The sequence below is a fragment of the Phyllobates terribilis genome, unplaced genomic scaffold (assembly GCF_046119375.1).
Source record: "Phyllobates terribilis strain yellow unplaced genomic scaffold, ASM4611937v1 Scaffold_5__5_contigs__length_657084704, whole genome shotgun sequence".
Lineage (NCBI taxonomy): Eukaryota > Metazoa > Chordata > Amphibia > Anura > Dendrobatidae > Phyllobates > Phyllobates terribilis.
This window is the reverse complement of record NW_027362765.1, coordinates 616847934-616920022: the sequence shown is the minus strand read 5'-3', so window position 1 is coordinate 616920022 and position 72089 is coordinate 616847934.

Sequence of the window (72089 nt, the reverse complement as noted above, 5' to 3'; positions counted from 1 at the left end):
GTATGAGCCCCTACATAGCTACCTACATACGGTAAGAGCTCTTGCACAGCCCCATAGATACAGTATGAGCTCCCACATAAGTCCATTTATAAAGTATAAATCCACACATAGCCCCCAACATACAATATGACACCACACAGCCCCCCCAATATACAGCATGAGCCTCCACATAGTCTCCTATATACAGTATGAGCTCCCACATACAGTATGAGTCCACACACAGCACCCAATATACAGTATGAGCCCTCACATAACCCGCAATATACAGTATGAGCCCCTACATAGCTAAGGTAAGAACCCTCACACAGCCCCATAGATACAGTATGAGCGCCCACATAACTCCCTTTATACAGTATGAATCCACACAAAGTTCCCTACATACAATGACACCACACAGTCCCCCAATATACAGTATGAGCCCCCAACATAGCCCCATACATACAGTATGAGCCCCCTGCATAGTTACGGTAAGAACCCTCACACAGCCCCATAGATACAGTATGAGCGCCCACATAACTCCCTTTATACAGTATGGATCCACAAAGTCCCCTACATACAATGACACCACACAGTCCCTCAATATACAGTATGAGCCCCCAACATAGTCCCCTACATACAGTATGAGCCCCCTACATACAACATGAGCCCCCACACAGCCATATACATACAGTATGTGTCCTCACATAGCTCCCAATATATAGTATGAGCCCCCACATAGCTCATTGCAGCCCCCAAACCTACAGGATAACATGAATCTGTAGCCCCCAAGATAATATACTATGCAGTCACTAGCAGCCCCCACAGTCACATACCCTGCGCCCCCCCCATGGTCACACATGCTGTGGCCCCCCTCATGGTCACATACCCTGCGGCCCCTCCTTGGTCACATACCCTGCAGCCCCCCACCCCTTGGTCACATACCCTGCAGCCCCCCCTAGGTTACATACCCTGCAGCCCCCATGGTCACATACCTTGCGCGCCTCCCCCCGTGGTCATATACGTTGTGACCCGCCATGGTCACATACCCTGTGGCCCCCATGGTGACATGCCCAAGTCACTCTCACAGAACAGGATGAAGCTATTTGCTTCTTACCATCACCAGGAGCTGCCAGCAGGAGGGAACTGGAAGTATTGAAAGGCAGCACTGAGCACAAGACGATCAGGGAGTCAGAGTCAGTACAGAGCACCACACGGAGCTGCAGTGCAGTAATCGACAGCCGGGAATCCCAGGGGCTCTGCATGTGAGTACAGCAGACGCGGGCACTCAGAGCGCACTGCGTGTTCGCGTCTACTACATTGTCATGTGGGCGGCGCGTGCACATAACATTATAATGAGGGCAATCTGGCCATGCCCGCCCCCCCGGAGTTTCAGGCCCCGGTGCTAGCCCAGATTGCCCTTATCACAAAGATAAATAAGTGGCTCAAGAACTGGTGTAGGAAGGAGGGATTTGGGTTCCTGGAGAACTGGGCCGACTTCTCAGTTGGCTACAGACTCTACGCTAGGGACCGGCTGCACCTCAATGGGGAGGGTGCAGCTGTGCTGGGGGAGAAAATGGCTAGAAGGTTGGAGAAGTGTTTAAACTAGGGATTGGGGGGGAGGGTATTCATTTTATAGGTGGGGAAGATAGTGCAGATAGTGACCTGGGCACAAATAAAGAAATTGGGGGTGGGGTTAGAACAGTCAATAAAGTAAGAAGGAATAGAGGTACAGAGAGATACATAAAATGCATGTACACTAATGTCAGAAGCCTCACCAACAAAATGGAGGAATTAGAATTCATTTTGTTGGAAAATAATTATGACATGGTAGGGATATCTTAGACTTGGCTGGACGAGAGCCATGACTGGGCAGTTAATTTACAGGGCTATAGTCTGTTCAGAAAAGACCGTACAAACAAGCAAGGGGGGGGAGTGTGTTTATATGTAAAATCATCCTGTGGGTGGAGATAAGGGGAGGGGGAAAAAATAATAAATTACTGATAGGGGTTTGTTATAAGTCTCCAAAAATAATGGAAGTAGAGGAGGATATCCTCGTAAAGCAAATAGATGAAGCAGCGACTCAAGGAGAAGTCACTATTATGGGAGACTTCAACTACCCTGAAATACATTGGGGGACAGAAACATGTAGTTCAAGCAAAGGTAATAGGTTTTTGACAACTATGAGAGACAATTACCTTTCACAACTGGTTCAGGACCCAACAAGAAGAGGGGCACTGCTAGACCTAATATTAACCAATAGGCCAGACCGCATATCAAATATACGAGCTGGGGGTCACTTGGGTAATAGTGATGACAAAATAATACGTTTTCATGTAACCTTTAATAAGATGTGTAGTAGAGGCGTTACAAGGACACTAAACTTCAGGAAGGCAAATTTCCAATGGTTGAGAGATGATCTTAGTGCAATAAACTGGGACGATATCCTGAGACATAAAGCTACACAAAGCAAATGGGAGACATTTATTAACATCCTGAATAGGACCTGTGCACAATATATACCCTTTGGGAATAAACATGCTAGAAATAGGAGGAAACCACTATGAGAGATGGAAGAGCCAAGAAGACACTGTAGACAAATCTTTGAAGCAGAGAGTGAAGTTTAGGCCACAGCCCCACTATCACTATTTGGTCAGTATTCAGTCAGTATTCAGTCAGTATTTTTTCTCAGGAGTGTGAGCCAAAACCAGTTGTGGAACAATCAGAGAAAAGGTGTAATAGAAACAAGTGCACCAATTCTCCTGCTTTTGGCTCCATGGCCTCATTCAGAGATACGCGACAGAACAGTTCAGAATGCAGGCAGGCAAAGTACACTGACGCGCAGGTGTCTAGATAAGCAAAACAACGCTGGGATATCTGGCAGTGGTTTGGCCATGGTGTGGCGATGTTGTGGCGATGGACTTGACCCAAACAACAGTACCAGGGTTTTTTTTATATATACAGTGGGGAAAAACGTATTTACTCAGTCACCAATTGTGCAAGTTCTCCCATTTAAAAAGATGAGAGAGGCCTGTAATTGACATCATAGGTAGACCTCAACTATGAGAGACAAAATGAGAAAACAAATCCTGAAAATCACATTGTCTGATTTGGAAAGAAATTTTTTTCAAATTTTGATGGAAAATAAGTATTTGGTCAATTACAAACAAGCAATATTTCTGGCTCTCACAGACCTGTAACAACTTCTTTAAGAGGCTCCTCTGTGATCCACTCATTACCTGTAGTACTGGCACCTGTTTGAACTTGTTATCAGTATAAAAGACACCTGTGCCCAACCTCAAACAGTCACACTCCAAACTCCACTATGGTGAAGACCAAAGAGGACACCAGAAACAAAATTGCAGCCCTGCACTAGGCTGGGAAGACTGAATCTGCAATTGGCAAGCAGCTTGGTGTGAAGAAATCAACTATGGGATCAATAATTAGAAAATGAAAGACATACAATACAAGACCACTGATAATCTCCCTCGATCTGGGGCTCCACACAAGACCTCACCCCGTGGGGTCAAAATCATCTCAAGAACGGTAAGCAAAAATCCCAGAACCACACGGGGGGACCTAGTGAATGACCTGCAGATAGCTGGGACCAACTTTACACAGGCTACCTTCAGTAACACACTACGCCGCCAGGGACTCAGATCCTGCAGTGCCAGACGTGTCCCCCTGCTTAAGCCATTACATGTCTGGGCCCGTCTGAAGTTTGCTAGAGAGCATTTGGATGACCCAGAAGAATATTGGGAGAATGTCAATAGTCAGATGAAACCAAAGTACAACTGTTTGGTAGAAACACAACTCATCGTGTTTGGAGGAGAAAGAATGCTGAGTTGCATCCAAAGAACACCATACCTACTGTGAAGCATGGGAGTGGCAACATCATGTTTTGGGGCTGTTTCTCTGCCAAGGGACCAGGACGACTGATCCATGTACATGAAAGAATGAATGGGGCCATGTATCGTGAGTTTTTGAGTGCAAACCTCCTTCCATCAGCAAGAGCATTGAAGATAAAACGTGGCTAGGTCTTTCAGCATGACAATGATCCCAAGCACACCGCCAGGGCAACGAAGGAGTGACTTCGTAAGAAGGATTTCAAGGTCCTGGAGTGGCCTTGCCAGTCTCCAGATCTAAACCCTATAGAAAACTATAGAGTTGAAAGTCCGTGTTGCCCAGCGACAACCCCAAAACATCACTGCTCTAGAGGAGATCTGCATGTAGGAATGGGCCAACATACCAGCAACATTGTGTGCCAGCCTTGTGAAGACTTACAGAAAACGTTTGACCTCTGTCATTGCCAGCAAAGGATATATAACACAGTATTGAGATGAACTTTTGTAATTGACCAAATACTTCTTTTCCACCAAAATTTGAAATAAAATTCTTTCCAAATCAGACAATGTGATTTTCAGGATTTGTTTTCTCATTTTGTCTGTCATAGTTGAGGTCTACCTATGATGTCAATTACAGGCCTCTCTCATCTTTTTAAGTGGGAGAACTTGCACAACTGGTGGCTGACTTAATACTTTTTTTCCCCACTGTAGTTAGAAAAAGGAACTACATATTGTGGCAAAGAGTGTATGCATGATAACTAGTGATGAGCGAGCACTAAAATGTACTCGTTGTTCAGGTCGAGCAAATTGGAATGCTCGAGTGCTCGGACCGAGTAACGAGCCCAATGTAAGCCTATGGGAAACTCGAGCATTTTTCCAGCTGCTCCCCCCGGCGATCTGCAGAGGGCCTAAAAATTGGCCAAATCGATGGGAACAAATCGAATCAAATGACATGGGATCAGCATGGGGAAGACCCCTGGAAGTATTTCGGATGCCCATGTCACTGCTGTCAACAATGTTGTCAGAGGTATTACGCCACTTTTACGGACTCACAATAAAACATGCAAAAACTAAACCAAAATGGATTTTTTTTCTGGGAAAAATGTTAAGGAACATCCTTTCCAGGGTAATGACTTGTATATAAGTCAAAATAAATAAACAAAAACAAAAATGCTCCTCCACACCTTGGGCTATGTTCACACGTTGCGTTTTTGATGCGTTTTTGCACTTTTGCATTGCTTTCAAACAAGACAAATACATTCACGGGGAAATGTCATTTTAACATTTTACAACCTTATCTGGCCATGTGGTGTGTGACACATCATCAGACACATGCATACAGTGCTGAAAAGACATGGGAATAGCATGGGGAAGACCCCTGGAAGCATCTCTGACTCCCAGAACACTGCCTAAAAGTGTGCCCATCACAAGTGATCCTTGGCGCATGCGAAGATGCCTCTGTCGATGCAGACTTGCAACAATCTCCGTCCACGTCCTTGTCCCAGCGCAGCGTTCAGTTGACCCTACTCCATTCTTTGGGATGCAAGCGCAAGTATGCAGCCAGCCACCCACCCACAGGCCGCAATAGTAAACTGACAGATTTCTGGACAGCTGCTTGCACTTGAAATGTGGCCTTTTAGGCTCTTGGAGGCAGAAGCTTTTCAAAACCTCATGGCGACGTCGGCGGGTGTCCATACACGGTCCCCAGCCGCCACTATTTCTTCCAGTATCTTCCACAAGCACGGGTCCCATAACATTACACGTGCCCTCCCTAGGGCACTTACTGGGATGGACCGTCTAACCACAAAAACGTGGACAAGTGAATTTGGACAGGTGAATTTGGACAGGGACGGTACGGAGTGTTACGGGCCTGGGTGGTGAAACCTCTGTGCTGTGGTGCAAGGAGGGACCCAGAGGGGCGTGACTAAGTATCAAGACGGACCGACCCTGGTCGTACGGTGGCTAACGCCTCCGTGACCAGAGAGGGACCGAGCAGAGGGACCAGGTGCTACTCTGGGGACGACCTTGTAAGAGAGCAGGTGACTCCCACGGGTCAGACTGGGACTGACCGGTATAGCAGATGACACAGCAGGCAGGCTGACGAGTGGTCCTGGAGGATGAACTGGTAGCCACGGCAGATGACAGGCAGGAGCCTCTGGGTAGGCTGTCAGGTGGTAACGGCAAGTGACAGGCAGAAGTCTCTAGATGGACGGTCTGGTAACAGGCAGGTAACAGGTGAGCGCTCCCAGGTGAGCGGGCTGACAGACACGGAAGGTTACTGGCAGGTAACAGGCGAGCGCTCCCAGGTGAGCGGGCTGACAGTCACAGAAAGTAACAGGCAGGTAACAGGCGGGTGCTCCCAGGTGAGCGGGCTGACAAACACGGCAGGTAACTGGCAGGTAACAGGCGAGCACTCCCAGGTGAGCGGGCTGACAGGCACGGAAGGTAACAGGCAGGTAACAGGCGAGCGCTCCCAGGTGAGCGGGCTGACAGGCACGGAAGGTAACAGGCAGGTAACAGGCGAGCGCTCCCAGGTGAGCGGGCTGACAGGCACGGAAGGTAACCGTCAGGTAACAGGCGAGCGCTCCCAGGTGAGCAGACTGACAGGCACGGCAGGTAACAGGCTGGAAGGCAGGACGAGAAGTCAGGCTAGCAGCGGAACCTGAGGGCTGAAGCAGAGATAAGTAACACTGTGCAACAACTTTGCTCGGGCACCTCCATTTTGGAGGAGGTGCCCTATATATGGGAGGACCCTCGGCTATTGGCCGGGGACTCCTTAGGACGGCGCGCACGGCCCCTTTAAGAGAGGCTAAAGAACAGTGCCCGGGGAACTGCGCGCAACGACAGCAGGAAGAGAAGGAGAGCGGGGAGCGCGGGGAGAGAGGAGGTGAGAGGGACGGTGTCTCTGCCTGGCCAGAGGCAGAGATGCCGATGCTTTTTTGCCTTCCTCTGGATCAACAAGTTAGGCTATGGGTTGAACTAGATGGACTTAGTCTTCCTTCAACCTTAAAAACTATGTTACTATGTTACTATGTTACACGGAGCCAGTCCACAGCTTGTCGGTGAGAGTTGTATTTCATCACTGCCATATTTTTTAGCTCGGTGAAAGGACTTGGGAAACCATATCTACTCCAGCTGTCATTTTTCCCAGGAAGTCCTCTAATGCAGCTTGTCGCATAAGCAATGGCAGCCCGTCCAACATCAGCTCGCACTTCTCAGTGGTGCTTCGACACACAAACATCTTTCTTTGCCCTTTAATTTCATGACTACAGAGTTGGGCAATGGGCTGATCTGCAATGCAGTTTGAGAAATAACATGCAATTAAGCACGTACAATCCACATTAAAAAAAGCACCCACAGAGTGTCCAGGAACCTTCCCACACACATTTCTTAGGCAGAACTGCTTCTCGGCAGGGTTGGACGGACCCTCCAGAGAACTGGAGACTTCTCCCGTGGACCCTGGATTCTCCATCGGGAGAGTTTATAGTGCCAAGATGAGGCCATGATGATGATAGAGGCCACCATCTGCTTAGTTTTCTGTTACTTGGAATGCAAGCGCAAGTATGCCGCCAGCCACCCACCCACAGGCTGCAATACTATACTGCTAAATTTTTGACAGCTGCTTGCACTTGAAATGTGGCCTTTTAGGATCGTGAAGGCGGAAGCTGTCCACAACCTTATGGTGGGGGCCGGGTGTCCATAGTCGGTTCCCAGCAGCCACTATTTATCCCGGTGTCGTCTCCGTCTTCCACAAGCACGGGTCCTACAACATTACCCGTGCCCTCCCCAGGGCACTTACTAGGAAGGACCGCCTAACCACAAACACGTGGACAGGTGAATGTGGCCAGGGACGGTACAGAGCCAGTCCACAGCTTGTCGGTGAGAGTTGTATTTCACCACAGTCATATTCTTTAGCTTGGTGAAAGGGCTTGGGAAACCGTATCTACTCCAGCTGTCATTTCTCCTAGGAAGTCCTCAAATGCAGCTTGTCGCATAAGCAATGGCAGCCCGTCCAACATCAGCTCGCACTTGTCGGTGGTACTTCGACACACAAATATCTTTCTTTGCACCTTTAATTTCATGACTACAGAGTTGGGCAATGGCCTGATCTGCAATGCGGTTTGAGAAATAACATGCATAAGCACGTCCAATCCACATTAAAAAAGCATTAATAGAGTGTCCGGGAACCTTCCCACACCCACACACTTTTCTTAGCCAGGGCTGCTTCTCGGCAGGGTTGGACGGGCCCACCAGAGAACCGGAGACTCCCTCCAGTGGGCCCTGGCTTCTCCTTCAGGAGAGTTCATAGTGCCGAGGTAAGGCCATGATGATGATAGAGGCCACCATCTGCTTAGTTTTCTGTTACTTGGAATGCAAGCACAAGTATGCAGCCAGCCACCCACCCACCCACAGGCCACAATAGTAAACTGTCAGATTTCTGGGCAGCTGCTTGCACTTGAAATGTGCTATTTTAGACTCGTGGAGGCAGAAGCTTTTCACAACCTCATGGCGGCGGCCGGGTGTCCATACTTGGTCTCCAGCCACCGCCACTTCTCCCAGTATTGTCTCCGCCTTCCACAAGCAAGAGTCCCTGAACATTACTGCTGGTACTCTTTCATGGGAATCTGCTTGCCTCCTAACAGCCTGTAATATTTCCAGTGAACTATGGTATGACGCCATGGTATTAGCACTGCCCCCAGTACCAGTAGCAAAGCCATCCCCAATTTCCTTCTCAGGAATTTTATTTGGTAGACTGAGTGGCTGCCCAAATACATTAGTTTCTCACAAAGGAGCTGAAGATAGAGTGGCAGTAGATGCAAGTTTCTCCAGCCTGTTAGATATCAGAGGGTTAGTGGCAGCACATTGGCTCAGTGGTTAGCACTGAAGCCTTGCAGCACTGGAATCCTGGGTTCAAATCCCAGCAAGGACAACATCTGCAAGGATTTTGTATGTTCTCCCCGTGTTTGCGTGGGTTTCCACCCCAGTAAAAAAAGGAGCCATAGAGTGTCCGGGAATCTTCCCACACACTTTTCTTAGCCAGGACTGCTTCTTGGCAGGGTTGGACTGTCCCACCAGAGAATCCTCGGGTGGGCCCTGGCTTCTCCATCAGGAGAGTTCATGATAGCGTAAATTTTGCAGCAGCTATGGGACTCTTGAGTGGGGGAGAAAGGTGAGCCCACAGAATCAAATCCTCTGGTGGGCCCAATGTTTTTCAGTTTGAAACTGCTTCTCAGTGGGAGTTGTATTTCACCACAGACATATTCTTTAGCTCGGTGAAAGGACTGGCATAGAGGGAAACCGTATCTACTCCTGCAGTCATTTCTCTGTCGCCAGGTTCTGCCCATTGTCACACACGACCATGCCTGGCTGTATGTTCAGCGGTGAGAGCCACAGATCAGGCTGCTGTCTTACAGCTTCCAACAACTCTTCAGCGGTGGACGGTTTGTCATCTAAGCATTAAGCATGTTATCTTCAGCACAGCCTGTTGCCGCTTGGCCAAGGCAGTGCTGCAGTGCTTTCAGCTTGTGACTGATGTGGTCATTTCGGAGATGGAGGCCGAACTGGACGAGCAGGTGCAGGAGCTGAACAATGTGATTAGATTGAGGTTACATTGGCGACTCTGGTTTTTATACTAAACAAATATCCTACTGTGTTTTTTTTATTTATTTATTTATTTTACGTTGTTTTTTAAGACAAATGCATTCACCGGGAAATGTAATTTTAACATTTTACAACCTTATCTGGCCATGTGGTGTGTGACACATCATTAGACACATCCTGTTTCATTTATGATGGAGGGACTCTGAAAGTCACAAAGCCTATTTTTATAGGGTCATCATGCGGCCCTACTATTCTTAACCCCTTTAAAGCCCAAGACGTACTAATACGTATCTGCGCCCTGGGCTTTAAGAGCCTGATACGTATTAGTACGTCTTTGCGATCGCGCCCGCACACAGGCTGTGCGGGCATGATCGCCGCCGGGTGTCAGCTGATTGTCACAGCTGACACCCGGTGCTATGTGCTGGGAGTGATCCCGCACCGCTCCCGGCACATTAACCCCCGCAATGCTGCGATCAAAGTCGATCATAGCATTGCGGGGGCGAGGGGAGGTGATCGGGATACTCATCTCTCGAGCCGGCGTCCAGCGATGTCTGCCGCGGCTTCTCGGATGTTGCCATGACGACCCGATGTCATCATGACAACATCCGGGTCACCAGACAGCAGGAAGATATTTTGGTCTTCTGCATCTGCAGTATTCTGCATCTGCAGCGCTGACAGCATGTATAGCACAGGGATGCTATACAGGCAATCAGAATAAAAAAAGTGAAAGTCCCATAGTGAGAGAAAGAATAAAAGTAAAAAAAGTGTCAGAAAGTGAAAAAAAAAAAAAGAATTGTAAAAATATAAATAAATATATATAAAAAAAATCCACCAAAACTAAAATTATAATGTACACATCAATAAATATTATTATGAAAAAAAAGAAAAAAAAACAATAAAAGTACACATATTTGGTATCACCGCGTCCGGAACGACCTGACCTATAAAACTGTCCCACTAGTTAGCCCCTTCAGTGAACACGGTAAAAAAAAACAAGAAAAAAAACAAGCAAAGAACAATGCTTTATCATTATACCTCCAAACAAAAAATGGAATAACACGCGATCAAAAAGACGAATATAAATAAAAATGGTACCGCTGAAAATGTCATCTTGTCCCTCAAAAAACAAGCTGCCATACAGCTCCATCAGCCGAAAAATAAAAAAGTTATACCTTTCAGAATAAAGCGATGCAAAAAAATAATTTTTTCTATAAAATAGCTTTTATTGTGTAAAAGCGCCAAAACATAGAAAAACAATATAAATGTGGTACCGCTGTAAACGTACTGACCTGAAGAATAAAGCTACCTTATCAATTTTACCACACGCGGAACAGCATAAAAAATGAAAAAAGAAAACAATTCCTGAATTGTTGTTTTTTGTTTATTCTGACTCCCAAAAATCGGAATAGAGAGCGATCAAAAAATGTCACATGCCTGAAAATGGAAACGATAAAAACGTCAACTCATTCCGCAAAAATCAATCTGTCACATGACTCTGTCGGCCAAAATATGGAAAAATTATAGCTCTCAAAATATGGCGATGCAAAAAATAGATTTTACAAAAAAATGCGTCTTTTAGTGTGTGACAGCTGTCAATCATAAAAACCCGATATGATTCTGGTATCACTGTAATCGCACCGACCCGAAGAATAAAGTTGTCTAATCACTTATACCGCAAGAGGAACGGCGTAAAAAATAAACTCTCGGGTTAGGGTTGTGCTAGGGTTAGGGTTGGGGTTAGGGTTGGGGTTAGGGTTAGGGTTAGGGTTGGGCTAGGGTTAGGGTTAGGGTTGAGCTAGGGTTGTGCTAGGGTTAGGGTTGGGCTAAGGTTGTGCTACGGTTAGGGCTAGGGTTGGGGTTAGGGTTGGGGTTAGGGTTGGGCTAGGGTTAGGTTTGGGCTAGGGTTGGGCTAGGGTTAGGGTTAGGGTTGGGTTTAGGGTTAGGGTTGGGGTTAGGGTTGGGCTAGGGTTGGGGTTAGGGTTGGGCTAGGGTTAGGGTTGGGCTAGGGTTAGGGTTGGGCTAGGGTTAGGGTTGGGATTTTTTTCAAAAGTAGAAGAAAAAAAGATGACGATATGGCGACTAGTGTTGAGCATAAGTGCTCGCTACTTGAGTTTTCATCGAGTGCTCGGGTATGCACTGAGTATCGCGGGTGCTCAAGTGACATGCTTGAGTCTCCGACCTATATGCATCGCGGCCAAAAAAAACTCGCAAGGATTGCCTGCCATGCATGAGCGATCCCCGCATGTTTATACCCTTTGATAAAATCCTTGAGGGGTGTAGTTTCCAAAATGGGGTCACTTGTGGGGGGTTTCCACTATTTAGGCACATCAGGGGCTCTCCAAATGCGACATGGCGTCCGCTCTCGATTCCAGACAATTTTGCGTTCAAAAAGTCATACAGTGCTCTTTCCATTCTGAACTCTGCCATGCGCCCAAACACTGTATTTTCCCACATATGGGGTATTGGCGTACTCAGGAGAAATTGCACAAAAGTTTTTGGGGTCCATTTTCTCCTCTTACCCTTGTGAAAATAAAATTTTTGGGCTAAAATATAATTTTTGTGAAAAAAGTTAGATTTTTTTCATTTTCACGGCTCCATGTTATAAACTTCTGTAAAGCACTTTGGGGTTCAGGGTGCTCACCACACATTTAGATAAGTTCCCAGAGGGGTCTAGTTTCCAAAATGGTGTCACTTGTGGGGGGTTTCCACTGTTTAGGCACATCAGGGGCTCCCCAAACATGGCGTCCGCTAATTATTCATGCAAATTTTACATTCAAAAAGTCAAATGGCGCTCCTTCACTTCCGAACCCTGCCGTGCTCCCAAACAGTGGGTTCTTCCCACAAATGGGGTATCTGCGTGCTCAGGGGAAATTGCACAACAAATTTTGGGGACCATTTTTTCCTGTTACCCCTGCAAAAATTAAAAAAATTGGGTTAAAAGTAAAATTTTTGTGAAAAAAGTTAAATGTTAATTTTTTTCTTCCACATTCCAAAACTTCCTGTGAAGCACCTGAAGGGTTAATAAAGTTCTTGAATGTGGTTTTGAGCACCTTGAGGGGTGCAGTTTTTAGAATGGTGTCAGTTTGGGGTATTTTCTGTCATAAAGACCCCTCAAAGTGACTTCAAATGTGATGTGGTCCCTAAAAAAATGGTTATGTAAATTTTGTTGGAAAAATGAGAAATTGCTGGTCAACATTTAACCCCTATAACTCCCTAATAAAAAAAATGTTGGTTCCAAAATTGTGCTGATGTAAAGTAGAAATGTGGGAAATGTTATTTATTAACTATTTTGTGTGTCATATCTCTCTGATTTAAGGGCATAAAAATTCAAATTTTGAAAATTGTAAAATTTTCGCCAAATTTCTGTTTTTTTCACAAATAAACACAAGTGATATCGAAGAAATTTTACCATAATCATGAATTACAATATGCAATGAAAAAACAATCTCAGAATCAGGGGGATCCATTGAAGCGTTCCAGAGTAATTACCTCATAAAGTGACAGGGGTCAGAATTGTAAAAATTGGCCTGGTCATTAACATGCAAACCAGCTTGGGTTGTAAAGGGGTTAAAGGGACAGCAGTCGACCATCGCTATTGTTAGAGAGCCATCAGCCGGCTATGCTTTGTTGTTCTCATTATTAACGAGTGGGTCTCCTACACTGTTATTGCGCATGCAGTGACTGCACGGCCTGCCAAAAATTTGGATGCATCCCAATACCCATGAAGAGGAGGGTCTCAGTAAAAAAATTTACCCATTATAAAGGAACGGGTCTCCTATAGTGGTAATGCCCATGCTGTGACCGCAAGGGCTGCCAAAATTTGGAAAAAAAAACACTAACAATTTAAAGACACATAGAGCTAGGCCACAGTAACGACTTGTTCCCATTAGAAAGGAGCGGGTCTGATATACAGTTATAGGGTATGAAGTGAGTCCAACGGTTGCCTAAATTTAGGAGAAACCCCACTAACAATTTAAAGACACATAGAGCTGGGCCACAGTAACGACATGTTCCCATTAGAAACGAGAGGGTCTGCTATACAGTTATAGGGTATGAAGTGAGTCCAACAGCTGCCAAAATTTAGGAAAAACCCCAATAACAATTTAAAGACACAGAGGTGGGTGTTATGATCTGCAACATGAACTAAGGAAAGAAAGGGGAAAGCCGTCCCTACAGTAAGACTAAGCTGAATCCCTACGATGTAGCGGGCTGCCTGTTCCTAGCGAACAGACCCGCCTTAGTCCTCGGCTTGTCTGAACGAAGACCTATAGCATAAAGGGAGGAGTCCCTAAAATAACTAAGGACTGGGACAAAAAATGGGACACCTCCTAAACAGAGAAGTTGTTGCAGAACACAAAAAGACAAACTGACAAAAAGGTACTAGAGGTCCCAGAAGGACCAAGCGAACTGACAGAGAAAGGCACAGAAGCAGCTGGCTAGAGAAACAGTCAAACACTGAAGTCCAGCACAACCAAAAGCTGGAATATAAAGGCAGATGGTCACGTGACCTCAAAACACAAGATGGAAAAAACAAACAGGAGGGTTCTAACAGTGGGCCTCAGTAATGACATATTACCATTAGAAAGGAGCGGGTCTCCCATACTGTTTGCCTATCCACTGACTGCAATGGCTGTCAAAAATTTGAAGGCACTCCAATGCCCCTTGCAAGAGACTTAGAGGTCGGAGGGCCTCCTGAAAAAAATACTCCCATTATTAGGAAGTGGGTCTCCCACACTGTTTGCCTATGCAGTGAATGCAACGGCTGCCAAAAATTTGGAGGAATTCCAATGCCCCTTTGCAAGAGATGTAGAGGTTGGAGGGCCTCCTGAAAAGAATGTTCCCATTATTAGGAAGTGTGTCTCCCATACTGTTTGCCTATGCAGTGAAGAAACAGCTGCCAAAAATTTGGAAGAACTCCAATGCCCCTTGCAAGAGACGTAGATATGTTGATATAATACATATGGTGGTGATATGGTGGTGGAGCATAAGGATGCGGAGAAGGAGGAGGACAAAAGTAAATAGACAAAATCAGGAAGCGTATACCCGTGTCTGGGTGTGAAGACATAGGTGCATGGTACTAGAGTTAGACCTCAGCAAAAAAAGACACTTTATTTGAGTTTATGTTACACTATTATCATTCGGTGGTGTTGAGAAGTCTGGCCCAATCCAGCCCTTGTTCATTTTTATAAGAGTCAGCCTGCCAGCATTTTCAGTTGACAGGCGGATGCGCCTGTTGGTTATAATTCCACCGGCAACACTAAAAACCCACTCTGACAAAATGTTAGAGGCAGGGCAGGCAAGGACCTCCAAGGAGTAGAGAGCCAGTTCATGACATGTGTCCAGCTTGGATACCCAATAATTATAAGGCACAGAGGAATCACGGAGGACATTGGTATGGTCGGCAAGGTACTCCCTTACCATCTTCCGAAACTTTGCACTCCTCGTGAGAGTACCCCGCGCCTCAGGGCCTGTGTGATGGGAGGGTCTGAGAAAACTGTCCCAGAACTTTGACAGTGTTCCCCTGCCTCTGCTGGATTGAATTTGTGTCTCTCTCGCTTGTACTCCTTGGTTGTCCAACGAACTGTGATCACTGCCGCCAGCATTTTCAGATGTGAATTTTTTTAATAATTACACAGCAAGGGCCTTCTCGTACTGCACTATTTTATTAGGCCTGTCCTGCAAGGGAATAAGAGACATAAAGTTCTCCCTGTAGTGTGGGTCTAGAAGCGTCACCAACCAGAAATGACTGTCACCCAAAATTTGGACAACGCGAGGGTTACTGGAAATGCAGAGTAACATAAACTCAGCCATGTGTGCCAGACTGCAAAGAGGCAAGACTTCCATGTCCTCACCATGAGGACGACTGACTATTCTCTTCTCCTCATCCTCCTCCTCTTCCTCCTCCTCCCTGTCCTCAGGCCATCCACGCTGAACAGACGGTATGACAGTTGTGCAGGTAGTACCGTCTATAGCGCAGGAAACTAGCTCCTGTTCTTCCTCCTCTTCCTCATTGTCACCCATTCCACGTTTGGGATGAGATGAGGTTGGGCAGTGTGTAATCACCCTGTAAGGTTCCTTGCTCCATCTCACTGTGCTCCGCCTGCAATGCATTTTCTTTAATTGAGAGCAGAGAGCATTTCAGAAGATAGACAATCATCGCCGCTCACCATCTTGGTGGAGTCCTCAAAGTTATGAAGGATGGTACAGATGGTATATCCATGTCCACTCCTGAGGTTTTATGTGTGGAGTCTGACCTGAATACCGATGGCCTTGTTGATGCTGGTAGTCAACAACTGCCCTCTTCTGCTCACAAATCCTTCCCAACATCTGCAATGTAGAGTTCTAACGTGTGGGGACATCGCAGATCAGTCGGTGAGCTTGAAGCTGCAAACGCTGCTGAAGCAAGGCAAGGGCGGCGGAAGCTGTAGCTGACTTTCTAAAATGGGCACACAGGTGGCGTACTTTGACAAGCAGATCCAGCAGATCCAGGTAGCTTTTGAGAAACCAGTGAACCACGAGGTTAAGCACATGGGCCAGGCATGGTACGTGTGTGAGCTCGCCTCAGAGCCGCCACCAGATTCCGGCCATTGTCACACACTACCATGCCTGGCTGTAGGGTCAGCGGTGTCAGTCACAGATCTGCCTGCTATTTCAGAGCTGTCCACAACTCTTCAGTGTTGTGTCGTTTGTCACCTAAGCATATTACCTTCTGCACAGCCTGTTGCCGCTTAGCCGAGGCAGTGCTGCAGTGCTTCCAGCTTGTGACTGATGTGGTCATTTCAGAGATGGAGGCTGAAGAGGAGGAGGAGAATGAGGTGCAGGAACTGTAGAATGTGGAGGCAACCCTGATTGACCCAGGGCCCGCAATCCTCGGCGTCGGGAGTACGTGTTCCATCCCAAGGTCCGACTGGGTCCGAGCAAAGCAGAACAGACAGTGTTGTCACCCGCAGACAATGTTGCTGGACCCTGGGGTTTGGCCCATTTAGTCGGGTGCTTTGCTGCCATGTGCCTGATCATGCTGGTGGTGGTCAGGCTGGTAGTTTTGTTACCCCTGCTGATGCTGGCCTGGCAGGTGGTGCAAATGGCCTTTTTGGGGTTATCTGCAGAGTCTTTAAAAAATAACCAGGCTCGGGAAGACCTAACAGTTGTACTGGCAACTTCCATTGTGTTGGCGTTACGAGGAACGCTTTCCCGCCTTTCTTCCTGCCTGTTGTGGGGCTACGCCTCCCTCCTCCTGTGTGCTGATGTCCTCGCTCTGTGTGTCCCCCTGCCAGGTTGGATCAGTTACTTTATCATCCACCACCTTGTCTTCCACTTCCGCACCCTGGTCCTCATCCTGACTTTCTGGCAATTGTGTCTCATCATCATCATTCACCTCTTACGACAGTAATTGCACTTTATCACCATCGTCTTTGTGGATCGTGGCTTCTCCAATATTTCGGCATCGCTACACGCATTCTCCTCTTGACTCACTTGAAGCTGGCTGGGAGGGAGGCCCGAATCTACAAATAGAAAAGTGAACAGCTCTTCTGAGTGTCCAAGTGTAGGATCAGTTGTCTCTGGGCACTTGGCATGGTGGTAGGAAGGATGATCAGGGTGAGGAATATGTGGTCCAGACTCACGGCTACTGAGACTTGACGGTGTGGAAGACAGGGTGGAGTTGGTGGTGGCCAAGTGACTGGAAGCATTATCCGCTATCCAACCATTAACCTTTTCACACTGCTCTGTGTTCAATAGTGGTGCTCTGCGGTCCCCTAGTAATTGGGACAGGAAGGTCGAGTGAGAAGATCTTCGTGTTTGTTGTGGCACAATTTCATTTTGCCCACGGCCACGTCCTCGGCCTCTGCATGCACTCTCACCATCACGTCCACTTCCCCGTCCCTTGCCACGCACCTTTCCCATTTTAAATGAGGGACAATATTTTCCACGTTCATGAGAAATGGCTGATTTTGGAGCGCAGTTATATGTGATATGTCTGACAGAGAACCACGGCTTTAAATTGTAGGCCTGTAATTTACTAATATTATTCTACACGGAGACCTAGTGTGAATAGCTTCACCGACACACTGCAAAGGAATGAAAATGGAAGAAATGTATGATTTTAGAAGTCTTTTCGGTGATATGTCTGATAGAGAACCACGGCTTTAAATTGTAGGCCTGTAATTTACTAATATTATTCTACACGGAGACCTAGTGTGAATAGCTTCACCGACACACTGCAACAGAATGAAAATGGAAGAAATGTATGATTTTAGAAGTCTTTTCGGTGATATGTCTGATAGAGAACCACGGCTTTAAATTGTAGGCCTGTAATTTACTAATATTATTCTACACTGAGACTTAGTGTGAATAGCTTCACCAACACACTGCAACGGAATGAAAATGGAAGAAATGTATGATTGTAGAAGTCTTTTCAGTGATATGTCTGACAAAGAACAATGGCTTTAAATTGTAAGCCTGTAATTTACTAATATTATTCTACATGGAGACCTAGTGTGAATAGCTGCACAGACACACTGCAACAGAATTGAAATGGAAGAAATGTATGATTTTTAAGCTGCTGCTTCAAATCGAAACTAAATGGATCATTCGCCTGAATGCTAATGGTCCATTGGGCTTAAATGATCGTCTGGATTTTTCTATGTTTTTATGATTCTGTTCTGATTTGTGTTTTTTTATTTTTCTGATCATGTGTTCTTGATTAATTTGCATATAAAGGATGTGATGTCATGTTTTGTGTGTAACACAGACCTGTAGAAGCGTCTTCACGCGAAACAACTGTTGTCTGCTTTTTTCTTCCTCGCTCTCCCTGCTTGCCGGACTTTTTATCCTCATGGAATAAAGATACTGCTTTTAAGGACTGGTGAGTGCAGCTCATTTTTCTTTCTTAAGGTTATTTTGGACTGTTTAAACTTTTTTATGAGCTTTTGCACCTGAAATGTTACCAAGTCCTATTTAGGTGTCTGCATTGTACATATTCAGCTTTGCTTTGACTATTGCAGCTGCTTGCAGGTGCTGCAGGTTTTTCACTTTCCTTGCTGTAAGACACAAAAGAACATTACAATACATCACTAGTATTTTGTTGCACCATCTTTATAAATCTCATTGGAACGGCACCAAACAAAAGTTTCAGCATCATCACTAGTGTTGAGCCACCCCCGTAGTGTTCGGGTTCGGTTCGGTTCGTCGAACACCGGGATGTTCGAGGAACTGTTCGTCGAACTGTTCGTCGAACACCTTAGAACACCGTCGAACACCGTTAAAACCAATGGCAGGCAAACAAAAACACATAGAAACACATAGAAAACACCTTCAAAGGTGTCCAAAAGCTGACAAACTGCTCAGAAGACGCTTTCTTTAAAAAAGCCGGCCGGCAATTCAGCAGCGGCATACACCGGTACCCGACAATTTAGACAAGAAGGAATAGAGCCTCACACATAGATTAGATAGATAGAAACATGTCAGTCACATATATATGAAGTACAGTGACAGTGTTGCTTACTGTACTTGTCATTTAGTGTAAAGGATTTATTAAAAAATATAATAGTGTTTTCATGCACTGTCTCTTTAAAAAAGCCGGCCGGCAATTCAGCATCTGTACCCGACAATTTATAACAGACAGAATAGAGCTTCACACATAGATTAGATAGATAGAAACATGTCAGTCACATATATATGAAGTACAGTGACAGTGTTGCTTACTGTACTTGTCATTTAGTGTAAAGGATTTATTAAAAAAAATAATAGTGTTTTCATGCACCGTCTCTTTAAAAAAGCCGGCCGGCAATTCAGCATCTGTACCCGACAATTTATAACAGACAGAATAGAGCTTCACACATAGATTAGATAGATAGAAACATGTCAGTCACATTCTCAGTGTCTGCGGGATGACAGGCTGGATGGCAGCGTTCTGCTGCGGTCCAGCCTGTCATCTCGATGTAGCAGAGCTGAAGCTGTCGTGGGAACCATGGAAAGGTAAGGATGAGGTTGCTTTATTATTTTTCTTTTATTGCAGGAGATCGTTGGCTTCAGCTAGAATGGGCGTGATGGTAAGTATGGTTTAATTTAGAACAATAAAGGATTGTGTCTTTATTTCAATTAAAGGACTTTATTCTGGGTGTTTGTGTTTTTTTTAACTTTGACTATGGGGATAGTAATGGGGGTGTCTTATAGACGCCTCTCCATTACTAACCTGGGCTTGATGTCAGCTGGCATTATAAGCTGACATCAACCCCAACCCTATTACCCCCTGCCACCGCACCAGGGCAGCGTGGAAGAGCGAGGCTAAGTGCCAGAATTGGCGCATCCTATGAATGCGCCATTTCTGGGGCGGCTGACGGCTGGTGTTTCTAGCCTGGGAGGGGGCCAATATTCATGGCTCCCTTCCTGGGCTATTAATATCAGCCCCCAGCTGTCTGCCTAGCCTTTGCTAGCTATTAAATTAGGGGGGACCCACGTCATTTTTTTGGGGGGGTCCCCCATTTTAATAGCTAGTAAAGGCTATGTATTCAGCTGGGGGCTCATATTAGTAGCCTGGGAAGCTCCGTGGGTATTACCCCCTTCCCAGGCTTCAAACATCTGCCCCAGCTGTCTGCTTAACCTCCGCTAGAGCCTAAAATTAAGGGGAACCCCACGCCAATTTTTTTAATAATAAATCCTTTATTTTAATACTAAATGACAAGTACAGTAACCAACACTATCACTGTACTTCATATATATGTGACTGACATGTTTCTATCTATCTAATCTATGTGTGAAGCTCTATTCTGTCTGTTATAAATTGTCGGGTACAGATGCTGAATTGCCGGCCGGCTTTTTTAAAGAGACGGTGCATGAAAACACTATTATTTTTTTTAATAAATCCTTTACACTAAATGACAAGTACAGTAAGCAACACTGTCACTGTACTTCATATATATGTGACTGACATGTTTCTATCTATCTAATCTATGTGTGAAGCTCTATTCTGTCTGTTATAAATTGTCGGGTACAGATGCTGAATTGCCGGCCGGCTTTCTTAAAGAGACGGTGCATGAAAACACTATTATTTTTTTTAGTAAATCCTTTACACTAAATGACAAGTACAGTAAGCAACACTGTCACTGTACTTCATATATATGTGACTGACATGTTTCTATCTATCTAATCTATGTGTGATTCTCTATTCCTTCTATTCTAAATTGTTGGGTACAGATGCTGAATTGCCGGCCGGCTTTTTTAAAGAGACGGTGCATGAAAACACTATTATTTTTTTTAATAAATCCTTTACACTAAATGACAAGTACAGTAAGCAACACTGTCACTGTACTTCATATATATGTGACTGACATGTTTCTATCTATCTAATCTATGTGTGATTCTCTATTCCTTCTATTCTAAATTGTCGGGTACCGCTGCTGAATTGCCGGCCGGCTTTTTTAAAGAGACGGTGCATGAAAACACTATTATTTTTTTTGATAAATCCTTTACGCTAAATGACAAGTACAGTAAGCAGCACTTTCACTGTACTTCGTATATATGTGGCTGACATGTTTATATCTATCTAATCTATGTGTGAAGCTCTATTCTTTCGGTTCTAAATTGTCGGGTACCGGTGTATGCCGCTGCTGAATTGCCGGCTTTTCATGTTTCACTGTTGGCACTGTTCCCATCGATTTGGGCAATCACTGTAATGCCACAACCACCATGGCTGTGGCATTACAGTGAGTGGCAGACAATCCCTGCATGATTGGTGCTCTAAATAGCACCAGACATGCAGGACACGCTTTTGGTGCACGAACAGTTATCGAACATAACCTCGAACAGCCGAATTTTTTGCAAATCGTTCGGGTTCGTCGAACAACTCGAACACCGCAGAAAACAGCTCAAATTTGAGATTGGCGAACAGTTCTAGTCGAACACCGCTCATCTCTAATCATCACCTTGCCCAATGCAGATTCGCAATTCATCACTGAATATGAATTTCATCCAGTCATCCACAGTCCACGATTGCTTTTCCTTAGCCCATTGTAACTTTGTTTCTTTCTGTTTAGGTGCTAATGATGGCTTATGTTCAGCTTTTCTGCATGTAAATCCCATTTCCTTTATGCGGTTTCTTACAGTTCGGTCACAGACATTGACTCCAGTTTTCTCCCATTCATTCCTCATTTGTTTTGTTGTGCATTTCCTGTTTTGGAGACATATTGTTTTAAGTTTCTGGTCTTGACGCTTTGATGTCTTCCTTGGTCTACCAGTATGTTTGCCTTTAACAACCTTCCCATGTTTTTGTATTTGGTGTAGATTTTAGACACAGCTGACTGTGAACAACCAACATCTTTTGCAACATTGCGTGATGATTTACCTTCTTTTAAGAGTTTGATAATCCTCTCCTTTGTTTCAATTGACATCTCTCGTGTTGGAGCCATGATTCATGTCAGTCCACTTGGTGTAACAGCTCTCCAAGGTGTGATCACTCCTTTTTAGATGCAGACTAACGAGCAGATCTAATTTGATGCAGGTGTTAGTTTTGGAAATGAAAATTTAACAGGTGATTCCATAATTTTTTCCTCAGAATTGAGTGATTCCATAATTCTTTCCCTCTGCTTGGTCTGAAAAAACTTACCCTTATTGAGTACCATATTTTTATCTTGATTTCTTTTACTGTTTCTTAAAGCCCTAAAGTTGCCATTTGAAATGACTTTAGCTTTGTGCCATGTCTGTGATCTGCTTTTTTTCAACGACATTAAACAACTGAATGAACATCCTCCGAGCCCGGTGATTCCATAATTTTTGCCAGGGGTTGTAGAACAACAAAAAAAGTGGTCATACAACATGTCAATATTTATGAGTATTTTCACGAAACTCCATTAGAATCCATAAATCCCCATGTCCCTTTTAACTAATGTCATTATCCCCATAATTCTCTACATATTGACAACTGTATTGTAGTGATGAGCGAGCGTGCTCGCTACTGCGCGGTGCTCGCTCGAGAATCTCACTGTTCGAGATGCTCGGCGAGTACTCCCAGAATGCTCGGGTGGGAGCTCCAGTCCCCCGCCTCGCATGTTTGGCGCTGTTTAGACAGTGAATAAACATGCGGGGATTACCTGCCACTCACTGCAATGCCTCAGCCATGTTGGTTCTGGCATTACAGTGATTGGTTGGCCGCATAGCATCATCGGGTCTATATCAGACCCGGTGACCCTATGCTCGTCACAGTCTACCCTTCAGACAAGCAGAATAGGGGGAGGTGCTGTTGCGCTAGGGAGAGAATTGGCGGTTTATTGGTGAGGTATTAGGTATTCCACCACAGCAATATATACAAATCTGAACCAACAGTTCTTCTAAGGTTTAATCCAGCTGCATATATTATTCCTGGTGATAACAGGAGTTAGGCAGGCAGAGTTTGTGGAGAGTGTATAGAGCAGAATATGGTCAATTGCACGTTCTGTCTGCTGCTGTTACAGATATCCATATTCCTAGATGTCAGGGTTAATTTTTTTTGCTCTTAATCCTGATTATTTGTTTAAAAAGCAATATAGTACACCATTTTACTGCTCCATTTGCTTGTTAACAGAATACAGCCAGATTTGTTTGATTTTATTCGCATTGCTGTATTTTTCAACGACATTAAACAACTGAATGAACATCCTCCGAGCCCGGTGATTCCATAATTTTTGCCAGGGGTTGTAGAACAACAAAAAAAGTGGTCATACAACATGTCAATATTTATGAGTATTTTCACGAAACTCCATTAGAATCCATAAATCCCCATGTCCCTTTTAACTAATGTCATTATCCCCATAATTCTCTACATATTGACAACTGTATTGTAGTGATGAGCGAGCGTGCTCGCTACTGCGCGGTGCTCGCTCGAGAATCTCACTGTTCGAGATGCTCGGCGAGTACTCCCAGAATGCTCGGGTGGGAGCTCCAGTCCCCCGCCTCGCATGTTTGGCGCTGTTTAGACAGTGAATAAACATGCGGGGATTACCTGCCACTCACTGCAATGCCTCAGCCATGTTGGTTCTGGCATTACAGTGATTGGTTGGCCGCATAGCATCATCGGGTCTATATCAGACCCGGTGACCCTATGCTCGTCACAGTCTACCCTTCAGACAAGCAGAATAGGGGGAGGTGCTGTTGCGCTAGGGAGAGAATTGGCGGTTTATTGATGAGGTATTAGGTATTCCACCACAGCAATATATACAAATCTGAACCAACAGTTCTTCTAAGGTTTAATCCAGCTGCATATATTATTCCTGGTGATAACAGGAGTTAGGCAGGCAGAGTTTGTGGAGAGTGTATAGAGCAGAATATGGTCAATTGCACGTTCTGTCTGCTGCTGTTACAGATATCCATATTCCTAGATGTCAGGGTTAATTTTTTTTGCTCTTAATCCTGATTATTTGTTTAAAAAGCAATATAGTACACCATTTTACTGCTCCATTTGCTTGTTAACAGAATACAGCCAGATTTGTTTGATTTTATTCGCATTGCTGTATTTTTCAACGACATTAAACAACTGAATGAACATCCTCCGAGCCCGGTGATTCCATAATTTTTGCCAGGGGTTGTAGAACAACAAAAAAAGTGGTCATACAACATGTCAATATTTATGAGTATTTTCACCAAACTCCATTAGAATCCATAAATCCCCATGTCCCTTTTAACTAATGTCATTATCCCCATAATTCTCTACATATTGACAACTGTATTGTAGTGATGAGCGAGCGTGCTCGCTACTGCGCGGTGCTCGCTCGAGAATCTCACTGTTCGAGATGCTCGGCGAGTACTCCCAGAATGCTCGGGTGGGAGCTCCAGTCCCCCGCCTCGCATGTTTGGCGCTGTTTAGACAGTGAATAAACATGCGGGGATTACCTGCCACTCACTGCAATGCCTCAGCCATGTTGGTTCTGGCATTACAGTGATTGGTTGGCCGCATAGCATCATCGGGTCTATATCAGACCCGGTGACCCTATGCTCGTCACAGTCTACCCTTCAGACAAGCAGAATAGGGGGAGGTGCTGTTGCGCTAGGGAGAGAATTGGCGGTTTATTGGTGAGGTATTAGGTATTCCACCACAGCAATATATACAAATCTGAACCAACAGTTCTTCTAAGGTTTAATCCAGCTGCATATATTATTCCTGGTGATAACAGGAGTTAGGCAGGCAGAGTTTGTGGAGAGTGTATAGAGCAGAATATGGTCAATTGCACGTTCTGTCTGCTGCTGTTACAGATATCCATATTCCTAGATGTCAGGGTTAATTTTTTTTGCTCTTAATCCTGATTATTTGTTTAAAAAGCAATATAGTACACCATTTTACTGCTCCATTTGCTTGTTAACAGAATACAGCCAGATTTGTTTGATTTTATTCGCATTGCTGTATTTTTCAACGACATTAAACAACTGAATGAACATCCTCCGAGCCCGGTGATTCCATAATTTTTGCCAGGGGTTGTAGAACAACAAAAAAAGTGGTCATACAACATGTCAATATTTATGAGTATTTTCACCAAACTCCATTAGAATCCATAAATCCCCATGTCCCTTTTAACTAATGTCATTATCCCCATAATTCTCTACATATTGACAACTGTATTGTAGTGATGAGCGAGCGTGCTCGCTACTGCGCGGTGCTCGCTCGAGAATCTCACTGTTCGAGATGCTCGGCGAGTACTCCCAGAATGCTCGGGTGGGAGCTCCAGTCCCCCGCCTCGCATGTTTGGCGCTGTTTAGACAGTGAATAAACATGCGGGGATTACCTGCCACTCACTGCAATGCCTCAGCCATGTTGGTTCTGGCATTACAGTGATTGGTTGGCCGCATAGCATCATCGGGTCTATATCAGACCCGGTGACCCTATGCTCGTCACAGTCTACCCTTCAGACAAGCAGAATAGGGGGAGGTGCTGTTGCGCTAGGGAGAGAATTGGCGGTTTATTGGTGAGGTATTAGGTATTCCACCACAGCAATATATACAAATCTAAACCAACAGTTCTTCTAAGGTTTAATCCAGCTGCATATATTATTCCTGGTGATAACAGGAGTTAGGCAGGCAGAGTTTGTGGAGAGTGTATAGAGCAGAATATGGTCAATTGCACGTTCTGTCTGCTGCTGTTACAGATATCCATATTCCTAGATGTCAGGGTTAATTTTTTTTGCTCTTAATCCTGATTATTTGTTTAAAAAGCAATATAGTACACCATTTTACTGCTCCATTTGCTTGTTAACAGAATACAGCCAGGTTTGTTTGATTTTATTCGCATTGCTGTATTTTGGAAGCAGAGAAACTTGTCCATCATCAGACGTGATCCGATATTACTGCTGTAACATTTTTGGGAGCGTGCCAAATATTAAACTCTAAGTTAAAGTCTGCCAATTGTGTGTTGTTCAACCTATTCACAGTTAGTCGCTGACAAATACCATATCTATAACACCACTGCCCAAAACCATGATCATCAGGCGTGATCCGATAATACTGCCGTAATAATCGTGACATTATTTGGAGCGTGCGAAATATTACACTCCAATTAAAGTCTGCCAGTTGTGTGCTGTTCAACCTATTCACTCTTCGTCACTGACCAATACCATATCTCTAATGCCACTGAATAAAATCGTGGTCATCAGACATGATCCGATATTACTGCGGTAATAATCGTGACATTTTTTGGAGCGTGCCAAATATTATACTCCAGTTAAAGTCTGCCAGTTGTGTGCTGTTCAACCTATTCACATTTGGTCGCTGACCAATACCATATCTATAAGGCCACTGCCTAAAACCGTGGTCATCAGACGTAATCCCATATTAGTGCAGTAATAATCGTCACATTTTTTGTAGCGTGACAAATATTACACTCCAGTTAAAGTCTGCCAGTTGTGTGTTGTTCAACCTTTTCTACACTTGGTCGCTGACCAATACCATATCTATAAGGCCACTGCCTAAAACTGTGGTCATCAGACGTGATCCGATATTACTGCGGTAATAATCGTCACATTTTTTGTAGCGTGCCAAATATTACACTCCAGTTAAAATGGGCAAGGCACATAGCAAGGGATGGGGAAGTGGACGTGATGCTGATGGTGCACGCAGGGGCAGAGGCTATGGGCAAGATGAAACTGTGCCTGCTGAGGGAGCACAACAAACACCCACATCATGTCTAACTAATTTCCTCTCCCAAATTCTAGGGGGCCGCAGAACACCACTCTTGAAGCCAGAGCAGTGTGAAAAGGTTGTTGGTTGGATAGCAGATAAGGCTTCCAGTCAGTTTGCCACCACCACCACCCTGTCTTCCACATGGTCCAGTCTCAGTATCCGTGAGTCTGGACCACATATTCCTCACCCTGATCCTCCTTCTTCCCACCATGCCGAATGCCCTGAGACAAGTGATCCCACACTTGGACACTCCGAAGAGCTGTTCACTTTCCGACATATAGATTCGGGTCTCTCGCCCGGCCTTCAAGCAGAGCAAGGAGAGATCACATGTAGCGATGCCCAAATATTTGAGCAGCCACGGTCACACGAAGATGACAGTGTGAAAGTGCAAGAGATGGATGATGATGATGATGAGACACAATTGGCAGCAAGTCAGGAGGAGGCCCAGGGTGCGTACGTGGAAGATGAGGTGGTGGACGATGAAGTCACTGACCCAACCTGGCAAAGTGACATGCATAGCGAGGACAGCAGCACCAAGGGCAAGGGATGCATAGCACCACAACAGGCAGGAACAAGCAGTGAGGTGGCCAGACACAAGGCGGGCAACTGTTCCCTGGAACACCAACATGAGGGAAGTTGCCAGTTCAACTGTTAGGTCTTCCAGAGTCTGGCTCTTTTTTAAAGACTGTCCAGATAACTCAAAAAGGCCATTTGCAACATCTGCCATACCAGCATCAGCAGGGGCAGCAAAACTACCAGCCTGACCACCACCAGCATGCTCAGGCACATGACAGCAAAGCACCCGACTAGTTGGGCCGAAGGCCAGGGTCCAGAAACAGTGTCTGTGGGTGACACCACTGCCTATTCTGTTGTTGTGCGTGCACGTCAATCCCCTGTCCATGGTGCAGGCAAAGATGCCTCCCGCCCTGCACCTGTCACTGCACACTTGCAACCACCACCATCAGCAACCACGTCCATGTCCTTGTCCCAGCGCAGGGTGAAGTTGTCCCCCGTCCTTTGAACGCAAGTGCAAATACGCAGCCAATGCCCCACAGTCCACAGTGCTAAACTGCCACATTTCTCGACTGCTTGCACTTCAAATGTTGCCTTTTAGGCTCAAGGAGATGGAATCTTTCCGCAACTTCATGGTGGCTGCAATTCCTCGGTACTCGGTCCCCAGCCGCCACTATTTCTCCTAGTGAGCCATCCCCGCCTTAAACAAGCAAGTGTCCCAGAACATTACCTGTGCACTCAACAAAGCAGTTACTGGGAAGGTCCACCTAACTACGGACACATGGACTGGTGCTTGTGGACAGGGATGGTACATCTCGCTGATGGCACACTGGGTTAATATAGTGGACCCTGGGACGGAACACATCCTCCTGGCGCCGAGGATTGCAGACCCTGGGTCAATCATGGTTGCCCCTGCATTCTACAGCTCCTGCACCTCCTTCTCTTCAGCCTCCATCTCCAAAATGACCACATCAGTCTGAAGCAGGAAGCACTGCAGCACAGCCTCAGCCAATTGGCAACAGGCTATGCTGAAGCTAATATGTTTAGGAGACAAACCGCACACCGCTGACAGACGTAACAGAGCAGGCAGATTTGTGGCTGTCACTGCTGAACCTACAGCCAGGCATTGTCATGTGTGACAATGGCCGGAACTTGGTGGTGGCTTTGAAGCTAGGCAAGCTCGCACACGTACCATGCCTGGCCCATGTGCTCAACCTAGTGGTTCAGCTGTTTCTCAAAACCTACCCGATTCTGCCTGATCTGCATGTGAAAGTACGCCACGTGTGTGTCCATTTCCGAATGTCACCTACAGCTTCCGCCGCACTCTCCATGCTTCAGCAGCGTTTGTTCCAGTTCACCGACTGGTGTGCGATGTCACCACGCATTGGAACTTATCGTTGCATATGTTAGGAAGGATTTGTGAGCAGCAGAAGGCAATTGTTGAGTACCAGCTTCAACATGCCCGTTGGTATTCAGGTCAGCCTCCGCACATAAGAGCTGATGAGTGGGCATGGATGTCTGACACCTGTGCCACCCTCCAAAACTTTGAGGACTCCATCAAGACGGTGAGCAGCGACGACGCCATAATTAACGTCACCATCCCGCTTCTCTGTCTACTGAAACGCTTGCTGCTCACAATTAAAGAGGAGGCATTGCAGGCGGAGCACGATGAGATGGAACAAGGAACCACATAGGGTGATGCCACACAGCCAAGTCTCATCTCATCTCAACGCGTATTGGGTGATAATGAGAAGGAGGATTAACAGGAGCTGTTTCCTGCTCTACAGACGGTACTACCCACACAACAGTCATACCGTCTGTTCAGCATAGATGGCTTGAGGAGAGGGAGAACGTGGAGGAGGGCCAGGAGGAGTATGAGGAGGAGGAGAGCATGGACAGTTGTCCCCTTGGTCAGGACAGGGAAGTCTTGGCTGTTGAAAAAAGAGGAGAGTAGATTCAGCTCACCTGATTGCTGTAGGCTTTGGAAGGAAGCACAGGTACGTGTGGCCTCACGTGTTTGCATGAAAAAAAGTTGAAGAAACCAGTTTCCAAAAGTGCAAATATTTATTGAAGCAAATCCACGCAGTTTAAAAATTTCCAAATTACATCGGGGAATCTCACATGGAAAAAACGCAACGCGTTTCGAACACTGAGCTGTGTTCTTTGTCAAAGCTGACATGCATATGACACACTATAGTATTATATCCAATAACAACCAATCAGATCGATATACTTGGTCACATGAGAGTGACACAGCTCTGTTTTTTCCATGTGAGATTCCCCGATGTAATTTGGAAATTTTTAAACTGCGTGGATTTGCTTCCATGAATATTTGCACTTTTGGAAGCTGGTTTCTTCAACTTTTTTTTCAAGTCTTGGCTGTTGGCAGTCTGGCACACATGGCTGACTTTATGCTCCGCTGCCTTTCCCGTGACCCTCGCATTGTACACATTTTGGGCGACAGTAATTTCTATCTCTCCTTCCCATGGTGGAGAGAGCTAATAAAATGTTGCAGTACTAGAAGGTCCTTGTTGAGGAATTATTAAAAAAATTCCCATTTGAAAACGCTGGTGGCAGAGGTCACAGTTCGTTGGACAACTAAGGAAAACACGTGAGGGAGACACAAACACGATGCAGTAGAGGTAGGGGAACACAGTCAAAGGTGTGGGACTGTTTTCTCAGACCCTCCCAGCGCCCAGGCCCTGATGCGCAGGGTACTCTGACAAGGAGGAAAATGTTTTGGAGGATGCTGAAAGAGTACCTTGCTGACCGTACCAATGCCCTCCGTAATTCCTCTGTGCCTTATAACTATTGGGTATCCAAGTTGGACATGTAACACAGGTGCCGAAATGCAACGCACAGAGAGACAAGGCAGGAACAGTCAGGGATCAATATAACCACTTTATATGTATAACAACTATTATGCAAGGGGGTTAATAACAAGGGTAATAAACAGCAACTTGGAATAATAATAAATATCCTTCAGTGAATAACAGTAACGTTCTTTGCAAAAATGTGTCACCACATGAGTCCTCTTTATACACCGCATGCAGAATTATTAGGCAAATGCGTATTTTGATCACTTTGATACTTTTTATACATATTGTCCTACTCCAAGCTGCATAGGCTTGAGAGCCAACTACCAATTAAGTAAATCTGGTGATGTGCATCTCTGTAATGAGGAGGGATGTTGACTAATGACCCTATATAAGGTGTGCTTAATTATTAGGCAACTTCCTTTCCTTTGGCAAAATGGGTCAGAAGAGAGATTTGACAGGCTCTGAAAAGTCCAAAATTGTGAGATGTCTTGCAGAGGGATGCAGCAGTCTTGAAATTTCCAAACTTTTGAAGCGTGATCACCGAACAATCAAGCGTTTCATGGCAAATAGCCAACAGGGTCGCAAGAAGCGTGTTGGCCAAAAAAGGCGCAAAATAACTGCCCATGAATTGAGGAAAATCAAGCATGAAGCTGCCAAGATGCCATTCGCCACCAGTTTTGCCATATTTCAGAGCTGCAATGTTACTGGAGTATCAAAAAGCACAAGGTGTGTGATATTCAGTGACATGGCCAAGGTAAGGATGGCTGAAAAACGACCATCTTTGAACAAGAAACATAAGATCAAACGTCAAGAATAGGACAAGAAATATCTTAAGACTGATTTTTCAAAGGTTTTATGGACTGATGAAATGAGAGTGACTCTTGATGGGCCAGATGGATGGGCCAGAGGCTGGATCTGTAAAGGGCAGAGAGCTCCACTTCAACTCAGACGCCAGCAAGGTGGAGGTGGGGCACTGTTTTGGGCTTGTATCATCAAAGATGAACTTGTGGGACCTTTTCGGGTTGAGGATGGAGTGAAGCTCAACTCCCAGATCTACTGCCAGTTTCTGGAAGACAACTTCTTCAAGCAGTGGTACAGGAAGAAGTCGGTATCGTTCAAGAAAAACATGATTTTCATGCAGGATGTAACATACCTGGCGGCGTCCTTGCATAGTGGTCCATCTCCCACTGTGCAAGAGCGCGCACTTGATCTCCAATCCAGAATGTCTCTCTGGCTTCCCTCCATGCTGTCTATTTGATTCTGTTTCTGCTGCTTAAGGGAGGCGCCCGATCACTTCCTGCTTTTTGTACCTGCTGCAGGCACACCCCGTGTGCGTCCTCAGCCTATTGCTGTCTGTCACCTGGTATTTAAACCAGCTGCTCCAATTAACCCATGCCTGAGCATTGTGTTTCATTCAGTGTGCTCTCTCACTCTGAATGTGCCAGGTCCCTTTCTGTGTTTGCTTGCTTGCCTTTCTTGTAGGCTGTATTTCCAGTCCTGTCTGAACACGCTCCTTGCCTGTTCGTTCCACCTTCTAGGGGCCGCATACCTAGACCCGCTCCTGTATCTTGTCTGTCCTGTCTGAACACGCTCCTAGCCTGTTCCTCCCGCCTTCTAGGGGCTGCATACCTAGACCCGCTCCTGTATCTTGCTACTGTGTCTGTTCTTGTCTGTATACTCTTCTAGCCTGTTTTCTGTGTTTCTCTATGTCCGTACCTTTCCTTTTTCTGCAGAGTCTGAACTCGTACCTAACTCCTGCTCGTTGTCACTGTACTTCCGTTTGTGAGTTTGTGGTCCACTCGCTACTTCACTGCAAGTACCCTGTGGGTATCTGGTTCTGCCTTTCCCTTCCTGCCTGTTCCGTGTGTACAGAGCCCTGTCCCCCCTGTTCTGCCTTGCTCACCGCTCCGGCGGTTCTAGCCTGCTCTGCCTTGCTCACCGCTCCGGCGGTTCTAGCCTGCTCTGCCTTGCTCACCGCTCCGGCGGTTCTAGCCTGCTCTGCCTTGCTCACCGCTCCGGCGGTTCTAGCCTGCTCTGCCTTGCACACCGCTCCGGCGGTTCTAGCCTGCTCTGCCTTTGCTCACCGCTCCGGCAGTTCTAGCCTGCTCTGCCTTTGCTCACCGCTCCGGCGGTTCTGGCCTGCTCTAACCCTTTGCTCACTGCTCCGGCAGTCTCGCTCCGCTCTGACCCTTTGCTCACTGCTCCGGCAGTCTCGCTCCGCTCTGACCCTTTGCTCACTGCTCCGGCAGTCTCGCTCCGCTCTGACCCTTTGCTCACTGCTCCGGTAGTCTCGCTCCGCTCTGACCCCTTGCTCACTGCTCCGGCAGTCTCGCTCCGCTCTGACCCTTTGCTCACTGCTCCGGCAGTCTCGCTCCGCTCTGACCCTTTGCTCACTCCTCCGGCAGTCTCGCTCCACTCTGACCCTTTGCTCACTGCTCCGGCAGTCTCGCTCTGCTCTGACCCTTTGCTCACTGTTCCGGCAGTCTCGCTCCGCTCTGACCCTTTGCTCACTGCTCCGGCAGTCTCGCTCCGCTCTGACTCTTTGCTCACTGCTCCGGCAGTCTCGCTCCGCTCTGACCCTTTGCTCACTGCTCCGGCAGTCTCGCTCAGCTCTAACCCTTTGCTCACCGCTCCAGGCGGCCTTGTCCTGCTCTACTCTTGCTCACCGCTCCAGGCGGCCTTGTCCTGCTCTACTCTTGCTCACCGCTCCAGGTGGCCTCGTCCTGCTCTACTCTTGCTCACCGCTCCAGGCGGCCTTGTCCTGCTCTACTCTTGCTCACCGCTCCAGGTGGCCTCGTCCTGCTCTACTCTTGCTCACCGCTCCAGGCGGCCTCGTCCTGCTCTACTCTTGCTCACCCCTCCAGGCGGCCTCGTCCTGCTCTACTCTTGCTCACCGCTCCAGGCGGCCTCGTCCTGCTCTACTCTTGCTCACTGCTCCAGGCGGCCTCGTCCTGCTCTACTCTCGCTCACCGCTCTAGGCGGTCTCACTCCGCTGTGTTTGTCCACCACATCTGTGGTTCTGTTCCTGAGTCCCAGTGTGTACTGGGTCCTATCCCGCCTGCGTTCCAACCTGCTAGTGCCTCCCTGTCTGCACTCTAGCCGTGCTTGCCTGTACCCCCCTGCCTGCATACCCGCCTGCCTGCATACCAGTCGTGCCTGCCTATACTCACCAGTCTGTGTGCCAGCCTAACCTGTCTGTTCCTGTATTCCCCTGTGTGGGTCAACAGCTGTGTCCGGGGTCTGTCCTGGAGTAGCACCTGCTCCCTCTGCTCGGTTCCTCCTTGGTGCACTGGCGTCGTATGCCATCGTGCGACCCTGGTCGGATCGGGTGAATACCTAGTTACGCCCCTCCAGGCATTCACTCTCCGGCACGGTCCAGTGGAATCACACGCACACGCCGCTCAGCCCGGGCGTGTGCATTACAGCATGCTCAGGCCATAGTTCCCGTTGAGCCCCACGGCCTTCGCTCTCTGAGACGTTTTCCAGCGAATACGTGCATTAAAAATAAATTTAAAAATATATATATTTTTTTTTTTCTTTAGCTGAGTTCCAGGTGAATTACGCACCCGTCCAGATGGATCTTTCTGCACTCGTTCCTGCGGATCCGCCACGGTACTATGGGGATCCAAGACAGAGTCGTGCATTTGTGGAGCAATGCTTGCTACACTTCAAGGTCTACCCTCTTTGTTTTCCCACCGATTGGGTTAAGGTGGGATTCATTATGTCTAACCTAGCGGGTGATGCCTTGGAATGGATCAACCCCCCTATGGGAAACACAGGATCCTATCCTACTGGACCTTCAGGCCTTCCTGGTGGCCTTTCTAATGGTCTTCGATGACCCTAACCCGGAGACCCCTGCTGAAGCTTCACTTCCCAAAATCCCGGAGAAGCCCCGATGGGTAATGTGTGTGAGTAGCGCACTAGTCCTCCTGCCCGAAGAGACTACTGCCCATCCAGAATCCACACAGGATGACTACGCTCTCCGTAATACTTCTCCCTACCTCAAGAGGCAGTCCAGACGTGCTAGGCGTAGAGGCAAGCCGTCACGCCTGGGTCTGTCCTCCCAAAGACCTCCTGATCCCAACCTTGAAGTCCCTGCTGAAGCTTCATTTCCCTGTATCCCGGAGCAGCCCCTACGGGTAATATGCGTGGGTAGTGCACCTGTTCTCCTGCCCGAAGAGACTTCTGCCCACCTAGAATCCTCCGGGATACCACCTGATGACAAATGGAGAGAGACTTCCCTACACCCGGTACCCGATACTTTGTCCGCTCCGTCCTGTGAGCCTGACAATGGGTACCTCAAAGTGGTAGTTAACCCCGAGCCTCTACACCCCTCCGACCAGGCGGAGGACCTCCAGTTGTCTCCAGAACCCTTCGGGGTGCTACCTAGTAGCAAATGGACAGAGTCTTTCCTATACTCTGTACCTGATACCTCGCCCGCTTCGTCCAGTGAGTCCGACTTAGTGTACTCCGAAGCAGAGGTTATCCCCGAGTCTCTACACCCCTCCGACCAGGTGGAGGACCTCCAGTTGTCTCCTGAACCCTTCGGGGTGCTACCTGATAGCGAATGGACAGAGACTCTCCTATACTCGGTACCTGATACCTCGCCCGCTTCTTCCAGTGAGTCCGACCTAGTGTACTCCGAAGCAGAGGGTAACCCCGAGTCTCTGCACCCCTCCAACCCGGCGGAGGGTTTCCAGTTGTCTCCTGAACCCTCTGGGGTGCTACCTGATAATAAGTGGAGAGAGACTTCCTTGTGTGCTGTTCCTGGTACTCCACCCGTTTCGTCTGTTGCCAAGGATGGCTGGATAGGAGGTAGCATCCTAGCTACCCAGAGGAGACCAGTTTTTCCGGTGGACAGTGGAAGTGATCTCCTTGAAGTGAAGGATTGGCCCTCGAATTCCCTGCGGAACATGCTGGCAGGCCTGAAGAAGAGGGGGCGTAAGGGGGGGGTACTGTAACATACCTGGCGGCGTCCTTGCATAGTGGTCCATCTCCCACTATGCAAGAGTGCGCACTTGATCTCCAATCCAGAATGTCTCTCTGGCTTCCCTCCATGCTGTCTGTTTGATTCTGTTTCTGCTGCTTAAGGGCGGCGCCCGATCACTTCCTGCTTTTTGTACCTGCTGCAGGCACACCCCTTGTGCGTCCTCAGCCTATTGCTGTCTGTCACCTCGTATTTAAACCAGCTGCTCCAATTAACCCATGCCTGAGCATTGTGTTTCATTCAGTGTGCTCTCTCACTCTGAATGTGCCAGGTCCCTTTCTGTGTTTGCTTGCTTGCCTTTCTTGTAGGCTGTATTTCCAGTCCTGTCTGAACACGCTCCTTGCCTGTTCGTTCCACCTTCTAGGGGCCACATACCTAGACCCGCTCCTGTATCTTGTCTGTCCTGTCTGAACACGCTTCTAGCCTGGTCCTCCCGCCTTCTAGGGGCTGCATACCTAGACCCACTCCTGTATCTTGCTACTGTGTCTGTTCTTGTCTGTATACTCTTCTAGCCTGTTTTCTGTGTTTCTCTATGTCCGTACCTTTCCTTTTTCTGCAGAGTCTGAACTCGTACCTAACTCCTGCTCGTTGTCACTGTACTTCCGTTTGTGAGTTTGTGGTCCACTCGCTACTTCACTGCAAGTACCCTGTAGGTATCTGGTTCTGCCTTTCCCTTCCTGCCTGTTCCGTGTGTACAGAGCCCTGTCCCCCCCTGTTCTGCCTTGCTCACCGCTCCGGCGGTTCTAGCCTGCTCTGCCTTGCTCACCGCTCCGGCCGTTCTAGCCTGCTCTGCCTTGCTCACCGCTCCAGCGGTTCTAGCCTGCTCTGCCTTGCTCACCGCTCCGGCGGTTCTAGACTGCTCTGCCTTGCTCACCGCTCCGGCGGCTCTAGCCTGCTCTGCCTTTGCTTACCGCTCCGGCGGTTCTAGCCTGCTCTGCCTTTGCTCACCGCTTCGGCGGTTCTGGCCTGCTCTGACCCTTTGCTCACTGCTTCGGCAGTCTCGCTCCGCTCTGACCCTTTGCTCACTGCTCCGGCAGTCTCGCTCCGCTCTGACCCTTTGCTCACTGCTCCGGCAGTCTCGCTCCGCTCTGACCCTTTGCTCACTGCTCCGGCAGTCTCGCTCCGCTCTGACCCTTTGCTCACTGCTCCGGCAGTCTCGCTCCGCTCTGACCCTTTGCTCACTGCTCCGGCAGTCTCGCTCCGCTCTGACCCTTTGCTCACTGTTCCGGCAGTCTCGCTACGCTCTGACCCTTTGCTCACTGCTCCGGCAGTCTCGCTCCGCTCTGACCCTTTGCTCACTGCTCCGGCAATCTCGCTCCACTCTGACCCTTTGCTCACTGCTCCGGCAGTCTCGCTCCGCTCTGACCCTTTGCTCACTGCTCCGGCAGTCTCGCTCCGCTCTGACCCTTTGCTCACTGCTCCGGCAGTCTCGCTCCGCTCTGACCCTTTGCTTACTGCTCAAGGTGGCCTTGTCCTGCTCTACTCTTGCTCACCGCTCCAGGCGGCCTTATCCTGCTCTTCTCTTGCTCACCGCTCCAGGCGGCCTTGTCCTGCTCTTCTCTTGCTCACCGCTCCAGGCGGCCTTGTCCTGCTCTACTCTTGCTCACCGCTCCAGGCGGCCTTGTCCTGCTCTACTCTTGCTCACAGCTCCAGGCGGCCTTGTCCTGCTCTACTCTTGCTCACCGCTCCAGGCGGCCTTGTCCTGCTCTTCTCTTGCTCACCGCTCCAGGCGGCCTCGTCCTGCTCTACTCTTGCTCACCGCTCCAGACGGCCTCGTCCTGCTCTACTCTTGCTCACCGCTCCAGGTGGCCTCGTCCTGCTCTACTCTTGCTCACCGCTCCAGGCGGCCTCGTCCTGCTCTACTCTTGCTCTCCGCTCCAGGCGGCCTCGTCCTGCTCACCGCTCCAGATGGCCTCGTCCTGCTCTACTCTTGCTCACCGCTCCAGGCGGCCTCGTCCTGCTCTACTCTCGCTCACCGCTCTAGGCGGTCTCACTCCGCTGTGTTTGTCCACCACATCTGTGGTTCTGTTCCTGAGTCCCAGTGTGTACTGGGTGCTATCCCGCCTGTGTTCCAACCTACTAGTGCCTCCCTGTCTGCACTCTAGCCGTGCTTGCCTGTACCCCCCTGCCTGCATACCCGCCTGCCTGCATACCAGTCGTGCCTGCCTATACCCACCAGTCTGTGTGCCAGCCTAACCTGTCTGTTCCTGTATTCCCCTGTGGGTCAACAGCCATGTCCGGGGTCTGTCCTGGAGTAGCACCTGGTCCCTCTGCTCGGTTCCTCCTTGGTGCACTGGCGTCGTATGCCGTTGTGCAACCCTGGTCGGATCGGGTGAAATCACACGCACACGCCGCTCAGCCGGGGCGTGTGTGAATTACACAGGACAATGCTCCATCACATGCATACAACTACTCCACAGCGTGGCTGGCCAGTAAAGGCCTAAAAGAAGAAAAAATAATGACATGGCCCCCTTGTTCACCTGATCTGAACCAAATAGAGAACCTGTGGTCCATCATAAAATGTGAGATCTACAGGTAGGTAAAACAGTACACCTCTCGGAACAGTGTCTGGGAGGCTGTGGTGGCTGCTGCACGCAATGTTGATCGAAAACAGATCAAGCAACTGACAGAATCTAAGGATGGAAGGCTGTTGAGTGTCATCATAAAGAAAGGTGGCTATATTGATCACTAATTTTTTTTGTCTTTTTTTTGCATGTCAGAAATGTTTATTTCTAAATTTTGTGCACTGATATTGGCTTACCTGGTGAAAATAAACAAGTGAGATGGGATTATATTTGGTTTTTATTAAGTTGCCTAATAATTCTGCACAGTAATAGTTACCTGCACAAACAGATATGCTCCTAAGATAGTCAAATCGAAAAAAAGCCCACTCCAACTTCCAAAAATATTAAGCTTGGATATTTATGAGTCTTTTGGGTTGATTGAGAACATAGTTGTTGATCAATAATAAAAATAATCCTCTAAAATACAACTTGCCTAATAATTCCGCACACAGTGTATGGCCCTAGCGGGGGTCACTGGTTATTCCCGGTAGGCCTCAAGTCTCTTCTGGATAAAGTTTAACAAATCCTGTTTAGCCTCCCACGCACCAACCGGCCCCCTCCCAACCTGAAATCCTAATCCCCACTGTCCACGATACCGTAGGTGAGAGTTGGAAGTGAAGGCCCTGTTCACTTGCCTGATTCCTCCGCGGTTGCTGGCGTGTCTCTCCTGTCGGACTTCTCTCTCAGCTCTTCTCGGCTTGACCGTCGACTGTAGTCTCTCACGCTTGGGGTAAGGGGATCCAGACCTAGGCTCTTGACAGGCGGCGTTGGGTCCCGGGATCTTGCGCAGTGTGGGGTGCAGGTCCTGACTCTGACGAACATGCACAGGGCTCAAGGCGCCTCTGTAAGGGGTCCAGAGCCTCTCAGGCGGTGTCCAGCTCTGGTGCGACGCAGGCCTGCGGCTGAGGCCTGTCACACTGGGCTCTGCAGCCCCACGTTAGCTAACATTGGTCACATTTCCTGCAAACTCCTTCAACTTCCTGATGCAGTTGGAGCCAATACACCAGCCGTTGTAACAACTGGAAGGTCTTCTCCACACCAAATTGAGCACCCCTCTCATGAGCTTCCTTGGCCAACTGTACCACTGGTGCTTCTGGAACCAATGCTTGCCAGGTAATGTCGAACTCCCGAGGTAATTGGATTCTTCGGCATAGCAAACCATCTTTCAGAAAGAGCCTATCCCACTGGCCCAAGATTTGCAGAGTTGTTGGGAGCGAAGCAGCCCTTGCCTCCTGGTCGGGTTTTTCCCCCAGGGCGACCCATTCTCTCAGTTTCACCAGTTCTGGGTCAGACTGCTATAGATGTATCCACTCGTCTTTTAATCAGCTTAGAATTTGAGTGAGTCTGGGCTCTCCTCCGGACTCCAGGGCGTCTACTACAGCAGCGGCAAACTGACTGAAATCCAGGATCTCGTCACCTTCAAGCTCTTCGTCTATATCTCTTTTCAGCCCCGCTTGGATGACTTGGGACAAGACGTCTGCATGAGTGTTCAGGGCCGTAGACCGATTGGTGATCTTGTACTGGTACTTAGACATCCTTGCGACCCAACGCTGTTCTAACGCGCCCAACTTTGCATTCTCTAAGTGGGCCAAGGGGTTTTTGTCTGTCCTCACTTGTACTTCTGACCCCGACAAGTACTCTGCAAATTTCTCAGTCATGGCCCATACCAATGCCAGTAACTTCAGTTTGGACGAGCTGTAATTGTCTGCCTTCTTTTCCATATCCCACAGTGACCGACTGGCATACGCGATCACCCACTCTCTTCCTTCTTGTACTTGTGCCAATACTGCTCCCAGACCATGCATGCTTCCGTCAGTGTACAACATGAAGGGCTGTGAAAAATCAGCGTAGGCCAGAATTGGGGCATCCGTTAGTGCCATCTTCAATGCTCGGAAGGCTTCTTCTTGTCATGGGCCCCACTGAATAGGTTGTCACTTAGCTCTCCCCGCCATTCCTCTCAGCAGCTCATTGAGTGGTACCACAATCTTAGCAAAGTCTTTCATGAATCGGCGGTAGTATCCTGCGAGCCCCAGAAATGCCCTCAGTTCTCTCAGGTTGGTAGGTGTGGGCCACTTCTGTACTGCAGCTACTTTCTCTGCGGTGGGGTGCACTCCTGCACTGGGCACGGAGTGTCCCAGATATTCAATCTCCCGCTTGAATAAATGACACTTGCAAGGCTTGATTTTCAATCTGTGTCTCTGAAGTCGTTCAAATCGGCGGAGGTGAGCTTCAAACGTAGCAGATTAGATAATTATATCATCTAAGTATATCAAAGTAGCTTCAAAGTTAAGATCCCCCAAGCATCTTTCCATCAGCCTTTGGAAGGTCCCTGTCGTATTTGTTAGCCCGAATGGCATTCAGTTGAACTCGAACAAGCCCATCAGGAGAACAAAAGCTATCTTCGGACAGGCCTTCTCAGCTACCGGGACTTGCCAATAGCCACTAGCTAGGTCGAGGGAAGAGAAGAATTTGGCATTTCCCAATGCTGATAGAGATTCTCCGAGTGATGGGACTCCCGCACAGTGCATGCATTGAGCTTCTGGTAGTGTACACAAAACCTTAAAGTATCGTCCTTCTTCCGGACCAACATGATAGGGCTGCCCAGGGGCTCTGACTTTCGTGTATCACGCCATTCTGCAACATGTGAGCCAACAGTTCTTTCACTTCCTGATACATCTGAGGTGGAATCTGCCGATACCTCTCTCGAATGGGAGCGATATTCCTTATAGGTATTTCCTACTGAATGTCCTGGGTGCACCCAAAGTCGTCTTCATGCTGGGCAAACACCCCCTGGTATCGCTGTAGTAACAGTTCAACCTGTCTGACTTGGCTTGCGGAAAACTCAGTAAGGTTAGCCTCAATTTGCTCTAAGAGATGGCATCCAGCCAGTGGTTCTCTTCCATTCTCTTGACTGTTGAGTGACACCTCTAGGGTCCATGGTTCTCCTTTCATGGGTGTCAGTCCTATAGTGTCAGCTTTGGGGAGGTCCCCTGGCATTATATAAACTCGAGCCACCTCTTGTTGGGGTAATAACTGCAAACTTGCCCCGCTTAGGTTGATGCAACATATGGGCAACCGCCCCTGTCAGACCATGGCTAGAGTGCGAGCAATCAAGAGTCCGGAGGGTGCCTCCTCTCCCTCCATTGGACATCTACACCCTATAAAGATACATGTGCATGTACAGGTATAGCGAGTACAGTCTGTCCCACTGACAGTGTCACCGTGGCTTCCGGACGGTATCGATACTTTACCGAGATACTGGGAGGCAGCAGGTAGCTTCTGAATTTGGTTGACTCGCACGAGATGCTGGAATACTCTCTTGCTGACCGGATCACAAGTGGCGCGGGTCCAATTATTTTTGTTGGATCCCTCGGCTAAGAACTGCCCGACCTCTTTCAGCATGTTCATGCCCAAGGTTACAATGGGTCCTTCGCCTCCAGACCCCGTGGTCAACACTATCCCTCTTCGATCAAGATCCTTTCCGCACGCCCAGACAGTCATCCATACTACTCCTGCTACTGGAATAGGTAGTTAATTAGATGCCACCAGCCGGACAGTGGGTTCTTTCCAGGAGCGAGAAACTTCGGAAATGCCTCAGGCATAGTAGTCACTTGAGACCCTGTGTCCATTAAACAACGAATGCATCACCCATTAAACTCAGCCCAGATGATGGGCCTCCATAGGTCCAACACTCTGCCCCTCGCTCCTCTGATGGGCTGGGTATACGACGTGGTGGAGTACGGTAGGAGTGCTTCTCTCGCTCTGACCACCGTCCACATGGGGCTGTGCGGCCCACCAGGGAGAGGGCAGTGGCGGTTCCTTTAATATTGTGCAGCTCACCTCATATATCCTGAATCTCTTTCCGTATCTCCCACACCCAGTCGGGTTCTTTGTGGATGAATTTAGGAATAGTCACTTCATATCTCTGGACTGCGGCTTTGAGAACAGGAACCTCTTTCTCCAGGACTCTAGCTTCGGCACCAACATCCAGGAAGCCCAGATCAGGACTCAAGTACAATCGCTCCTTTAGAATCTGTTTCAGAGAGGGATCCTTCAAGCCAGCAATCAGTTGGTCGCGCAACACTTCATCTAATGGTCCTAGTGCCTGGTTCTCATCTCGAACCTTCTTTACAATATGGGCCGACACTTCGAGCAATGCATTAACATATTGGTTTATGGTCTCATTTTTCCCTTGGACCGGCTGAAATAACCGCAGACGTAAGTGCCGCAGATCCGTGGTATCACCGTGTTTGTCCTCCAAGATTTTTATCACTTTGTCCATGGTATCATGGTTCCCAGGCAGGCGGTACATCACGGTCTGCCGGGCCTCCCCACAAGGGTTAGGAGGGCCAAATCAGCCTGGGCGAGAGGGATCAGGGGATACATGCGAAGCATACTTCTCATTCTTTCTACCCAGTCCCACAGTAACACGCTGCTCCCTGTAAACTTAGGAAGATTGCTGAGCACAGCCCCCAAGGGTATATGCCTCCTGCCGAACTCGGCAGAGGACTGGGCCACCATCTCTGTGTCTGAATGTTGCATCCTGCCGACTACAATCCCCTACAACTAGAATGCACAACAGACAATAATGAAAATCAAAAAACTTTATTGAATAAAATTAGACAGACAAATATGGAATGGTACAGGATCCAACAGGTGTTTGTATATAGGGTAAAGTGCCAAGATAGATGAATGAATAAACAAATACACAAAATCATGGGGACATGTACGATATGCTATAAATGGCAATTAATGCTTAGAGACATGAAAAACCCAAGAAAATGTATTTAAAATTTCCACATGGTGGGTAAATGCTGACAAAACCGCAAAATGCATGATCTAAATACCAATAAATAATTATATTCAAAGGCTCAAAAAGTGGAACTATGAATGAAAAGAGGAAAAGCTCTTCAAAATTTACATAAATCACAAAATTGTGGAATAAATAATTGTAATATTTCCCCTAGTGGTAAAAAGATAAAGTGACAATGCAAGTAAAGTGCAAATATGCAGAAATAAATAAAGAAAAAACAATTTATAGATTAAGGTAAAATACCCACAATTAGAGCAGTGAACCCCTCATATGGTAAGAAGGGGAGCAGATAAAGGATGAAATGAGATAAGCATGCTTACCACCAGTGTGTTGGCACTGAACCCTGCGTATCCCGACGCGCGTTTTGCCTTTGCTGGCTTTAACGAGGGATGATAGGAGCATGGGTGTGGGGTCATTAAATAGAATCCATTGGCCAATGGAATTGAGGCAAGTGGTTACGGTCCCCCGCAACAGGTGATCGTGCGGGGCCGTCCACAAGCACTGGCGCCATTTCCTTGTCACATGACGTGACCCAAACGTCACGGCATAGGAGCGGAAATTACGTCAGGGTGCGTTCCACCGTGGGACGCATGGCGCCACTTCCGTGTCACGCGGCGCGACCCAAAGGTCGCAGCACAGGAGCGGAAATGACGTCAGAGTACGTTCCACCGTGGGACGCATGTTAGAAGTGTGACGTAAGTGCCGCAGATCCGTGGTATCACCGTGCGTGTCCTCCAAGTTTTTTATCACTTTATCCATGGTATCACGGTTCCCAGGCAGGCGGTACATCACGGTCTGCCGGGCCTCCCCAAAAGGGTTAGGAGGGCCAAATCAGCCTGGGCGAGAGGGATCAGGGGATACATGCGAAGCATACTTCTCATTCTTTCTACCCAGTCCCACAGTAACACGCTGCTCCCTGTAAACTTAGGAAGATTGCTGAGCATAGCCCCCAAGGGTATATGCCTCCTGCCGAACTCGGCAGAGGACTGGGCCACCATCTCTGTGTCTGAATGTTGCATCCAGCCGACTACGCCAAATGTAGCACAGGTGCCAGAAAGCAATGCACAGAGACACAAGGCGGGAAGAGTCAGGGGTTGATATAACCACTTTATATGTATAACAACTATTAATTCAGGGGGTTAGTATCAAGGGTAATAAACAGCAACTTGGAATAACAATAATCAATATCTTTTAGTAAATAACAGTAAAGTTCTTTGCAAAAGTGTGATGCACCAAGTCGTGGGAGTCACCACGTGAGTCCTCTTTATATGGCCCTAGCGGGGGTCACCAATTATTCCCGCTAGGCCGCAAGCCTCTTCTGGATTAAGTTTATCAAATCCTGTTTAGCCTCCCACGTACCACCCGGCCCCCTTCCCACCTGAAATCCTAATCCCAACTGTCCATGATACCGTAGGTGAGAGTTGGATGTGACGGCCCTGTTCACTTGCACGATTCCGGCGTGTCTCTCCTGTCGGACTTCTCATTCAGCTCTTCTCGGCTTGACTGTCGACGGTAGTCTCTCACGCTTGGGGTAAGGGGATCCAGACCTCGGCTTTTGAAAGGTGGCGTCGGGTCCCGGGAACTTACTCAGTGTGGGGCGCAGGTCCTGACTCTGGCCAACATGTGCATGGCTCAGGGCACCTTTGTAAGGGGTCCGAAGCCTTTCAAGCGGTGCCAAGCTTTGTCGTGCTGGGTTCTGTGGTCCCTCTGGAGCACATCTGCTCCACTCTGCAGCCTGGCACCAAATCTCCCTGTGTCTTGGCGCGCTGGACTCTTATATCCAGGAAATCCCTCCTGGAGGTAACCTGATTAGGTCCGGCATCTGAATTTGTTCCCTCTTCAACTCTTCTAGCATAACTTGGTTCCACTTTATTTCGCCTGTCCAGCAGATGGCAATCTTTCCTCATCTCTGGCACATCCTGCAAGAATCCGCCTGATGGTTTGTTGCTCTCTACTACACACACGTGGCATGAACTGTCACTCTACACCTTGGTGGTCCTGAAAGAACAAAATCCCAGAACAACACTATGCATCATAAATGAAGACGACTCAGAATACATATTAGAAACAACCTGAAAAAAGGAGTCGTTGTCACTTCCAAAGTTGGATCAAAAACATCACAAATTTTATTAATTTATACCATATACAAAACATGATTAAAAAATGTTGAGCACGCTGAATAGCCATGTTCAGACAGGGAAATTTCCCAATAGTATACAATGAGGTTTAGAAATAAATAGCTCAAAGCTAAATCAGAACCAATGCTATCACTGTGAGAGGGTGGACTATAATAAAAGAAGTGGAACACGATGATCTGTATCCCCAGTGTTGCACACAGCCTCACCTATGTGAAAAAATTATATGAATGCAGATACAGTGATCTATATCCTTTGATGGGGCTGTAGTCTCCAGTGGGGATAAAAAGGCTATATCAGATCATCTCCCAGCTAGCATATAAGTAATGGTGTCTCAGTTGATACTATAATAGTTTAAAAATGACACTCACCCAAAGCCCAGAGCGCCTCACTCTAATGTCCCTAAGCAGGTTTCGGTTTTTTTCCTTCTTCCAGGGGTGGAGCTGAAAATGCTGACAGGCTGACTCTTATCAAAATGAACAAGGGCTGGATTGGGCCAGACTTCTCGACACCACCGGATAATAGCAGCGGAACATAAAGTCAAATCCAGTGGTTTTTTGGCGGGGGTCTATTCCCAATCACCTCTTCACACCCAGATATGGGTATACTCTTCCTGATTTTGTATATTTTCTGTTGTCCTCCTCCTTCTCCTCATCCTCCATCACCATATCAACAGGGTGACTGATGCAAGGGTGTTTATGATGCCCACAGGAATATTTTTTAGAGGCCTACCTCTAACATTCTGTATGTTATACAGTATGTTAATGTATATCCCCCATGGGTAAATGTTTTTCAGCCCATGCACTTAGCACTTACCAGTATAGGAGACCTACTCCTTAACAATGGTAACAATTTTTTTAACGAGGACCTCCTCTATGTCTCTTCAAAGAGATATTGCAGTGCATCCTAATTTTTAGGAGCCCTTGCAGTCACTGCATACGCAATAACAGTATAGGAATCCCACTCCTTTATAATGGAAACATTTTTTTAATGAGGCCCGAAGTGCTAGACTGCTAATGCACATAGTACCAGATTGCAATAAAAAATGTAAGCAGTCTCATGCGTTGCCCAGCCCATCCCACATAAATCAGTACAACCTCATGTATAAAACTCACCTAGGTTCAGTGCCCGCACAGTCAGCACATCAATGAGACCCCCACACCGCTGGTATAGATGAGAGTAGCGCGCCCCGACGTGCATTTCACAAAGCTCTTTCTCAAGAGGCGCGTATACTGGAGCACCTGCAGGACCTTCTATAAATACGCCCACAACCCCTCATGTGATCATGAGGGGCGGGGACGCCCATTGGAGCGCATCGGCACGTGCGCCCTGAGTCCCGTCCCCCCACCACTCGCGCCTAAGCCGTCATGCCCAAGGGGACGCGTCCAGGGGCGTGCTAGTGAGCACGCCCCCGGAGGCGAGCCGCGGACATTGAGACAGCCAGGCGCGGGCACGGGAGAGCAGGAGACCATTGCGCAAGCGCACAGCTCCCAGGCAAACATACGGGAGAGTAATCATCTCTTGGAGGTATGTTAGATAGGGGGGAGAGGCAATCAAACAGAGTATGCAGAAAACTATGCAATAAAGAAAGAGGGGGAAACAAGACTCAAACACCACATCTCATTATACTGACATTGTTCCTAGGGTGCACACTGTCCATATACCATACATCTATGAAGTCAGCATCATAAAGGGGCACAATTGTTGCATTCCAATACTCAATATAGAACAGAGAAAACAAAGACAATGAGCACTCATCAAACACACAGGGTCTTCAAAATGCCACCCCAAGAAAAAGGGGGGACATACAGGAGTATCCCTGTGAGATAGGCCAATCCAATACAGGTAATAAGAGATGTGTGAAGATTTCACATAAATGTCAACTTAGTCCCGATACGGAATTGCGCTTCTCCTGGTGCTCCTTAAAATGAGATATAGCATATTCCAAGGTCTGAAGGTGGGCCAGAGTAAGGTACTCAGAAGTTTGTTAGTGTGAGGGCACTACACAGTATAACGGAAAAAGTGAAGGGGAATAAAGAAGAGAAAATTAAAAATCATAAAACAACAGAACAACAAACTAAAACAACATCATAACCAGGTAAAAGAACCTATCCGAACGAGGGGGGAGCGGGAGAGCATCACAGGTCCAATCGTTATAGGAACGATGAAAATCCCAGATTCTCATTTAGGCCACGTGGAGCCAAAGTATCCAAGGCAGCAATCCATCGGGCCTCCTTTTGTGTCAGACACTGTTTAGCGTTGCCCCCACGGGAGCCTAAGTGCACCACGTCTATACCACATACACGATGGGTGCATGGATCGCAGTTGTGAACTGCTTTGAAGTGACGTGGTAACGTTTTGAGCTCCCGTGGGTCCATCACTGATTTGACCGCGCCAATGTCACGTACATGCTCCTGCACTCTAATTCTCATTTCTCTAGTTGTTAATCCTACATATATCTTATTACAGCCACATGTGGCATAGTACACCACATGGGTTGTACTGCATGAGTTAAATTTCAAGATTTTAAAAGTGAGGGAGCCGTCAGATGAAGTAAAAGACGTACAGCGAGAGACATTGGCGCAGGCCACACAGTGACCACAAGGAAAAGATCCACCCATGGGGCCACGTGTCCCAAAAGGGTTCTATGGAGGAGGGACGTAGTGACTGGAGACTAGGAGGTCCCTAAGATTACTGGCTCACCTGGCCGTCATCAATGGGTATTCCCCCACCTGATCCCTTAGGGAGGGCTCAGTGTTAAGAATGTGTCGGGAGAGGATCCGCCTCATGATTGAATGTGGAGACCGTAGAGCGGGGTGTAAAAGGTGATTGCGGGGTGTCCTGCGCGCTCTACCATAGCCACGGCCGATGGATCGATTACTGTATCCTCTCTGTCTGAATCGGTCAGTCAGATCTGCGGCCTGTTTCTCAAAATTAGAGTCAGTTGAGCATATCCGTCTCGCCCTTAGGAACTGTCCGATCGGAACGGCCCTAATCGTCGTTGAATTATGAGCAGAGGCAGCGTGTACCAACGAATTGACCGCAGTGGGTTTTCTGTATACGTCAGTCTGGATGGAGGAGTGTGAGTCCACCTCCAGAGTGACTTCCAGAAAATCCATACGTTGGTGATGACAGGAATATGTGAGTTTGATGCCCCACGTATTCGTGTTAAGCTGTCGCATGAACTCATCGAGCTCCTCCACCGTCCCCCGCCAAAAACAACAGTACATCATCAATGTATCTGAGCCATGTCACGACCTGAGCTGCTCCCCGCGCACCCTTGTCGCCAAAAATCTCCCTCTCCCAGGCGCCCAGGAAGAGGTTGGCGTACGAAGGCGCACAGGCCGCCCCCATGGCCGTGCCACGTCGCTGCAGATACACCGTGTCTTTGAAAAGGAAATGGTTATGACAGAGGACGAAGTGGAGAAGCTCAAGGAGAAACTCGCGTGAAGGGCTGTCCAGGTCGGAGGTCCCCAGGAAGAGGCGGACTGCTGCAAGGACCAGATCATGACTGATACAAGTGTACAGATTTACCTCATCGGCCATGACCATAAGTGTCCCAGGTTCCAGCATGACACCGTCAACCCTGGTTAGGACGTCCATCGTGTCTTTAATATATGATGGGAGAATCTCTACTAGTGGTCTCAGATGGCTATCAATATATTCACAGATAGGACCACAGAGACCTCCCAAACCAGACACGATTGGAGTCCAGGTGGGTTGACGGTGTCTTTATGGATTTTAGGAAGTAAATAAAAAGTAGCTGTTTTGGGAAAGCGCACAGTTAAAGCCTCCACAGTCCTCTTATTTATAATACCCCACTCGCAGGCACAGGCCAAGATACCCTGGAGGGCGGCGGAGAAGGAACCCGTAGGGTTATGTGACAGCCTAGAGCAGGGGTCTCAAACACGCGGCCCGCGGGCCGCATGCGGCCCCTGAGGCTGCTTTATGCGGCCCGCAGGCACAGACCCCTTGACGATCCCGACCTGGTCCAGGAGGAGCCGCCGACAGCAGCGCTGAATTGCCACACAGAGACTGTTTCCCAGCACTGCATTTCCAATGCCAGCCGCTGGCCAATCAGAGGCCAGCAGCTGATATCTGCGTGTCGGCGCAGCGAGTATGACATCATTGCCATATGCAGATGTCAGCTGCTGGCCTCTGATTGGCCGGCGGCTGACATTGAAAATGCTGTGCTGGGAAACAGTCTCTGTGCGGCAATGCAGCGCTGCTGTCGGCGGCTCCTCCTGGACCAGGTCGGGATCGTCAAGGGGTCAGACTCTGTGGTGCCTGCGGGCCACATCTGCAGGAAGGCCGCCGAGGGAACGGAGGACAGGTGAGAATCATCTTCTTTTTTTTTCTATTTTATGTGTGTGAAGAACAGCACAGGGGGCACATAGCCACAGGATGGGGACCTGGATGGGGCACATAGCCACAGGATGGGGATCTGGATGGGGCACATAGCCACAGGATGGGGACCTGGATGGGGCACATAGCCACAGGATGGGGACCTGGATGGGGCACATAGCCACAGGATGGGGACCTGGATGGGGCACATAGCCACAGGATGGGGACCTGGATGGGGCACATAGCCACAGGATGGGGACCTGGATGGGGCACATAGCCACAAGAGGGGACCTGGATGGGGCACATAGCCACAGGATGGGGACCTGGATGGGGTACATATCCACAAGATGGGGACCTGGATGGGGCACATAGCCACAGGACGGGGACCTGGATGGGGCACAGAGCCTCAAGATGTGGACCTGGATGGGGCACATAGCCTCAAGATGTGGACCTGGATGGGGCACATAGCCACAAGATGGGGACCTGGATGGGGCACAGAGCCACAAGATGGGGACCAGAGCCACAAGATGGGGACCTGGATGGGGCACATAGCCACAAGATGGGGACCTGGATGGGGCACATAGCCACAAGATGGGGACCTGGATGGGGCACATAGCCACAAGATGGGGACCTGGATGGGGCACAGAGCCACAAGATGGGGACCAGAGCCACAACATGGGGACCTGGATGGGGCACATAGCCACAAGATGGGGACCTGGATGGGGCACATAGCCACAAGATGGGGACCTGGATGGGGAACATTGCCACAGGATGGGGACCTGGATGAGGCACATTAGTACAAGATGGGCGCCAGGATGGGGAACGTTGCCACAGGATGGGGACCTGGATGGGGCACATAGCCACAAGATGGGGACCTGGATGGGGCACAGAGCCACAAGATGGGGACCTGGATGGGGCACAGAGCCACAAGATGGGGACCAGAGCCACAAGATGGGGACCTGGATGGGGAACATTGCCACAGGATGGGGACCTGGATGGGGCACATAGCCCCAAGATGGGGACCTGGATGAGGCACATTAGTACAAGATGGGCGCCAGGATGGGGAACGTTGCCACAGGATGGGGACCTGGATGGGGCACATAGCCACAAGATGGGGACCTGGATGAGGCACATTAGTACAAGATGGGCGCCAGGATGGGGAATGTTGCCACAGGATGGGGACCTGGATGGGGCACATAGCCACAGGATGGGGACCTGGATGGGGCACATTAGTACAAGATGGGGACTTGGATGGGGAACATTACTACAAGATGTTTTCCATTATTACTATATGATGCTAATTGTAAGACAATATTACTGTATGTGGCCAATTGGGGGAAATAAAATTGTAAAAAAAATAAAAAATAAAATAAAGCATGAAAAAATATTGGGCACTAAAAATGCTGTTTTATATGTAAACTAAAGTAAACACAAAAAAGTGCACGTTTATTATCGCCACATCCATAACGACCCAAGCCATAAAAAAATAAACACGGCAAAAATGTTCAAAAGGTGTATACAAAAAAAATGGTATCACTAAAAATGTCACATTGAACAAAGAATGCGGCCCCCCAAATTCAAATTTTTTCCATGTGCGGCCCATATACCCAGCCGAGTTTGAGACCCCTGGCCTAGAGTATGTGTCTCTATCTGTCAGCTGTCGTAAGGCCTCCCTCTCATATTTCAGATACGGCCACAAAACGATATTTCCTCTCTTGTCGGCCGGTTTAATGACAGTGTCATTAAGTGATTGAAGTTGATATAATAATGGTGCGCTGCGCGAAGGTCAGATTATCAAACTTCCTCCACGTAGGGAGTTGTTTGAAATCTGCCGCGACAAGCTGCACGAAAATTTCCACCGCCGGACTTATAGACAAGGGAGGGAATCTCGTCGATTTCGGAGTCCTTGTCTGGAGCGACCCACCTGTATGGGAAATAGTCTGCTCCTGAAGGAGATCCTCCAGATCCCGTAGGGCCTCCCTCTCCGTCGCCGTCATGAGTCCAGGGTCACCACCCGACCTGGAATGAAGTTTTTTAAGTATTAATTTTCGAGAAAACAGATGGGGGTCCTTAAGGGCCGTGAAGTAATCAAATTCATTGGTAGGTGCGAACGACAGGCCCCTACTTAGGACCTCCATCTGAGTCTCGGTAAGACTATGTGTCGTTAAATTAATAACAAGGAGCCCCCCCCCCCGGGAATCACACACCTGAAATGGGGTAGTAAGTTTTCTCCTACCATTCGGTCAGATTTGAGTTTGCGCGGGTGGTTGTTTAGATGGTCCCGCGTGGAGCTCCGAGCCATTAATTATTCCAGAATCCTCATTAGAGGTGCCTGAGGCAATAGATGTGGATCTGGAGCGTGAGTGTGAGTTGTTTCTGGATCTTTGCCCCACTCTTTCCATAGGAGATCTCCATCTATATATTTTCTGGGCCTGTTTATCCTGAACATCACGCTGGAAATTTTTGCCCTTGGTCATTTGTATCTCTTTTACCCATTTCTGGCATTCAGAATCAATTTCCTTGTTCAATTTTTTAATCGCATCGTTGGTCAAATCTTTCTTGATCTGGCCCTGAAGTAAATCAATTTCCGCTTCCATTTCACAAAGGGATTTCTCATTGTGTTCTTTGAGGAGATTTAAGAATCCCAGGGAGCAGGTATTAACCAATGCCTCCCATCTATCCTTAAAGGAATCATCATCCATATTAAAGGAAGGGAAAATTTGTATCCGCAGGCCCCTGGGGATCAATGCCTTCTCAATATATTTATTTAGGAAAGCATGATTCCACCAGATACAGGTCCTGCATTTAAGTAAAGTCTTGAACCTTGTAATGCTCTCACGCACCTCCCGATCCAAATCCAGCACCGCCGCTTCCCCATCATTAGATAATTCATTCAATTGTGCGAGCCAAGTAGTGTCTCGCGCACGAAGTCCATATTAGGCCAAAGACTGTGGAAAGACAGAAGAACATAAATGAATAAACAGTGGCCCACCTTATGAAGCTGACCGGTCCATGGTGTCTGGTCATGAGTAACAGACCCTTGGCCGGTTATTGCCTACTCATATAACAAATGTTTTTTTAAGAAAGGAGAAGACATGAGTTGTACAGCATAAAGAACATAGTTTTATTAAATACAATATACACACAAGTGCATACAAAGTCATTTCATACAAATTACAATACAGGGGAAGTAAAGTGCATAGTGCCAGGAGTCAGGGGATCTCACGGGGGATGCACCAGCCGGGCTGAATGTACATGAGTTATTATGTAAACAGGTTCGGGGTGGGTGAATGGACATACAACCGAAGTGCTAGACTGATAATGCACATAGTACCAGATTGCAATAAAAAATGCAAGCAGTCTCATGCGTTGCCCAGCCCATCCCACATAAATCAGTGCAACCTCATGTATAAAACTCACCTAGGTTCAGTGCCCGCACAGTCAGCACATCAATGAGACCCCCACACTGCTGATATAGATGAGAGTAGGGCGCCCCGACGTGCATTTCTCAAAGCTCTTTCTCAAGAGGCGCGTATACTGGAGCACCTGCAGGACCTTCTATAAATACGCCCACAACCCCTCATGTGATCATGAGGGGCGGGGACGCCCATTGGAGCGCATCGGCGCGTGCGCCCGGAGTCCCATCCCCCCGCCGCTCGCGCCTAAGCCGTCATGCCCAAGGGGACGCGTCCAGGGGCGTGCTAGTGAGCACGCCCCCGGAGGCGAGCCGCGGACATTGAGACAGCCAGGCGCGGGCACGGGAGAGCAGGAGACCATTGCGCAAGCGCACAGCTCCCAGGCAAACATACGGGAGAGTAATCATCTCTTGGAGGTATGTTAGATAGGGGGGAGAGGCAATCAAACAGAGTATGCAGAAAACTATGCAATAAAGAAAGAGGGGGAAACAAGACTCAAACACCACATCTCATTATATTGACATTGTTCCTAGGGTGCACACTGTCCATATACCATACATCTATGAAGTCAGCATCATAAAGGGGCACAATTGTTGCATTCCAATACTCAATATAGAACAGAGAAAACAAAGACAATGAGCACTCATCAAACACACAGGGTCTTCAAAATGCCACCCCAAGAAAAAGGGGGGACATACAGGAGTATCCCTGTGAGATAGGCCAATCCAATACAGGTAATAAGAGATGTGTGAAGATTTCACATAAATGTCAACTTAGTCCCGATACGGAATAGCGCTTCTCCTGGTGCTCCTTAAAATGAGATGTAGCATATTCCAAGGTCTGAAGGTGGGCCAGAGTAAGGTGCTCAGAAGTTTGTTAGTGTGAAGGCACTATATAACGGAAAAAATGAAGGGGAATAAAGAAGAGAAAATTAAAAATCATAAAACAACAGAACAACAAACTAAAACAACATCATAACCAGGTTAAAGAACCTATCCGGACGAGGGGAGAGCAGGAGAGCATCACAGGTCCAATCGTTATAGGAACGATGAAAATCCCAGATTCTCATTTAGGCCACGTGGAGCCAAAGTATCCAAGACAGCAATCCATCGGGCCTCCTTATGTCAGACACTGTTTAGCGTTGCCCCCACGGGACCCCTGCGCCAATATCTCTCGCTGTACGTCTTTTACTTCATCTGACGGCTCCCATACTTTTAAAATCTTGAAATTTATCTCATGCAGTACAACCCATGTGGTGTACTATGCCACATGTGGCTGTAATAAGATATATGTAGGATTGACAACTAGAGAAATGAGAATTAGAGTGCGGAAGCATGTACGTGACATTGGCGCGGCCAAATCAGTGATGGACCCACGGGAGCTCAAAACGTTACCACGTCACTTCAAAGCAGTTCACAACTGCAATCCACGCACCCTTCGTGAACGTGGTATAGACGTGGTGCACTTAGGCTCCCGTGGGGGCAACGCTAAACAGTGTCTGACACAAAAGGAGGCCCGATGGACTGCTGTCTTGAATACTTTGGCTCCACGTGGCCTAAATGAGAATCTGGGATTTTCATCGTTCCTATAACAATTGGACCTGTGATGCTCTCCCGCTCCCCCCTCGTCCGGATAGGTTCTTTTACCTGGTTATGATGTTGTTTTAGTTTGTTGTTCTGTTGTTTCATGATTTTTAATTTTCTCTTCTTTATTCCCGTTCACTTTTTCCGTTATATAGTGCCTTCACACTAACAAACTTCTGAGTACCTTAGTCTGGCCCACCTTCAGACCTTGGAATATGCTATATCTCATTTTAAGGAGGACCAGGAGAAGCACAATTCCGTATCGGGACTAACTTGACATTTATGTGAAATCTTCACAAATCTCTTATTACCTGTATTGGATTGGCCTATCTCACAGGGATACTCCTGTATGTCCCCCCTTTTTCTTGGGGTGGCATTTTTGAAGACCCTGTGTGTTTGATGAGTGCTCATTGTCTTTGTTTTCTCTGTTCTCTATTGAGTATTGGGATGCGGCAATTGTGCCCCTTTATGATGCTGACTTCATAGATGTATGGTATATGGACAGTGTGCACCCTAGGAACAATGTCAATATAATGAGATGTGGTGCTTGAGTCTTGTTTCCCCCTCTTTCTTTATTGCACAGTTTTCATAGTTTTCTGCATATTCCGTTTGATTGCCTCTCCCCTCTATCTAACATACCTCCAAGAGATGATTACTTTCCCGTATGTTTGCCTGGGAGCTGTGCGCTTGCGCAATTGTCTCCTGCTCTCCCGTGCCTGCGCCTGGCTGTTTGAATGTCCGCGGCTCGCCTCCGGGGGCATGCTCACTAGCACGCCCCTGGACGCGTCCCCTTGGGCATGATGGCTTAGGCGCGAGCGGCGGGGGGGATGGGACTCATGGCGCACGTGCCGATGCGCTCCAATGGGCGTCCCCGCCCCTCATGATCACATAAGGGGTTGTGGGCGTATTTATAGAAGGTCCTGCAGGTGCTCTAGTATACGCGCCTCTTGAGAAAGAGCTTTGCTTAACGCGTGTCGAGGCGTGCTACTCTCATCTATACCAGCGGTGTGGGGGTCTCATTGATGTGCTGACTGTGCGGGCACTGAACCTAGGTGAGTTTTATACATGAGGTTGCACTGATTTATGTGGGATGGGCTGGGCAACGCATGAGACTGCTTGCATTTTTTATTGCAATCTGGTACTATGTGCATTAGCAGTCTAGCACTTCGGTTGTATGTCCATACACCCACCCCAAACCTGTTTACATAATAACTCATGTATATTCAGCCCGGCTGGTGCATCCCCCGTGAGATCCCCTGACTCCTGGCACTATGCACTTTACTTCCCCTGTATTGTAATTTGTATGACATGACTTTGTATGCACTTGTGTGTATATTGTATTTAATAAAACTATGTTCTTCATGCTGTACAACTCATGTCTTCTCCTTTCTTAAAAAACATTTGTTATATGAGTAGGCAATAACCGGCCAAGGGTCTGGTACTTATGACCAGACACCATGGAGCGGTCAGCTTCATAAGGTGGGCCACCGTTTATTCATCTCTTCAAAGGGGTATTAGAGTGCGACCTAATTTTTGGCAGCCCTTGTAGTCACTGCATACACAATAACAGTATAGGAGACCCACTCCTTAATAATGGGAACAACAAAGCATAGCCGGCTGATGGCCCTCTAACAATAGTGAGGGACGACTGCTGGCCCTCTATTAATAGTAATATTTACTTTCACAATGCCCTGCAGCTGCTCCAATTAACCTTTGTTTATGCCAACTAATTTCTACTAATGGATCTGATATGATTTTATGGCTTCATTGTGGCTAGAGCACCCAGAACTGCATCTCATTAGCTGCAAAGGTTAGTTAGTGAAAGTTTTTCCAAGATGGCTGCTAGGTTTAACATGGCTGTTCAGAATATTAGGACTTCTCATTCTCTTACAAGTCCCCCTCTTGTACTCTGTCCAAAGTACAACATTACATTTATGTAATATGCGAAGGTGAACTGTTATAGACAGGATTATCGAGGTAATTCATCATTTAATAAACCTGTGTCTGGAGGGGCAAAAATCCATAAAAAGAAGCAAAAAAACATATTAAAAAATCATTAAAGTATTAGTCCCAAAATAATAAGTCCCATACTAATTAAGTCTTTTGATCCCTGTCTTCACTGCTTCTTCTCATTCTCAGGTTTCTGGATTTTCTGGGTCTTCTCCCTCTGCACACTATCAGAGTCCCTCTGTATAGTGTGAAACACAATCCCCAGATCATCAGTAGGATCATGGTCATGGGAGTCGAATATGGAAATCTTCGTATCAATCCTTATTAGAAATCTCAGTAAGATAATTAAAAAGTCTACACTGATCAGTATGAACAATTTTAACTCCTTTGTCCCTTGGTTTGTTAACACAGCGCACTCCTAAACCTGTGGGGAGTTATTTGACTAACAACAAAGGAACCTTCCCAATTAGCTTCCCAAGGTCCCGTCTTTCTGAAATTTTTAATCATAACCTGAGCTCCTTTAATAAATTAAGAATCATTGTATTTTTCAGTGGGGTCTGTAAAATTAAGGGATCCAGTCCAACTATATGTTTTGTTTGATTCATAGTCTAGTGCACACCCAGTAAGTGCTTCATGTACGGAGTAAAACCTTTCTCCAAAGGGGTAAGCAACCTGGAGTAGTAACCCAGGGCATACAATTGACTGGACACTTCAGGACAATCTTTGGGCAATTTTTGTAAACGCACTGAGGAAATAGATATATCACCGGTGTGGGATGGGATGTAAAAGGGCTGGGGAGGGTCAGGTTAATCAATGCAGTGGCAGGCAAAGGTATGCTTCAATCCTTCAAGAGCCTCCAAGGCTTCTACCTCTATTATCACAGAGGTGTAATCATTATCAACTTCTTTTAACAAATCATAGAGTGGTATAACCAGATGAGCAAAGTCTTCATTAATTCTCTGTAAAAATTAACAAGACCCAAAAATTTTCTAAGGTCAATAATATTAGCTAATATGGAAACAGCTTGAATAGCATTAACCCTGTCATGCATTGTTTTTTTCCTTCTGCTGAAATTGACACACCCAAAAATGTAATCTTTGACTTGATCAATAGTACTTTATCTAGGCTCATTTTGAGTCCTGCATCATGCAGGGCTTGACACACAGTTTCAAGGGTCTCTTTGTGTTCATATTCATCAACAGTTATGTTAGGGCACACTCAATAGGTGTTTGAAGCTCTTAATTGTCTTCTGCCAAATAAGGTATAAGTTTTACACAGGCCGGAAATCAAGACAAATGACTACCAGATGGAGTCATAAGTGAATTCTGTTTATTGAGCCTATTACAGAAGATTACAGTATATAGCAAAGGATTGGGTTTCCAATATGCCAAGTCATTATGATTATACAAATGTCACATGTTTTTAGTTCAATGTTTAATCAGTGTGGTCAAGTTAACCTTATTGGGTTTGAAGCAATTATCTTTATTAGCCTGTTATTGGTTCCGAGCTATTAAAATCTATTAGCAAGTTACGGAACAATCAGATTAGCTGTCCACACAGGCAAATGCATATTGTCTTTGGACTGGGAGCGGTCCCTAGACATGGTACAACATGTAAAAGTCATTTTGTATTTTGGATATCTTCAATATATCGAAATGCATTAATATATATTATTTCAACAAATATATTCACATCCTTAACAGTTTGAATTAACAAATCATCCTCATATTGTAAGACTTTGTCTCCATAACTGAAGGGTTCTAAAACCTGAGCCAATGCCTGATGGAAATAGACAGGGGAACTGTGGAATCCCATGGACAACCGCATGAACAAGTACTGCACATTCTCAAAGGTGAATGCGAAGCGGAGTATAGATTTGGGTGTTAGGGGTACTGAGAAAAAGCCATTTTCAATGTCCAAACAAGAAAACACTTTACACTCACTCCTTAGTTGTGACATAACTTCAAGGACAGGTGCAACAAGGTGAGCAGCTGAGGGAGTTTACTTATTTTCAAGTCTCAAGTCTACAACTCTTTCAAAGCTACCATCTTCATTTTTCACAGGTAAAATGGGACGGTTTCATGGTGAATTACCATTTACAACAACGCCTTGTTTTTCCAATTCACTGATCACAACCCTTATGTAAAGTGTTGCGTCCTCAGGAATTCAATACTGGTGTTGGAAAGGTGATTGCTTTTCACCATCAACTTTAACTTGAGTTTGTATTAATCCACAATAAGTTTTCTTTGAAACCCACAATTCAGGCAACCTTTGTTTCAATTCATTTTTTAGAACATCATTCTCAACATTTTCATCAGTACATAAACCTAGACTGGCAATGGGTAATTTGTGACTCTCCAACTCCCCCTCCACAGATACAATTATGGAAAAAATAATTACTTCTTTGTTTTGTCACAGAACTTTGTTAGACAAATCAACAACATTGCTCCCAAAACATTGGTACCCCGAATAGTGGACCGTAACTGTGGATTTACCCAAAAGTTGAAACAAACCCCTTTTCTTCGATCCCCCTGTGTCCTGAAATCTCAGGTTCACTGGAAGACTTTTTTCTGCTTGAATACAGGAGCCCTCAAATCCTACCAAAGTGGTAGTCTCAGGCAGTCCAGGGGGTGACTGCAATTTGTATCCTGTTACTGAAACTGAGGCTACGGTATCGATGAAAATGTCTTCCCACGGCAGAACCTCTATTGTCCCTCTGACATAAGGTCTTCCCTCCCTCCTAAGGGAAAGAGGGGCAAGGAGGGCAAGGAGAACAGGGGGAGCACCTCATCAGTCGGAGTTTCCTCATCTGAGAAAGTTTTCCATCCTATAGCCTCCACCTCTGCCCCAAAGAGACCATCAGTAAGAGCCCAGATCCTCATGCTCCTGCAGCTCCTTCATTAATGAAGAACAGGTACAAGGAGGAATATCTCCTCTCTGAATAGCATTGATCTCTGGGCTGAATGTCTAGGAACTGCTGGAGTGGAAGGCTAATGAGAGACAGGGTTAACCCATTATACTGCTGATACTGCCTAGGGTCATTCACCGCTGGCTACGGCGGTCTAAGTCCATGGGGGGTCTGGAGAACTTCTGGGGCCCATAAACGCTATCCTAAACTGTTCCTCCCTGCTTTCAAGATGTCTTGTCATCACATTCTGCTATCCTAAGTCTCCAGTCGTCAATCTTATCCCCGTTAACCTACTGCTCCTCTGCTACATCTCCCATCTAATCAATGACTAATTGCAAAGCCTAGTATTCATACCCATATTTCTGTATTATCTCTGCTTGCTTTAGAGTTTCATCCAGCTGTTCTACTCTTGCTCTGAACACAGCCTGTCCCTGGGTGATCATATTAACATGCTGACTTGCAGGACATCTATCAATGGACTGATCAAAAACTTCTACTGTTTTACATAAAGCCACTATTCGGCTATTATCTTTTTCTAACGCCCTTTTCTTGTCTATTTCCCTGTTTTCCTTTATTAACCACTGCATACAATTTAGCCAAGTGGTTTCAACATTAACCCCCTCCAGCTGGGGTGTGCTATCATGCTTAGCTGCCTGCTTTCGTAACTAGTGTTGAGCCATCCCCGTAGTGTTCGATTTCGGTTCGGTTCGTCGAACACCCGTATGTTCGCCAAACTGTTCGTCGAACACCGTTGAAACCAATGGCAGGCAAACAAAAACACATAGAAACACATAGAAAACACCTTCAAAGGTGTCCAAAAGCTGACAAACTGCTCAGAAGACACAACTAACACATGGAAAAGTGACAAGTACATATAGTCATGCGAAAAGAAAAGAGGTGGAGGAGTAAAAGGAGGGGGAGACACAGATATAGGCATGTCATGCCCTTCTAAAACCAAAAAAGTGCGAAGACGACACGGCCAGTCTGTTCCTGCCCGTGCGACCTCCGTGTCGCCGGCTTTGTGCCAGAGCCGCGGTGGACCCTGACGGCCAGCCCCCCTCTCCCAATACTGGTGCCTGTTCACTGGTGGGTCGAGCGAGCCCCCCTGCCGTGGAGGCAGGTCTAATCTTTTTAATTTAAATTGTCTCTCTAATTTGAATGAATACACTGTAAATCCTTTTACAAGGATCTATTGGAGGGCAAGTCTCATGCCAGCAGCAGCGTAATTCCAGCTCCAGTAGAGTCCACTAAAGCTGCTGCAGTTAAAAAGCTTTTATAAGGATCGAGCTCGGCGGTCCACCGCAAGGCGTCCTACCGCCAGTCCCAGCCCCTATGCCTTGGGGTGCCTCCCCGATGCTCTTCACTGAGTGTCCTGGGGGCCCGAACCATTTCCTTTGAAAAAATTAAGTGTCCAAACTACAGGTGGTGTAGCTTGATTAACAGCTGGGATAATCCGCTGACTAGCAGACACTGCTACTAGGCACAAAGTATTTCCTGGGCTAGATGCAGTTAAAAATTTGTAATTAGATACTCTCGTTGGATGCTGAGAAAGCATTCCATAGAGTCTCCTGGCACGCCATATATTATTATCTTAAAAAGCTTGGGGTAGGGGTCTAGGGGACCCTTTTATAGGCAAAATCACGGCCCTGTATCGCAATACGTCACCTAGGCTGAAGATAAATGGAACATTTTCATCACCTTTCATAATCACCAATGGGACAAGGCAGGGATGTCCTCTGTCCCCTCTCTTATACATCCTAGTGACGGAGCACCTGCTCTCATCAATTCGCCATAACCCCAATATTAGGTGGATTGAGGTGGGAGGCACCGAGTACAAGTGCTCTGCATTTGCTGATGATGTCCTAGTATATTTCACTCAATCAGATATATCCATCCCTGCTGTCATGGCTGAAATAGATCACTTTGCTACATGGTCAAATTTTAAAATCAATGCAGCGAAGTCTGAGGCCCTCGATGTCTCCCTCCCCAAATCCATACAGGATTCCATCCAGTCCAACTTTCCCTTTGCCTGGCCCTCACAGGGTATCAAATACCTAGGAATTCGTATTCATGGAGACCTCTCCCGTCTATGTTATCTTAATTTTGGGCCCTTTATTGAACAACTCCATACAGACCATGGTTGGCAAGTGAGAACTGTAAGATTCACTACGTGAACCACTGTTGTTTTGTGGAAAAGCACATGTACACTGTGTTCCAAATTATTATGCAAAAAGTGTTTAGGAGTGATAAGGTAAGAATTTTTTTGTTTGTCAGTTAAACTCATTGATGGTGATGTGTGTCAGAGCTCTTTATATCACTGTAAGCAATTGCAGACACCTGTGCTAATTAGTTTGGCAGGTGTGTCCAATGAAAGGCAAGACTACTTAAGAAGGCTGTCCCACATTATTAAGCAGCCTACATTTTCTGCCAAAATGGGAAAGAAAAAGGATGTGTCGGCTGCTGAGAAGCAACAAATTGTGGAGTGTTTAGGTCAAGGCATGACTACAATCAACATTGCCAAGACACTTCATCCTGATCATCGCACAATCAAGAAGTATGTAGCTGATTCACAGTACACACGTGTGCGTGCTGATAAGGGAAAATTGAGGACTCTTTCCTACAGGCAATTATGTCAGGTTAAAAGAGCAGCGACAAAAAGCCTTGTCATAGCAGCAGACAAGTTTTTGAAGCTGCTGGTGCCTCCAACGTCCCCCGAACAACAAGATGCAGAGTCCTTCAGAGGTTTGCAGCTGTGCGTAAGCCATCCTGTCGACCTCCTCTATCCACTGCACACAAGCAGAAATGGCTCCAGTGGGCCAAACAATACATGAAGACTGACTTCAAAACTGTTTTGTTCACCGATGAGTGCCGTGCAACGCTCGATGGTCCAGATGGATGGAGTGGAGGATGGCTGGTTGATGGACACCCCATGCAAACACGGCTACGGCGCCAACAAGGAGGAGATGGAGTAATGTTTTGGGCTGGAATCATGGGGAGAGAGATTGTTGGCCCCTTTAGGATCTCTGAAGGGGTAAAGATGAACTCCATAATGTATGTGGAGTTTCTCAAACAGCACTTCCTGCCATGGTTCAAGAAGAAGAACCGTGTATTCCACAGCAAGATCATTTTCATGCATGATAATGCACCGTCTCATGCTGCACATAACACATCTGCATCTCTGGCTGATATGGGCATAAAAGAGGACAAACTTATGGTGTGACCCCCATGCTCCCCTGACCTCAACCCCGTTCAGAACCTCTGAAGCATCATCAAAAGGAGTGTCTATGATGGCGGGAGGCAGTTCACATCTAAGCAACAGCTCTGGAAGGGTATTCTGTCCTCATGCAATAGAATTGAAGAAGAAAAAATCCAAAACCTGACAAATTCAATGGATGAGAGAGTTCAGAAGCTCCTTTCGAACAAGGGGTCCTATGTGCAAATGGTACATCACCTAGAATAAAGTTTTGAGTTGAAAACTGTTTGATTTCAGTTTCTAATAACCTGCTAATGCTTATAATTTCAAAAATGACCATTTTTTTGCTCTTTATTAAAATGAAAAGGTTGATAGAAGAGTGTGGGGGATCTAAGAGTGTGGCAACCCAGTAGTCAGGATTACTTCGAATTCTGACAATCTGAGGGTTATGTTGCAGGTAGTGCAGCAAGAAGGCACTCATGTGTCTTGCGCATCTAGGAGCCCCAAAATTATTTTCCGGGCTAGATGCAGCTAAAAATTATTTTTAATTTGAAATCTGGTGGAGCTTAGTATAGATGGCCTAATAGAATGAGTACTGCAAACTGCTACAAAGCCCAAATTATTTTCCAGCCAAGATACAGATAAACATGAATAGTAATTTTAAATCTGGTGGAGTTTAGTATAGATGGCCTAATAGAATCAGTACTGCACACTGCTACAAGGCCCAAATTATTTTCCAGCCAAGATACAGATAAACAAGATTAGTAATTTTAAATCTGGTGGAGTTTAGTAGAGATGGCCTAATAAAATCAGTACTGCACACTGCTACAAGGCCCAAATTATTTTCCAGCCAAGATACAGATAAACATGATTAGTAATTTGAAAGCTTAAAATGGTTGGTGAGGTGATTTTAACAAATCATCAAGCTTTTACTCTCCCCAGGATGACACAGGGGTAGAAAAGTCGTTTCAGATCCATGATTTGTTCATCTTTATGAATGTGAGTCTGTCTACATTATCAGTGGAGAGCCTCATGCGCTTATCTGTCAGCACATCACCAGCAGCGCTGAACACACGTTCAGACAGAACGCTGGCTGCGGGGCATGACAAGATCTCCAAGGCGTAAGTGGCGACCACTGGCCATTTATCCAGATTGGAAGCCCAAAAAGAGCAAGGGTCCGGTGACACAGTCATGGCTTCAATGTTTACTTGGAGATACTCCTGTACCATCGTCTCTAGGCGTTGACTATGTGTCAGACTTCTTGTCTCCTGTGGCCTTGCAAAGGATGGGCTAAAAAAGTGGTGAAATGATTCTGCAAAATTGATGTTACCAGCAGATACTGTGTTTCTGTTACGTTTTGAGTGCTGAACACTCGACGGTCCCACGGTTGGCAAGTTGGAACTGTGAGATTCACTACGTGCACCACTAGTGTTTTGGGGAAAAGCACATGTAAGATTCTGCAACAGTCTCTGCTGATACTCCTGCATGCGTGCATCTCTTTCTATGGCAGGAATAATTTCTGCAAATTTACTTTTGTACCCGGGATCTAACAGTGTGGCAACCCAGTAGTCAGGATTATTTCTAATTCTCACAATTCGAGGGTCATGTTGCAGGTAGAGCAGCAAGAAGGCACTCATGTGTCTTGTGCATCCAGGAGTGCCAAGTCCTTGTTGTGTTGGTGGCGAGGTAACAATCATGCTTCCTTCCTCTGCCCTCTCCCCGCAACCTCGCACAACAGAAATGTGATCAAGGTCTCCCTCATCTGATGAGTCTTCCATCAGTTCGTCCTCCACTTCTTCCTGGGCACCTGCACCTTCCTCACTAGTTTGGCTGCTACCATGCGCCCTTGTAAAACCATCTCCCCAACCCTCACATGCCTGCCGCCTTGGTGCTGCCGACCGTCTGGACCTTGCAGATGTTAGCCCTTCTGCATACAACTCCTCGTCCTCTACTTCCTCTACCTCCTCTTGTGCCACCACCTGACTCCGAATTCTGTTTAACATGTGCTCCAGCATGTAAATCACCGGAATAGTCATGCTGATAATGGCATCGTCAGCACTAAACATCTTCGTCGCCATTTCAAAACTGTGCAGATGAGTGCATAGGTCCCTGATCTGAGATCACTCCTCCAGCGTGATTTGCCCCACCTCTGGATCTCGTTGGCCCAGGCTATACGTCACAACGTATTGCACCAGGGCTTGTCGGTGCTGCCACAGTCGCTGCAACATGTGCAGAGTTGACTTCCACCAGGTAGGCACATCGCATTTTAGCCGGTGAAGTGGCAGGCCCAACGACTTCTGTAGAGATGTAAGTCGCTGAGCTGCGGGATGCGAACGGCGGAATTGAGCACACAGCGACCGTGCCCTCTGCAGAAGGCCATCTAGTCCAGGATAGTGGGCTAAAAATTGCTGGACAACCAGGTTCAACACGTGAGCCAAACAAGGCACGTGTGTGACATTGCCCCGGTGAAGGACTGCACCGAGGTTTGCAGCATTGTTGCACACGGCCTTCCCTGGCTTCAGGTCCAGTGGAGACAACCATTCATGAAACTGGTTCTCCAGACATGACCACAACTCCTCAGCTGTGTGACTCACATTACCCAGACATTTCAAAGTAAAAACCGCCTGATGACGTTGAGCCCTGCTGCCAGCATAGTAAGGAGGTGTGCAGGATCCCTTCTGCGCAGTTAGAAAGCTTGTGGCATGACCAGACAGGCTTTGGGTGCAGGTGGAGGACCGAGAGGAGGTTGAGGAGGCAGAAGCAGTGGAGGAACTTTGAGATAAAGAGGATTGACACACAACTCGTGGGGACGGCAAGACTTGGACAGCAGCCCCTTGTCCTGCTGTCACCATAGTTACCCAGTGCCCAGTCAGCGACATGTAACGTCCCTGTCCATGCCTACTCGTCCAAGTGTCTGTGGTGAAATGCACCCTGTCACACACACAGTTTCTCAAAGAAGAGGTGATGTTGTGTGCGACATGCTGGTGGAGCGCAGGCACACCTTTCTTTGAGAAGTAGTGCCGACTGGGCATCTGGTACTGGGGCACTGCGACGGACATATGGTCTCGAAAATCCTCTGTGTCCACCAGGCAGAAAGGAAGCATTTCTGTAGCCAAGAGCTTGCAGATGGTGAAATTCAACCTCTTAGCTTTCTCATGGCTAGGAGGAAATGGTCTTTTACTTGTCCACATCTGAGGGACCGAGGGCTGGCTGTTGTGCTTAGACGGGGTTGAGAAGGGTGTCCCCGGCAAACTGCCGGTCTGTGAGGAAGATGCAGGCGGACATGTTAGGTTGCCTTGATCCAAAGGTGGTGCTATTGACGTCGGACAGCGCTCAACACCAGCTGGTGTTTCCACCTCCAAAGAAAATGATGACCTGGCAATCACGCTGGCTGTTGCGGGTAAAGAGGTGGCAGGTCTGCGGTCCAAAACAGGTGTGACTGCTGTCCCCCCAGTCACAGAGGATGAAGAGGCTGCGGATACACAAGATGTGGCAGACGGTGGTTGGCCCGGCCGGCTAGGCCGCATTGTAGCACAGTGAGCTTCTCACTGCAACTTATGCTTCATATCCATGTGCCGGTTCATGCATGAAGTACTCAAACTATGTATTTTTTGGCCTCTACTTAGCTTTTGCTGACAAATGTTACAGATAACACGAGTTGGGTCATCTTTATCGATCTGAAAATATGCCCTGAAGAGCCACCACGACTTGTGGTCAGAGGCAGAGTTGTGTTTGAGGATGCAGTTGTTGACGTGCTTCCAGTACTACGTCTCTGTCCAGGAAGGCGCAACCTGACCTCGTCGTCACTAGCATCCTCCTCCACCTCCTCTGCTGACCTCATCTCTTGGCTGACTGTGGGTTGACAGTAAGTGGGATCTCCAACCTAGTCATCATCACCCTGTGTGTTATCACACCCGTCGTCCTCAGAGCCAACCTCTTCCTGCCCTGACAAAAAACTAAAGTTGTCACTCCAATCAGGTATTTGAGTCTCATCATCATCTTCCTCATTGTCTCCACCAACAGGAGTTACAGTTTGGGAGCGAGGGTCTACATTATGGTCCGAACCTTCTGCGTCTGGTCCTGGATCCGACTCATAAAGATTCTGGGCATCAGTGCAGATCATTTCCTCATCTGGATTCACAGAAGCTCTGGAGCCGATCTCTGATTCCCAGGCTATAGTATGAGTTAACAGCTCTGCAGACTCAACCATCAGTTCTACCCCATACTCAGATGGGCAGCTGGAGACTTGGGAGCTGTGAGGAAGCAAGTGCGATTGGGGTGACACCTCTGGGGACTGGAGTATTTGTGATGTTGAAGTTGAGGTGGAGGAGAGCCCACTTAAAGGAGCACTTGATATCCGTTGAAGCACCTGCTGTTTTTGTGCCTCATCTGGAATTTGTAGCGATTGGCGTGGCCATAAGAAAGGCATCTTATCACATTGTCCGCAAAAAGAAGTAGACATCTTAGTTTGGCTGGAAGATGGTCTTTCTTCTGCAGATGTTACTGTTGCTTTAACACCTACCCCACGGACACAACCTTTTTTTCCCTTCCCAACACGCCTATTCCCCTTTCCACCAGCAGCAGGCCTTTTTCTACTCATTTTGGTGGTTAACTAATTCACAACTCTGGAGTTGTTTGTACAAAAAACAATGGATGGGAACCGAGCAGAGCTGAGTGGCCAAACTGTGGTATTAGCCCATAAGTATTGGCTGAGTTAGATGCAGATAAAAATTATTTTGAATTTGCAACCTGCTGGAGGTTAGTATAGATGGACTAATAGAATAAGTTCCACACACAGCTACAAGCCGAAATATTTTTTCAGAGCTAGATGCTGAAAAAAATTTGATTGAATTTGCAACCTGGTGGAGGTTAGTATAGATGGACTAATAGAACAAGTCCCACACACTGCTATAAGCCGAGATATTTTTTCAGAGCTAGATGCAGATAAAAATTATTTTGAATTTGCAACCTGCTGGAGGTTAGTATAGATGGACTAATAGAACAAGTCCCACACACTGCTACAAGCCGAAATATTTTTTCAGAGCTAGATGCAGAAAAAAATTATATTGAATTTGCATCCTGGTGGAGGTTAGTATTGATGGACTAATAGAACAAGTCTCACACACTGCTACAAGCCGAAATATTTTTTCAGAGCTAGATGCAGATAAAAATTATTTTGAATTTGCAACCTGCTGGAGGTTAGTATAGATGGACTAATAGAACAAGTCTCACACACTGCTACAAGCCGAAATATTTTTTCAGAGCTAGATGCAGAAAAAAATTAGATTGAATTTGCAACCTGATGGAGGTTAGTATAGATGGACTAATAGAACAAGTCCCACACACTGCTACAAGCCGAAATATTTTTTCAGAGCTAGATGCAGAAAAAAAATAGATTGAATTTGCAACTTGGTGGAGGTTAGTATAGATGAACTAATAGAACAAGTCCCACACACTGCTACAAGCCGAAATATTTTTTCAGAGCTAGATGCAGATAAAAATTATTTTGAATTTGCAACCTGCTGGAGGTTAGTATAGATGGACTAATAGAACAAGTCCCACACACTGCTACAAGCCAAAATATTTTTTCGGAGCTAGATGCAGATAAAAATTATTTTGAATTTGCAACCTGCTGGAGGTTAGTATAGATGGACTAATAGAACAAGTCCCACACACTGCTACAAGCCGAAATATTTTTTCAGAGCTAGATGCAGAAAAAAATTAGATTGAATTTGCAACCTGATGCAGGTTAGTATAGATGGACTAATAGAGCAAGTCCCACACACTGCTACAAGCCGAAATATTTTTTCAGAGCTAGATGCAGATAAAAATTATTTTGAATTTGCAACCTGCTGGAGGTTAGTATAGATGGACTAATAGAACAAGTCCCACACACTGCTACAAGCCGAAATATTTTTTCAGAGCTAGATGCAGATAAAAATTATTTTGAATTTGCAACCTGCTGGAGGTTAGTATAGATGGACTAATAGAACCAGTCCCACATACTGCTACAAGCCGAAACATTTTTTCAGAGCTAGATGCAGAAAAAAATTACATTGAATTTGCAACCTGGTGGAGGTTAGTATAGATGGACTAATAGAACAAGTCCCACACACTGCTACAAGCCGAAATACTTTTTCAGAGCTAGATGCAGAAAAAAATTAGATTGAATTTGCAACCTGCTGGAGGTTAGTATAGATGGACTAATAGAACAAGTCCCACACACTGCTACAAGCCAAAATATTTTTTTTCAGAGCTAGATGCAGATAAAAATTATTTTGAATTTGCAACCTGTTGGAGGTTAGTATAGATGGACTAATAGAACAAGTCCCACACACTGCTACAGCCGAAATATTTTTTCAGAGCTAGATGCAGAAAAAAATTATATTGAATTTGCAACCTGATGGAGGTTAGTATAGATGGACTAATAGAACAAGTCCCACACACTGCTACAAGCCAAAATATTTTTTCAGAGCTAGATGCAGATAAAAATTATTTTGAATTTGCAACCTGCTGGAGGTTAGTATAGATGGACTAATAGAACAAGTCCCACACACTGCTACAAGCCGAGATATTTTTTCAGAGCTAGATGCAGAAAAAAATGATATTGAATTTGCATCCTGATGGAGGTTAGTATAGATGGACTAATAGAACAAGTCCCACACACTGCTACAAGCCGAAGCCCAAATATTTTTTCAGCGCTATATGCAGATAAAAATTATTTTGAATTTGCAACCTGGTGGAGGACTAATAGAATGATGCTATGCCCAAAAGGTTTTACTTCACTAGGTGCAGTAAAAAAATTTGTATTCTATACACAGGTGGTGTAGCTTGCAACACAGATAGGCTTCTCCACTGACTAACACACACTGCAAGAGGACAAAAAGGATTTGCTTTGCTAGATTTAGCCAAATGCTGTGAAAAAAACTTGCACAGCACTGGCACAGACCTGCCTGGCAAAAAGTGATAGGAACTGATGTAACCTAGTCCTGGAAAGGACTGCAATTACAATTAGTCTTTTCTCCCAACCTATCTATTTAAGAGCACAGACCTGCCTGATAAAAGTGATAGGAACTGATGTAACCTAGCCCTGAAAAGGACTGCAATTACAATTAGTCTTTACTCCCAACCTATCTATTTAAAAGCACAGACCTGCCTGATAAAAGTCATAGGAAATGATGTAACCTAGTCCTTAAAAGGACTGCAATCACAACTATTCCCTACTCCCAAGCTATCTGTAGATTTGTGCGAAAATTGGCTTCAAATTTACAAAGTATAGCGCACACAGCAACAGCGGTGCCGTCTAACATGCAGCTGCAGCAGTGAGAAAATGGTGGCGATGGGGAAAATGGCTGGGTCTTATAGGGCAAGGACATGTGACATACACTGCCAATGACACAAGCCCTTGCTTGTGTGAAAAAAAGCAGTTTGCTCCATGTGTGCGCTGCTGATAGGCTGATAGATTGCACCTCCCCACTGTAAATGGAAAGAGAAAAAAAAATGGAGATCTTCATTATTTCTGCAGAGATCCATCCCCCACCCCGCTGTACACTCAAACTGCGTATTAACATTAATTTTCAGCATTACTGAGAAAAAATCCAGCTATGATTTTGGTGCACTAACAGTTATCGAACATAACCTCGAACAGCCGAATTTTTTTCAAATCATTCGGGTTCGCCGAACGGCTCGAACACAGCCCAAAACAGCTCGAATTTGAGATTGGCGAACAGTTCGAGTCGAACACCGCTCATCTCTATTCGGAACCACTCCATACAAGGACGCGTTTTCTCTATTCTAGTATTACCAAATGCAATTTAAGCAAAAGTTAAGTGCTCACATCTCTCTCTCTGGAAGACCCTTTGCCGGCTTGAGTCAACCAAAAGAGGTGTGTCTCCCTCCATCTTTTAAAGCCTCTTTGCTACCTGGCTCACAACGTCTTCTTCTTCACAGCCTTGTAGATAACTCACATAGATGTTTCTTCTTCTTTGCACATATAATTCTATAATCCTTATCTTTTTTGTAGTTTTCTTATAAAAAATCGGCCACGCATGGAGCGCTCCGTGACAGGTTCTCTTTAGTAAATCTCTCAGGGCACTCACTCCGATATGCTTTTTTAGTATGTGCGCGCCATGCTCATTGGTGACTCATTTCCGGGCGCGGAGGCCCGTCATATCAGGTCTATAGCCGGATACTGACCAGGCTCCTGGCTCCTACAGACCAGTTAGACGCTCCTAATCAACTCATTACCTGCAATAAAGACAGCTGTCTTACATAGTCACCTGTATTAAAGACTCCTGTCCACAAACTCAATTAATCAGTCAGACTCTAACCTCTACAACATGGGCAAGACCAAAGAGCTTTCTAAGGATGTCAGGGACAAGATCATAGACCTGCACAATGCTGGAATGGGCTACAAAACCATAAGTAAGACGCTGGGTGAGAAGGAGACAACTGTTGGTGCAATAGCAAGAAAATGGAGGAAATACAAAATGACTGTCAATCGACATCGATCTGGGGCAATATGCAAAATCTCACCTTGTGGGGTATCTTTGATCATGAGGAAGGTGAGAGATCAGCCTAAAACTACACGGGGGGAATTGTTAATGATCTCAAGGCAGCTTCGACCACAGTCACCAAGAAAACTATTGGTAACACATTACGTCTTAAAGGTTTAAAATCCTGCAGTGCCCGCAAGGTCCCCCGGCTCAAGAAGGCACATGTGCAGGCCATCTGAAGTTTGCCAATAAACACCTGGATGATTCTGTGAGTTATTGGGAGAAGGTGCTGTGGTCAGATGAGACAAAAATTCAGCTCTTTGGCATTAACTCAACTCGCCGTGTTTGGAGGAAGAAGAAAGATGAGTACAACCCTAAGAACATCATCCCAACTGTGAAGCATGGTGAGGGAAACATTATACTTTGGGGGTGCTTTTCTGCAAAGGGGACATGATGACTGTACCGTACTGAAGGGAAGAAGGATGAGGTCATGTATCATGAGATTTTGGCCAACAACCTCCTTCTCTCAGTAAGAGCATTGAAGATGGGTTGTGGCTGGGTCTTCCAGCAAGACAATGACCCAAAACATACAGCCAAGGCAATAAAGGAGTGGCTCAAAAAGAAGCACAGTAAGGTCATGGAGTGGCCTAGCCAGTCTCCAGAGCTTAATCCCATAGAAAACTTATGGAGTGAGTTTAAGCTCTGAGTTTCCAAGCGACAGCCTCAAAATCTTAATGATTTAGAGATGATCTGCAAAGAGGAGTGGACCAAAATTCATCCTGACATGTGCGCAACCCTCATCATCAACTACAAAAAAACGTCTGACTGCTGTGCTTGCCAACAAGGGTTTTGCCACCAAGTATTAAGTGTTGTTTGCCAGAGGGATCAAATACTTATTTCTCACTGCAAAATGCAAAAAAATTATCTAATTTATACAATGTGATTTTCTTGATTTTTTGGGGATATTCTATCTCTCAATGTTAAAATTAACCTACCCTTAAGATTATAGACTGTTCATGTCTTTGTCAGTGGGCAAACTTACAAAAACAGCAAGGGATCAAATATTTATTTCCCACACTGTAAATTGTCATTAACTATACCGGGCAATGGGCAGTCTTTTAAAGCCTTGGCAATACCCATTCCAATCACAACTTGCTGCCCGTTTCCCCCGTCACTCTCTATCCACTTTTGCAATGCCACTCAGAGGTAACGGCCCGTCTTGCATCTCTTTCCTGGTTGCTGGCCCGACCGTGAATCTCCGATCTGACACCTCCAGAGCTTCTGCGACGTCCTGTTGCTGGCGGACATGTCTGAGAACTGTGCCGCCGTTACCTGCTCCCGTTCTGTCGACCGACATCACCTGACGTTGCTCGGATCTTCGAGGCTTGAGCGTCGACATCTGGGCTGGTAACCTTGACTGGTGTCGCTTGGGTTTTCGGGGCTTGACTGTCGACATCTGTGTTGGGTGCATGCCTGGCACTTTTCTTCCTGACGGGAGCTCCGGACACTACTGTCGCTTCTCCGGTCTCTCTCATCGGTTCCACAATCACTTCAGAACTTACACACGCACTGTTTTTCTCCTGAGTTGGTTTTCTCTGACAACACTGTACCCGGCGTTCTGATCAAGCTCCTCCCCTCTGCCATGCCTCCTTGCTGTTATGATTCCACAGTGTCTTGTCTTCTTATATTACTCTCTTCTTTTAGCTCCCCAGTCCCTGGGTGAGGGAAGTTTACAAGTATGTGTTGCTTCTTTAAAGGTAGTCCAACTTCTGCCAAGAGCTGCACACATTCCTGAGTCTTCTGTTGGATTT